Source organism: Pistacia vera, unplaced genomic scaffold, assembly GCF_008641045.1.
Source record: "Pistacia vera cultivar Batoury unplaced genomic scaffold, PisVer_v2 Contig467, whole genome shotgun sequence".
In the NCBI taxonomy this organism is placed as follows: Eukaryota; Viridiplantae; Streptophyta; class Magnoliopsida; order Sapindales; family Anacardiaceae; genus Pistacia; species Pistacia vera.
The window spans coordinates 393,531-465,619 of record NW_022196298.1 but is presented as its reverse complement, the minus strand read 5'-3'; the positions used below and the strand labels follow the sequence as shown (position 1 = coordinate 465,619).

Below are 72,089 nucleotides of genomic sequence, written 5' to 3'. Positions count from 1 at the left end.
CCATATGAACTATAGAGTGGGCAAAAGCCCAACTTGTCTTATCTAAGGATTTGGGGTTGTGAAGCTTATGTCAAGAAATTAACTTCGAACAAGCTGGGCCCGAAATCTAACAAATGCATTTTTGTGGGGTATCCTAAGGAAACCAAAGGTTACTATTTCTACCATCCAGAAGAGCATAAAATTTTTGTTGCTCGTACTGGTGTCTTCTTAGAAAATGAATTTTTCCTAAGAAGTACTAGTGGAAGAAAAGTAGAACTCGATGAAGTTCTAGAACCATAAGATACATTAGACGAACGACGGGAAAATGTGCCATAGGAAGTGGTTGAACACCGTGAGGAGGTCACTTCACAATCTGTGGATCAAAGTGAACCACCTCAAGTAGCACAGGAGCTATATAGGTCTATGAGAGTATGTCATCAGCTCGAGAGGTATGGTTTTCTCGTGACTCAACACGATGACGTACTAGTCTACCAAGACAATGAACCCATAACCTACGAAGATGCTATATCAGATCCAGATTCCATTAAATGGCTTGAAGCTATGAAATCTAAGATGGACTCCATATACTAAAACCAAGTATGGTCTCTAGTGGATCCACCTAAAGGGGTAAAACCCATAGGGTTTAAATGGGTCTTCAAGAAGAAGACTGATATGGATGGCAAGGTGCATACTGGTTGCCAAATGTTTCAAACAAATTCATGGTATTGTGTAAAACCCCTCTCCAGTCAGGTATCCTGTGAATATCCCTCAATGAGAATCTGGAGGATACATGTCTGGAGAACGAGTTGTATTTATAAAAACCTGTATAAGGATAATAATAATAATAATAATATCCAAAACATTCATATAAGATGTCACGCAGGATCCAAACTTATAATTTCAAAAACTTCAAGAATTTATTTGGAAATTACACAATCAAAATATATTTATAGGGTGGAAGCTTCCAAAGGTGTTTCACAAACATTTATCATTTACATTATTTACATCAAGATGACAATAAATCATCTCCCCTCATGTATAGCCCCGCTGTCTCTAGCATCCTTTGCTTCTTGTCTACCTGCAAGGCAATCAACAATGAAAGGGTGAACGCTAATCACTCAGTAAGGAATGATCCATTCATTCTAAATGTGCTATTTGACCTTCATTTAAACATATTTATTAACACACCACTTATCTTGTACATCTAGGTATGCTTCCTTTTTCTTACTAATTCATATGCTTATCATCATTTTATCTGATGGCTATATAAACATCAATGTGTACACATACAAATAAGTACGTAAACATAGTACACACACATCACATGTCATGATATAACATATAAATAATCTAACATGAGTATAAATCATCTCATCATGTAAATGACATCATAACTCATGTAATGCAACTAAATGCCTATGAACCATTTAACATCTAGCCGATCGCACTTTTCTTAGTTTCTTAAGCACTTCATATCATCTAGCCTCAAATTCATCTAGAGCTCATATCATCGGGAGACGTGCTTACTCGTTATTTAGCATCTAAAGCATATATTCATCTTTCCTTAACCGGTGCACGAGGATATGCTTACGCGTTTTCCATCATGTCTATATGCATATCTAACATCTTATGGCATGTAAATACATATTTCAGTGAACTTAATACTTTTGATTCATCTATGGATTATCAATCCATTTACCTTACCTCTTGCTCACATTCATCATCTTAAAGCATGTAGTACATTGCATCTTCATGACATTTCATAATATGAATCATGCATTGATATCAAGACCATGTATATCTTTCAAAGATCGTCTAACTAATGGGTAAACATTAGTACATGGCTTAATCACATTAATATATAATCAATTCATAATCATAAGAATTAATTATGTCAAATCTTTAACTTTAACAACAAGAAGCTTATTCTTCAGGCCATTTGCCATCCATTTCCTAAACGAATTTTCTCTTGGCCTAAACATAAAAGTTTTAGGGCTTGTCTTAAATTTCTAATGCTTCAAAAATCATCTCATTTAGATTTCTATAACTCAAGTTATGGTCGAAATACTAAAGCATATTTGACATAACCTCTAAACTTACTAAATCCGAATTTTTCATATTAAACTATGCCACATCAATTCCTATTGACAATTAACCAATAGGTCAACCTATGGATCAAATAAACCTCCCCTTAATAGTCTTTAACATCTTAAAGGAAGTATAAAACCTTATTCCCATAATCATCAATTATTGCTATAACATTGTAAGCTAATGCAAACAACACATCAACACTTCTAATAGCAACCATTCAGCACCATGTGGCCTCCAATACTACAAGTTTTGCCACAATCAACATCAATACTTCATTTTCTTCAATTAAACATAACAACTCATAAAACATAAATGGCAATAACTTCATGTATAATGAATTCAAGGCAATAAATAAAATTAATGAGTTCAACTACACTTGCCATCAACTAATTCTATGTCTTAAAGCCTTAATTTAAGGTTTCGTTAAAATCTACAAACCCTAGCATAATCCCTAAAGTCATGGGAGGTTCTTCCTTACCTTTTTAAAGAATTCCCCCACCAAATCCTTTACCTTTATCTTCTTTTACACCTTAATCCTACATATATAACATTATACCTCAACATCTATCTCAAATCTTCAAATCACATCAAAACTAAGGTTTTTAATCCTTACCTTAAACCCTTTGATTTGAAGATCCAAGGCTCTTATCTTGTTCTCCTTGAAAAATTATGCAAAAGTCCTTTAAAACTTAGAGAGAGAAAGCTTGTTTCATGGAAGATTTGAGAGAAAATGGAAGAAAGGTTGAAGAAATGATATCTCTCTTGGGGTGAACGAATTTCCTCTCATTTATAGGAAAATATTTCATTAATTTTCTAAGATTATGCTATTGGCCCAATTATTTTAATTGTATAACTCATAAGTCATCAATTCTTCATATAAGGGCATTTTGGTCATTTGGCACTAAACATAATTATTACTTAATTAATGCCATTAAATGCAATTAAGCATACTCATCCTTGACTTTTGCAATGCTTTACCATAGGAAAAATGACTATTTTGCCCCTAATACCCTTTTATGGATAATTGATTCATACCGTTCCAAATTAATTGACTATTTTGCCCTTAGTTAGATTTTATACTTTTTAACATAAAATTAACATCTAAAGACTATTTTGAGTTGGGAACATACTTTGACATCTTGGGTATTACATATTGACTATGAAGAAACTTTTTTGCCAGTTGTCATGATTAAGTCCATCCAGATTATGCTTGCGATTGTTGCATATCATGACTATGAAATTTGGCAAATGAATGTCAAAACAGCTTTCTTAAATAGAAACCTTGAAGAGGATGTGTATATTACACAACCTGATGGTTTTATTATTGATGGACAAGCTGATAAGGTATGCAAGTTGCAGAGGTCCATTTATGGACTCAAGCAAGCTTCAAGGAGCTAAAACATTCGTTTTGATGAAGTCGTAAAAGAATTTGATTTTATCAAGAACGAAGATGAGCCATGTGTTTACCAAAAGGTAAGTCAGAGTGCAGTGGCATTCCTGGTGTTGTATGTCAACGACATACTTCTGATCGGGAATGATATATCGAACTTGCAATCGGTAAAGACTTGGTTATCCAAGTGCTTCTTCATGAAGGACTTAAGAGAAGCAGCCTACATCCTCGGAATAAAGATCTATCGAGATAGATCACGTAGGTTGCTTGGCCTAAGTCAGAGTACATACATTGACAAGGTACTGAAGAGATTCAATATAAAAGAATCCAAGAAGGGATTTCTTCCGATGTCACATGGTGTCTATCTCTCTAAGGATATGTGTCCTAAAACACATGATGAAAGAGATAAAGTGAAGAGGATCCCATATGCATCAGCAATTGGATCCATCATGTATGTCATGTTGTGTACTCAAATTGATGTCTCATGTGCGCTAAGCACTTGTAGTAGAAATCAATCGGATTTAGGTGACCATCATTGGATAGCTGTCAAGAACATCCTTAAGTACCTAAAAAGGACTAAAGACATGTTCTTGGTTTATGGAGGGAAAGATGAGCTCACTGTAAAATGATATAGTGATGCCAGTTTCCAAACGGAAAAAGATGATTACCATTCACAATCTCAGTTTGTATTTTATCTCAATAGGGGTGCGGTGAGCTGGAAGAGCTCCAAGCAAAGCACTGTAGCTAACTCTACAATAGAGGTTGAGTATATCGCATTATCTGATGCAGCTAAAAAGGCGGTCTAGATTAAGAAGTTCATCACCAAACTTGGTGTGGTCTCCACGATTGTTGATTCGATAGATGTCTATTGCGACAACAATGGAGCAATAGCTCAAGCAAAGGAACCACAGTCTCACCAGAAGTCCAGACACATACTGAAACGGTTTCATCTCTCAGAGAAATGCTTGAGAAGAAAGATGTACAGATTAGTAAAGTGCATACTAATGACAATCTCGCCGATCCACTGACAAAGCCTCTGTCACAGCGAAGGCATGAAAAACACTTAAGGTCATTCGGTATTAAAAACATGAATGATTGGAAATAGTGCAAGTCGGAGATTGTTAGAGTAGGTGCCCTAGAGCCAATCAATTATTGTAAAATTGACTCTTTGTAATAATGTTTATTTATCAATAAAAGGCATATTCTTTTATATCGCATAAATCATAGTTATATGTAATGATATATGTCTTTAGGATGGTAGAACCGTGACAAAGTTATGAAGTGTTTCAAATCTTGATAGTGAGAACCTTATGATCACATATGGTGGCCATTCTAGAAACGTCTGTAGCCCCAATATTATTCTGAAGTAAGGGCACAGATAATACAGTAAGGCTATCATAGTGTTGAACGACCTTGTCGAAAGGCAGTGACTGATCTCACTTGTCAAGGTTGTTTGGTGACAACCTAGTGAAACACATGGGTGCTTGCTGTAGGCGAATACACCGCAGCAAGTTCACTAGACTGACCCACCAAAGGATTCCATATGAATGGTAACCCCAGTGTCAATGGAACAAATCCTCTAACGAATGGTGGTGCATGTGATCCTTAGACTTGAGATCACCAAAGTGCCTTGTGCACCGATTGGTGCAATTTGACACTAGCCTAACGCAGTTCTATTCAGAGCTGTCAATAGGTAGTGATTGGCTGCATCAAAGAGTGTATCAAGACAATGGTGGATAGACAGAGGATTCATCACTCCCGAATACAGGAGAAGTTATCTCATGGCACAATTCAGTAAATGGCAATGACACTAAAACTGTGGCCACGGTGGGATTGAGTTGTTACTCTATCCAGTTTATAATACAGGTCATTGGTCCAATAACTAAATACATAATATCGAGAGTAACCAGAGGTTGACACTATTTCTATGCCCCGGTCTCATGGAGATAACGGATGATGAAATGATTGAATTGTATGGTAAACTATATCGTTGATAGGTAGCTACTTTGCTAAATCCGAATCTATCGGGTGGCCTTGATGCCTTGCTAGGGGCCAATCTTGGTCTGTGTGTAGTGAGACGATTAATTGGTGTTAATCACAATACTACACACTGCCGATATGATGAGGAGCCTATGGTCACACACATAGAAGATAATTTAATAGCCAAGAAGAAAGAAGGGTGTTTTCATCTTTTTAGGCGAAAGGGTATTTTGGAAATTGTACAGTGCAATTAAATTTGCTGAGGTCGTAGCCTTTATTTAATTTGTTAGAAAAATTAAATAAGTGAGATTACGTTTAAATATGTGTTCACATATATTTAAATAAATTATGATTATTGATTAAATGTATATATTAATTGATTTTAATTGAGATAATGATAAACAAAATTAAATTATCTAAATGGGAGTGTTTGGATATAAAGGGTGTTTGGGTTGGAGCCCAAGCCTATTCCATAAGGGAATAAGGCAATTAAAATTACACTATAAAAGAAAAGTTTTAATTGAAAAAGGTGTGATTCTCTTTCATTCATTCTTTTCATTAAAAAGAGAAAACCTACAACCCCAAAACTCTCTCTCACGCCAGAATTTATGTTTGATTGAAAATCAAAAACATTTCATTTCTTCTTTGCTCTTAAGACTAAAGAGGATCTAGCAAATCCCTCTTTAGTTCCTTGCGATTATCTTCGTGTGGAATACGTCAGTTCGATCCTACACTTGGGTCGGTAGCAAAATATGTTCAGAGACAAAGTTAGAGGAGCCTCCAAACGTGCGTATGATTTCTTAAAACTCTAAACTAATTTCTGCAGATTCTTATTTTTGATATAAACTATAAATTTGTACCCTGATCTTGGTTCTATGGAACGATCCTTGTTATTATTATTTTTGTTTTCCGCTACGTAAATGGATCGCTTCCTAACAACGCATAAGTGCTTGCTGGACGCAAGTTCACTGGACAGACCCACAGAGGATTCCATATGGATGGTAACCCTAGTGTCTATGGAATAAATCCTTTAACGAATGGTGGTGCATGTGATCCTTAGACTTGAGATCACTGGAGCGTCTTGTGCACCGATTGGTGTCGTTTGACACTAGCCCAATGTAGTTCTATTCGGAGCTATCAATATGATAGTGATTGGCTGCATCGAGGAGTGTATCAAGACTATGGTGGATCAACAAAGGATTCATCACTCCCGGGTACAACAAAAGTTATCTCACTATGCAATTCAGTAAATAGCAATGACACTAAATCTATGGCCACAGTAGGATTGAGTTGTTGCTCAATCCAATTTATTTATTTGGTCATTGTCCAGTAACTGAATACAAAGATATCGAGGATAACTAAGGTTGACACTATTTCTGTACCTTAGTCTCGATAAAATAATAGATGATGAAATGATTTGATTTCACAGTAACCATATCATTGATAGGTATCTATTTCATTGAATTTGAATCTATCGGGTGGCCATGATGCCTTGCTAGGGGTCAATCTTGGTCTGTGAGTAGTGAGACGATTAATTGGTGTTAATCGCGATACTACTCACTGCCAATATGATAAGGAGCCTATGAGTCACACATTTTGAAGATAATTTAAGAATCAGTTTGTGAAAGAGGTATTTTCATCTTTTAGAAAGAAAGGGTATTTTGGTAATCTCATAGTGCAATTAAATTGTCTGAGGTTGTTGTCTGTATTTAATTTTAATAGTAAAATTAAAATCAATGAGATTATATTTAAATATATGTGTGCATATATTTAAATGGATTATTATTATTAATTAAATGTTAATATATTTTTTATATATTAATTGATTTTAATTATAATAATGATTAATTAAAATTAAATACCATAAAGGGTGTGTTTGGTTGCAAGGATGGATTAACTTAAGAATCCATGGCTATTCCTCTTGGGATTAGGGTTTTAATTAAGTCACACTATATAAGTGAAACTTAATTATAACATAATATACAATTTTTATTCATTCATTGAATAAAAGAAAACCCTTGCCACCTTCACTCTCTCTCTCTCTCTCTCTCTCTCTCTCTCTCTCTCTCTCTCACGTTTTTCCATAGAGAAAATCAAAGAATTTTATTCTTTGATTTTTTTTATTTTATTCTCGAAGCCTTCACTTGTTCTAGCAAAACTGATAAGAGTATAATTTATATATTTTTATTCCTTCCATATTATGTTTTTTATTATGTTTTATGCCTAGTTGAGTTGATTAGAGTTTATTTTGTTAGTTTGGCATATTTATATAAACTTTATGAAATAATTGAGAAAAGATTAGGAAATTCCATATTTTTTGTTATTCTGACCAGTGCTACGTTTTTCAAGTTTTTCAAGGAGTTAGATTTCTCGATTGCACAAGTGATCTTCAGAAAAAGTAAATTAGATGAATCAAGCTTTCCAGAAAGGCATTATGGACAAGAATCCGAGTTCGTTTGGGCCATCATTAGTTGTTGCAAAACCAGACCTGGAATCCTACTCGTAGAAGGATTCCTGGTTGAGTATTGAGTCTTCGAATGGGCCTAATTGGAGCTTCAGAAATTGAAATCAGGTGATTCAAAAGCCCAGATTCATCTACACATCCAGGACTAAAATTTTATGAAGTGACCGAGCCAGAAAAGTTCTTTTTCATTGCGATAATCCTGGTGCAATCTGGAGACGAATTCTGTTTTCCATATCTGATAAGATTTTGACAATTTTGGAAGTCTATCTTTTAGCAAAGATATAGGAAAGTAATTTCCGTGATTCCTGGGGTAGAATTAAGGAAAACACATGTTATTTATTGATGAGTTGTTAGGTTAAAAAAGGGGAGAGAAGAGAACAGCAGTAGTTTTTAGTTTTTTTTTTATTTTCTTTTACTTGCTACGTCAAGATGTGCGGCTGATCTTTCTTCTTCAGTTCAAGGAGATTTTTAAGCCTGAATTCATGTCATTGGTGTAACTTAACTTCAGTAACAATTGTTCTCAATTTTGTTTTTATTGGAATTGTTTATGTTATTCTATTTTAATTGTTTATAATTTTCTGTTTGAGTGATTTAGTAATGGCCTGCTAAATTGTTTAATCAGAATTTTATCTGTTAGAATTAGGAATTGTGATACGTAATTGTCCTATTTCTATTCAATGAGTAACACATGATGATAGATGATTATGGACAAGTCCTCAATCTGTCACCTTGAATAACATAACCTAAGTTAAATAATCCGATCTTGCGTGATTGTTGCTTGGATTGATCTATTTTCCTAATTCTTAACGCTGCCATTGAATTAAACTTAGAGAGCTTATTCTAGGTTGTTCAAGGGTTAGGATCTAACTGAAGAGCTTATTTCCTAAGTGTGTGACCCGTAGGCTCCTCATCATATCGGCAGTGTGTAGTATCGCGATTAACACCAATTAATCGTCTCACTACACATAGACCAAGATTGGCCCCTAGCAAGACATCATGGCCACCTAATAGATTCGGATTCAGCGAAACCGTAGCCTGTCAACGGTTTGGTTACCGTGCAATCAAATCATTTCATCAACTGTTATCTCATCGAGATTGAGGTACAAAAATAGTGTCAACCTCAGATATCCTCGACATGTTTGTATTCAGTTACTGGAACAATGACAGGAATATTAAATTGGATTGAGCATCAACTTAATCTCATTGTGGCCACAGATTTAGTGTCACTGCCATTTACTGAATTATCCAGTGAGATAACTTCTCCCGTACCCAGGAGTGATGAATCCTTTGTCGATCCAGTCTCGATACACTTCTCAATGTAGCCAATCACTACCATATTGATAGCTCTGAATAGAACTACGTTAGGCTAGTGTCAAACTACACCAATCAGTGCACAAGACGCTCCAGTGATCTCAAGTCTAAGGATCACATGCACCACCATCCGTTAGAGGATATATTCCATAGACACTAGGGTTACCATCCATATGGAATCCTCTGGTTGGTCTATCCAGTGAACTTGCCTCTAGCAAGCACCCATGTGTTGCACCAGGTTGTCGACAAACAACCTTGACAAGTGAGATCAGTCACTGCCTTTCAACAGGGTCATTCAACACTATGATAGCCTTACCGTATTATCTATGTCCTTGGTCAGAATAATACTGAGGCTACAGATGTTTCTAGAATGGCCACCATATGTGATCATAGGGTTCTCACTATCAAGATTTGAAACACTTGATACCCTCGTCATGGTTCTATCATCCTAAGGACATATATCATTACATACACGATATAGAAGAATATGTCTTTTGTTGATAAATAAACATTTATTGCAAAGTCAATTTTACAATAATTGATTGGCTCTAGGGCACCTAGTCTAACAGATTCGCTACTACAACCACATCCTATATTGGTATTCGTCTTTTCACCCTCTAACACTTAAAGAGAGCCCTTGCATAAAGGCTGATAAGGAGCATCAATATGGACATCCCGAGTGCGAGTGAAGCAGTTGCATAGTGTCAAGCTAAAAGAAAGAAGGAGTCGGCATTGAGAGAGAATATTCAAGTGGAGCGAAACAAGTCAACTCCACCAGCTAGGCAATCATTGGTTAAAGTCGGGCCGTCGAAGAGTATCCAAATTGATGAGAAGAACAAGAAGTTGACAATCACCCTTCAGATGACGGCCTCTGTCTATTCTGATACAGCCAGGATAGGAAAGTTGGTTGACTCTTTTCTGCTTCCAATGCACGAGAGTCAACTAATTCAGATGGGTATGACCGCTACAGCCGAGTGGGCGGTGTCTCGTCAATTCTATGCATACCTGTGCTCTGAATTCTTTTGTTCAAGTTATTACTCCTAACTGTATGTTCTTTTATAGGCTTTGTGTGGGAGCCTCTACCTAAAGAAGGTCGTAGTCACCTAGAATGTAAAACTCTAGGAACTCACCAAGTCTAACACCGATCTCTGCACCTAGGAGGCTTCAACGTTGAAACTGGAGAAGGAGAGCACTGCTAAGTTGTGACAAGTCGTAGTTGGCTGAGGCGAAGAAACGTTGGCCGAGAAAGAAGAGGAGTTGGGTCGCCCTTAGGGAGTGATGCAAGTCTATCACCATGAACGCCATGATTAAAGCCCGCACCGAACTGATGAGGGAGCACAAGGCCAGGAACACTTCCTATTGGAATCCTGATGAAGACATCAAATTCCGGGAGGAGATCAAGGTTGAGTCAGCCGACCAGGACGGTGAAGTAGAGGAAGATTGAGCCGAGCCAAAGCCCAAAGACTTGATGGAGTAATTCGCTGAGGACTTGGAAGGCACTCTAAAGGTTGACTAAGTTTGCTTCTCAGGACAAGTTGATTGTGATGGCATCTACTGGCAAGGGGAAATAAGTCAAGCCATCTGTGGGGCATTCTACTCAGGATGAAGATCTGGAGCATGGTGCTCCTTGATGTATTTCATTTTTTGTCTTTCAAACTCATGTTTTGGGGTGTTGAACACCCATTGCCTTGTAATTAACTCAGCTTTATGAGGCTTTATATAAATCAAATATTTTGTTAATGTTCATTCATACTTGTCAATTTTACTTGTAGATGTATTGACTTGTCTGAGTCCAAGTCTATGTTGTCTGATTAACTCAGTTGGTGTAAACGTTGAGTAGTGTTCTGAGCTTGAGTCGGCATGACCAACTAGCTTTGAGTCATTGTTGATGTAGGATCATTGCACAAACTGATGCCTTAAGGTCGTGTCGATATGACCGACTATCGTTGAATTATTGTTAACTTAGAACTTTAGCACATATTGATGCCCTGAGGCCATGTTGGTATGACCGACTGATGTCGTAATTACTTGTAAATAATGACAGTCCCACATAGGCTGAGTCGATATAACTGACTGAAGGTGAAGTTTTAAGGCATTTGGCCTTTATGCGGAGTCGACGTGAGCGACTTGAAGGTGTTTCAAGGCATTAGGCCTTCCAACCAAGTCGGCGTGATCGACTTGTAGGTGAAAATCAAGGCATTAGGCCTTGTGGCCGAGTCAACGTGACTAATTTGTAGGTGAGCGTCTAGGCATTAGGCCTTGTGGCCGAGTCAGCGTGACTGACTTGTAGGTGAAAAGTTCAAGGCATTAGGCCTTGTCTGTCGAGTCGGCGTGACCGACTTCTAGATGAAAGTCAAGGCATTAGGCCTTGTGGCCGAGTCAGCGTGAATTGATTGAAGGTGAACATAATTTTTCGCTAAATAGTATTTTTATTGATTCGAGGTCGATTGGCGGTGAAGGAGGTGGACAGGCCCACTCTTTCTTTTTATCTGAAAAAATAAAAGAAAGTTGAGATACAGTCTATCATAAGTGATCAGCGCTTGAGATGGATGGCGTTCTAGCTATTGCTAATGTCTTTGCCTTCGGGAGACTAGAGTTTATAGGTGCCCTTGCAGACTGACTTGGTGATCTTATATGGTCCCTCTTAAATAGGACCGAGTTTGCCAGCATTAATCTCCCTTGTGTTTTGGAATACTTTGCGAAGGACCTAGTTGCCACCTTCGAAAGTTCTCACTCGAACTTTGCGGTTGTAATGCCAAGCGACCCGCTGCTAGTAGATGACATTTCTGATCTAGGCTTATTCCTTTAGCTCATCGACTGTGTCTAAGTTGTGGCACAGGTTCTAGCTGTTTGACTCTTCACTCATCCATTAGAGTCTAGGTGATGAGACCGACACCTCAATTGGATGATTGCTTCTGAGTTGTATGCAAGGGAGAAAGTGTCTTAATAGTGGACAAGCTTGCATTGTTTTTGTAAGACCATAGGACCTCTGGTAGTTCATCTGACCATGGGCCCTTCGCTTTCTGAAGGCACTTCTTCAATGTTTGCATTATGGTCTTGTTAGATGACTCAGCCTGGCCATTCGACTGAGGGTTATGAGGTATCGAGAAGCTGAGTTTGACTCCCCATATTTCAGAAAAGTCCCTAAAGCCAAAGCTGATGAAATTGGACTCATGGTCGGTAACTATCTCATTTGGAATCCCAAACCGACAGATGACATTTTTCCAGATGAAGCCTTTTACCTCCTGGTCTTGGACTTGGGCGAATGCCTCTGTCTCGATCCATTTTGTGAAATAGTCGATGACTGTAAGCATGTACACTCGTTATCCGAGTGCGATTGGAAGCTTGCTAACAATATCCATCCCCCACTTCATAAATGGCCAAGGGGTGAGGACAGAGTTGAGTCATTCAAGAGGGAGGTGCGACACATGCACAGATCATTGGCAACTGTCACACTTCTTGACATATGAGGCTGAGTCCGAGCATATAGTAAGCCAATAAAATCAGAAGGTGATCACTTGGTGTGTCAAGCTATGCCCTCCAGCGTGGTTCCTGTACTCGCCCTCATTGAGTTTTGCGAGTATGTATTGGGCTTCTTCTACGGTGATGCACTTGAGGTAGGGACTAGAAAATGATTTTTTGAAGAGCTAACCCTCGTAGATGGTGAATCTGGCTGCCTTGGCTCTTAGTCGACATGCTTCATTCTTATCGGTTGGGAACTCATCCTTTTCTAAGTATCTAAGGATGAAGGTCATCCGTGAGTCAATTGGCTCAATATTTATAACCTTAAAGGGTTCTTTGGGGATCAGCCTGTCTCAGATTGGGGTTCTTTCTAGTCGGTCAGCCATTAGAGAAAAAGTAGTGGGATGGATGATTCGAAAGTACCTTAAAGGACTAAGTTGAGGTTGGCAAGTGCGTCAGCATAGGTGTTCTCAGTTCTTGGGACTTGGCAAATGGTGAACTCTTTGAAAGATAGCTAGTGCTCTTTAACCATGTTCAGGTATGTTGTCATCTTCAAGTCTTGAGCCTGGTAGATGCCTTGCAGTTGATTGACTACGAGCTGGGAATCAGAATTGACTTCCAACCTTGTCGCCCCTATCTCCTTCGAGAGTTAGAGACTAGCTATCAAAGCCTTATACTCAGCCTCGTTATTTGTACACTTGAAGCCACACTGGATGGCTCATTGGATGACTCATCCATCTGGTGTAACCAATACTATGCCCAACCCTCTTGCATTTACATTGCTTGTTTCATTAACCGAGAGAGTCCACTTCAAAGGTGTCTTACTTGTCAAGCATAGTAGCTCTCTCTCCACCTGAATGGAAGTGTTAGGAGTAAAGTCTGCTATCAAATCTACTAACACTTAAGACTTGATGGCAGTGCACAGCTAGAAGGAGATATCAAACTCAGCTCGATTGTCCACTAGGTGAGTCATCTCGAGAGCTCAGGTTTGTGCAGGATTTTCTTAAGCGAGTAGGTGGTGTGGACAACAATGGAGTGACACTGGAAGTAGGGTCGGAGCTTCTTGGATGTGTGGATAAGAGCAAGTGCCAGCTTTTCTAACTGACTGTATTGGGTCTTGATGTCAATTAGTGACTTGCTTACATAGTAGATCGACAGTTGTTATCAATTGTCCTCTATAGTCAGGACAACTGAGATAGCTGATTCCAAGACTACCAAGTATGTGTACAATTTTTCCCCGGTTAGTGGCTTGGAAAGTAAAGGAGGAAAAGTCAAGTACCTTTGTGGCTATTGTAGGGCTTCTTCATAGGCTAGGGTTCATTCAAACTGCTTTGACTTTCAAAAGGCTATGAAGAAGTGATAGCAATTGTCGGCTAACCAAGAGATGAACCGGCTAAGGGCTGCCACTCTTCCAAAGAGGCACTGGATGTCTTCAATGCATATGGGTGAAGGACTGTTCATGACGACTTGGATCTAATCAGGGTTAGCCTCTTTCTCGCTCTAAGTCACCATGTATCCCAAAAACTTACCAAATGAGACCTCGAATGAGCACTTAGTTAGATTGAGCTTCATATTATACTTCCTCAAGACTGCGAAGGCCTAACTGAGGTAGTCCAGGTGCTGCTCGGTTATGAGAGACTTGACGAGCATGTCGTCAATGTATACTTCCATAGTGTCCCCTAAGTGTTCTCCAAACATCTTGTTGACAAGCCATTGATAGGTGGCCTTAACATTCTTGAGACTACATGGAATCACTTTGTAACAATAAGTGCCACTTTCTATAATGAAAGTAGTCTTCTCTTGGTCACCCAAATGCATGAGTATCTTATTGTAACCAGAGAAGGCATTCATGAAGCTGAGCAACTCATGACAAACTATGGCATTGACTAACATGTCGATGTGCGGGAGTGGGAAGGAGTCCTTAGGGCATGCCTTCTTCAGGTCCGTGAAATCTATGTAAACTTGCCATTTCCCATTCTTCTTTCGAACCACCACTACATCAGCGGACCAGTTAGGGTAGTGAACCTCCCGAATAAGCCCATTACTTATCAGTTTTTCTACCCCTTCATTGATGACACGGTTTCGCTTTGGAGCAAACTTTCTTCTCTTTTGTCTTACCAGCTAGTAGTCAAGGTCAACCTGAAGGTGGTGCACAATTGTGTCAGGGTTAATCCAAGTCATATCTGCATGGAACCACATGAAGCAGCCATGATTCTGCTTCCAGAAGTTGATTAGTTACTCTCTTATTTCAAGACTCAATCAAGATCCAATCCGAGTCTTCCATAAATTTGGACCTCATCCAACTCTTCCATTGATGGTTGATTTGGCTCAGTTAGACGAGTTGGATTGGATTGTAGGTCCTATAAGGCGTGAGACTTGCCTTTGAAGGCATTCTTGTAACAGTCCTTTGAGGCCTTAGGGTCGCCCTTAATCTCTCTTACTCCTCATGTGGTGGGGAACCTGATTGTCTGGTGGAAGGTTGATGGGATGGCCCTTATGTCATGGATCTAAGGTCGGTCCAGGAAGACATTGTACGATGAAGGGTAGTCTAGCACAAGGAAAATGGTTTATCGGTTTACTTCGCTGGTAAAGACAGGAAAGGCTATCTCCCCAATGGTGTACTTCTACTCTATTTTGAAACTGACTAAAATGGTGGGGCACATGCTGATGTCCAACTCATCCAAGCCCATTATTTTTACAGCTTCTAGGAAGAGGATGTTGGCTGATGAGCCTCCATCCATAATATTATCTTGACTACGATGTTTGCTATCTGTAGGGTGATTACTAGAGTATCATGATGTGGGTCAATCAGGGCGACTAACTCATCATCTTCGAACTGGATGATATGTTTAGTTGGTTTCTATGTGGGTGGATAGGAAGAGTGGGCTTTGGGTGATGGCTAGCTCGGGCATGCCTCTTGGCCGAGGAGTAACTCACTCCATAGATCTCTGAACTGCCAGATATCATGTGGCAGAAGCCTTCTAGGTTTAGATTTGGGGGAGGGGAGGATCGGTTTTTCTTACCTCTATTGTTCATAGTGCTCTTGCTCTTGTCTATTAGCAGGTCTCGAAGGTGTCCTTTCATAAGGAAAGTTGCAACCTCTAACCTTAGAGTGATGCAATTAGAGGTAGTGTGCCCATGGTCATGGTGGAATTCACACCACTTGGTCATGTCCCTTTTAACGTCAGGTCTTAACTTGGTTGGCCATTTGACTTGCGGACCCGTCCCCTTCATTATTACTACCACTTGGGCCAGCTCAACATTTAGGTTGTACTCAAGGACAACGAACGGAGTAGAATTGGAAGGTTTCTATGAAGATTGGGCTAGTGGGTGGTCATACGATCTCCAATTGCTTTTGTTGAAGCTAGGCAATGGAGGTGGGTTGTTTGTTTCATACTGTCGAGCTTCAAGGCTTCTGTTGCTTCAGTGTTATTGATGATCATTGTAAGGTGTATACATCCTACGGTTTACCTCATCTTCCTCCCACCTTACTTAGATGATTGCTCGGGCTAGAATGTCCTCCATGGTATTGCAGATCAATTTGGTGAGATCTTTGTAAAGTTCCTCATCAGGGAGGAGCCCCTTCCTAAAAGTGTCCACTACTATTTTAGGATTGCAAGATGGGATAGATATCTTCTCCTTATTGAATCGATTGACGTATTCTTGCAACGGCTTTCCTCTCTTCTATAGATCTTGTATAGGTCTGCTAATAGCTTCTTAATTTTCTTGCTGCTAGCAAACTACTCAACGAATGTGTCAGTGAGATGGGTGAATGAGCTTATGTAGTTGTTAGGGAGGTTTGTATACCATTGAAGAGTCGGTCCTGAGAGGCTAGAACCAACGCTTTTACACATGACGCTTCTCTGAGATCCTGTGGTATAGAGACGGCAAACATCCTCTGTTTGTAGGAGGCAGTGTGATCATCCGAGTCAGTTGTACCATCATAGGTTTGGGATAGAGAACTTGTGAGGCATCTCGGCTAGGGCTATTGATGTGTTGTTACTACAAAATGCAATGATAGCAAGTGCACTAGTCGCACAAAGTAATAAAGTGATGAGTGAGTATCGTTCCCACGAGGATTGGTTGTTAAGCACTAAATTTCCTAACTATTTTCAAGTTGGAGGAACCGAATTTTTTTGGATTAATGGGAGAGATTAAAACTAAAACTAAAACAAAAACAAAACTTACTAAGTATTAAAAACTAATTAATGAAGGCAAGAGTAATATCAATTTAAACAAATGGTTAGGGTTTTGACTTCATTCGGACTCTATGGATGAATTCTACAGATTATGCTATTTCCACACTCATATGCACGTATTGTAAATCGAATTCTCTAACTTGTCAAACATACCTTCTCAGGCTATGAATTCCTACTTTTCCCTATTAAACTTCCGCACCCAACAAAAATGAAGAGTAATATATCTAAGTTCATTAAGCTAATAGAATCCTAGATTGATTTCATTGATTCTCAAATCTATCTCTAGTATTCAATACTACAACGGTGATTACCCAAGAAGCTCAACATGATTCATTTCTTAATCTTATCATATTCATCAAATAAAATCAATAAAAATGGAATAACCACACTATTTGTGCAATAGAATATAAAAATTACAATAATCAATTGATTAACCCATAGAAATCCGAGTTACATCAAAACCCTAACCCAAAATGGGTTAGTTCATAACTAAATCAACACAAACAGCAAGAAAAACATTAAACATAGCAGTCAACATATTGAAATAAGAGAAAAGAAAAGATATCTCCCCTAGTTGAAGAATCCACAAGGTTGAATCTCAAATCTTCTCACTTTCTCAACAAAAATGTCAAATCTATTCTAAGGAAAATGAAAACTAGGCGAACTTAGACGAACCCCTCTCAAAATGGTAAGGTTTTTCTTAAATAGCTCACCCAAAAGACCTAAAACTTTCCTAAATTAAAACTGTGCGTTTTGGACAAAACTAAAATTCACAGACTTCGCCGCGGCGAAGAAAGAATTTCGTCGCGGCAACGAACTAAAGCTGAATCTCGTTCTTAGCTGCTTTCACCGCAGCGAACCTTCCTGGAAAATTCTGGAATTACAGGATTGCCCTCTGCTTGCTTTCTCCTTGAATCTTCGATGCTTTCTCATGGAAACAAGCATCATAGTGCTTCACTCTGCTTCGGAACTTTCTCCAATTCGCTCATTATTTGCTAAAAATGCATGTTTAGGCCTAAAACACAAAATATATAGAATTAAGTAGCAATTCAGGCATAAACGAGCTAAGAAGTATCTAAAATCCAACCAAAAAGCTTAAATAAAATAGTATAATTCTCGGACTATCAGCTATGGAGTCAACGAAGGGTGAGTCGGCATAACTATAGGGAAGGCTTTTCTTGGCTGGGGTGGGGACTCTGGGTATACGCCTCATCATAGCTTCCATATCGGCCAACTTCTTTGCTAATATTTGTTCAAGGGGACTACCGATAGGCAGTAAGTCTGGATTGACGGTTTGGTGATGGGTGTTTTCTCACTCGGTCTAGTAAGGCAAGCAGAGTCATTGGGTGTAGCTTGGTGGTTGGTTGCTTAGGTGTTAGGGGCTCCATTCATTCCTTCAGGATGAGTTACCCCGAGCGTAACGATTTGGGTGGTTCTGTTGACATGGATAATTAAGGGTGTGACTTAGGAGCCACTCGACCCATGAGGGTGAGTCGAGTCGAGTCGAGTCGAGCTAAGCAGTATTTGGTATGGATGACTGCTCGACCCATGAGGAAGAGCCGAGCTATGAGGATCTTGGATGTAGTATGCATCATTCATACTGACGGGATGTTCAATGTTAGTGATATTTGGTTGCTACTAGCTGGGGATAGCTTGAGTGAGTTGGTCACGAGTGATTGAGGGGTCAACTGATAGGGGTCGTGTTTGCATGGCTAGGTTAGTTGTGTCTATAATGATGGGTGCAAGGCCATCCGTTATGGATGACTAGAGTTAGGAGGACTGAGGGTCTGAGGCTAACGATCTAGGGTCTGGGGTCATGAGTGGTTGGATGGCATTCACCAGGATGCGGAAACGGTTCTCTAGTATCTGGTTGAATAGGAAATCAAGAGAATAAAATTGAGCTACATTTTCCTATAAGTTCTGATTCTGAACCCAGATGGTGGAGTTCTCAGCTTCCCATGTCATGACCTTGTCGTTGTCTTACTACATTAGTACCGAGAGAGCCTCGACCTTAGCCGCGAGGTCTACTAAGGCAGTGTTTGTGATTTCAGCCACGACGTGGTTCCCTATTGAGCAGGATATGAGCGAGAGTTGATTGCCAAAGGCCCCACGGTGGGTGGCAAACTATAGATGCTAAAATCTATGGTTACTGAAAAAAGCTCTGATCCTATGAGGTTGAGAGCATTGACAATCTGCTGAACTTGCACATAAAGAAAACAAGCGTGAAGCTTACGTAAACACCGGTGTGGTGTCTACCGTAGGCACTCTGACACCTTAGTCAATAAGGCTGAATGCGGCAATTTAGTGAGGGCTAAGGGAAGGAAAGGTTACTAGAAGTTTAGTCAAAGAATAGAACTACAGCATAGGTGTATAACTCTTAGGAGTAAGAGCTTGGGAGCAAGTAGGTGGTATTGAGATTGAATGCCTAATGAGAGGCGTGACCTCTGTTTATATAGTAGTCGTAGGATCTTCGTATCTTAGTAGGACTTTGAGTCCATAATGGTGGAGGTTTAGTGAATAGGAAAGATCCTGATTTACTTGCCTCAGTAGGATTAAGAGTCTCAATTCACATAAGATACAATATCTTGGGCAAATTAGGATAAAACCCAAATAGGAAACAGGTGTATCTGGGCTTTTAGGGAGATTCTAACCCCTTAGAGGCCATCATGGACCAATGGGTCTAGCCCTAGGTGGGCTAATGGCAATGCCCAATTTGGAGAGAAGTTGGTTTTGGCCATGTGTTTGGCCCATGACATGTGTTAGAGTAGGTTAACTCACTTTGTTGTTTGGTTACCCATTTTATAAGTGCAGCGGAATAGTTTTACTAAGTCGATTAAGAGATTTCCGATTAAAACAAATCAAACACAAGTGTGGAAAATAAAGAACATAGCCATATACATGGTTCAGCTAAAATCCACTTTTAGCCTACATCCATGGGACCTTGTCTAGATCGAAGCAATCCACTAAGTCAAAAACACATTACAAGACAATGTTCAAAGTTGATCTAAGTTACAATAAAAGAACTCCATGTTCAACTTTACACTTAGCACCACACTCGTAATCTTTAATGTGTTGTTACTCCTTGAATCTTCTTCACACCAGGAACACACCCGCACACAGCTTGAGAACTACCCAAGCTTCAATCACCAAAGCCATGCTCCAGCATCAACAATGGAGCCAAGTTCCAACAGCCATTCAATCAAGTATATGAGATATGGTGAATGTTTGGCACATAAACAAAGTTGAACCTTTCAAGAAAAACTCTCTGAAATTTTCAGAGCACAAGCAAAACAAAATATCAAAAGGTTGTTGACAAATGAACAAAAATGAAGATGATATAGACAAATTTCATGCTCAACAAGTTATGCCAAGTAAGCAAACAAGGGCTGACATATGTTGGTCAAAAAATGGAAAAGATTCCATCTATCTTTTGGGACCACAATGAAAAAGGGAAAGGGCTTATTTTCCTAGATCACAAGAGGATATTGGGACAGCTATAGGTGGTCCTTATGACAACACGATAGATGGGGAAAAATATCTCAGCTGATAAAAATAAAAATGCAACTTGTGAAAAATGAATCAGACATGCGATGTAAGCACAACAGAAAAGTGTGTACACACATGAAGTAAAATGCAAAATGAAATGCAACATGCATATGTCTGACGTAAGTGCGCAAGCACACATCCACTGTGAACACACATGAAATGAAAATCCAAAAGGCATAAGCCTGACATAGCTGAACACGTGGAGGACAAAAGGAATTTCAACTTTTTATTGGACCATAAACATATCTTTTCTCTTTCTTGCAAGAGCACAGACAAAGTCTTACAACCTTTTAGGACCACATTAGGAAATTGTGACACCTATAAAGTTACGTCACACAAATATATCATGAATTAAAATTAGCTTGATGGCCAAAATTAGTTTGATGGGCAAGACAACCAAGAGAAAATGCCACTTGGCAAAATGTGTCAGACAACAAATGCTTGCACGGAAGAATGGTGTTTGCACATATTTGCTCAACAATTCATTTTCCACCATAACATAAGTTTGAAAAAAATATCAACAATAACATGAATTCTGATGTAGGCCTAACCGGAATTGGGCCACGACCTTGGGCTTACATAGTAGAAATTACCTGTTTGGGCCTAATAAGGCCCACGACAATTTTTGGCCCATACAGGGGCTGTCATAACGAAAGAGAGAATGAGTAGTTTAGTACGTTAATGGAGATAAGATTAATTATTTTTTATTTTTTTATCTTGAGAGAATTATTCACCACATGGCCTACGGCTACAATTTGCTATATAGACTGTTAGAGTTGGTGAACTCTATTAAACATTTAGGTGCCCTTTTTAAGTGCAGCGGAAAAGATTTACCAAGTTGATTAAGAGATTTCAAGTTTAACCACATCAACTACAAATGCGGTAATTAAAGAACACAACCATATACATGGTTTGGCTAAAATCCACTTTTAGCCTACATCCATGGGACCTTATCCAAATCGAAGCTAATCCATTAAGTCAAAACACATTACAAGATATAGTTCAAAGTTGATCAAAGTTACAGCAAAAGAACTCCATCTTCTAGTTACACTTAGCACCACACTCTGAATCCTTAATGTGTTGTTGCTCCTTGGATCTTCTTCACACCGGGAACACACCTGAACAGAGCTTCAGAACCACCCAAGCTTCAATCACTGACACCACGCATTAGCATCAGCAAAGGAACCACTTTTCAACATCCATTCAAACAAGTAAGAGATAAGGTAAGGGTTTGGCACAAGAACAATGAACCTTTGTACCTTTTAAGAAAATACTTAAAAGAATTTCATAGTACAAAGAAGAATAAAATGTCAAAAGATTAGATTCAAATAACACAAAAGAAGATACTATAAAGAGAAGGTTTCTTGCTCAACAATTTGTGCCAAGTCAGCCAACAAGGGCTGACTCATGTTTGTCCAAATAAGGAAAAAATTCCTTCTTTTGGTTTGGACCACAAACAAATCGGGAAAAAGCAATTTTATTCCTTGGACCACAAATGGATGTTTTGACACTTGTAAAAGATCCTAAAAAGCTAGCAAAAGGATAAACAAATATCTTTGCTACTTTATTCAAAAATGCAAGTCGTGCAAGGTTGCAAATATCTGAAGCGAGTGTGCAAGCACAAACTCTTGTGCACACACTCGATACAAAATAAATCAAAAGCATAAGATTGGCAACCTATGTGCACACACAACTATTGTGCACACGTAAAGCATAAGTTTGACAAAAATATTCTACACAGACAATTTTCTTTTGTAGTGTCCACTCCATTTTATCTATTGTAGAACAATCAAGTAGAGTTAGCAAATAGGTAGAGGTTGTATTTGTATATACGCGTTAATCCTTGGACCAAAAATGCAAATAATTAACTATATATATGAATGCTTCAAGGCTATATGGTAATTTACATTACTCATATTATAAAGTTCAAGAATTACTATTTTAATCTTCTACAAAACCACTCTTCAACAACCCTATAAATAATATGAAGAACATGAAGATAATGTTAGTAAACGGTCCCATACACGTAGCGGAAACAAAAATATAATTCAGGGATCGTTTATATGAGCCAAGATCAAGGGTATAATTTTACAATTCATATTAAATAAAATCTGCAAAAAAATAAATCTGAGTTTAAAGAAAACAAACGCATGTTGGAGGCTCCTCCAAATTTGTCGACGAATGTTTTGCTACCGATCCAAGTGTAAGATCGAACCTGCGTAGTCCACACGAAGACAATCTCAAAAAGAACCAAAGAGGGATTTCCTAGATCCTCTTTGGCTTTAAGATTAAGAAGAAAAGAAATCAAAGGAATTTGATTTAGGCTAAAACCCAAATCTGGCGTGGAAGGAGATGGGGCTGCTGTGTGTGTTTTAATTTCAAAAGAAATCAATTAATTAATTAATACACACACTTTTCTTTTTATAGTTAATCAATTTGCCCTAATCCCATACGGAATAGGCTTAGGCTCCAACCCAAACACCCCATGTAGCCAAACACTCCCAACTTAATATTTTATTTTTCCATCATTATCTCAATTAAAATCAATTTATATATATATTTAAATATATATATATTAACATTTAACAATAATGATAATATATATTTAAATATGTGCAAACACACATTTAAACGTAATTTCATTTATTTAATTTTCTAAGAAATTAAATAAAGGCTACAACCTCAGCAAATTTAATTGCACTGTAAAATTACCAAAATACCCTTTCGCCTTAAAAGACGAAAACGCTCTTCTTTCTTCTTGGATCTTAAATTGTCTTCTATGTGTGTGACCCATAGGCTCCTCATCATATCGGCAATGTATAGTATCGCGATTAACACCAATTAATCGTCTCACTAATACACAGACCAAGATTGGCCCCTAGCAAGGCATCATGGCCACCCGATAGATTCGGATTCAGCAAAGTAGCTACCTGGAACAACGATATGTTACCGTGCAATTCATCCTTTCATCATACGTTATCTCGACGACAAAGGCATAGAAATATGTCAACCTTCGGTTACTCTCGATATTATGTATTCAGTTTCTGACCCAATGACCCGTATTATAAACGGATAGAGCAACAACTCAATCCCACTGTGGCCACAGTTTTAACGTCATTGCCATATATTGAATTGCGCCATGAATAACTTCTCCCGTACCCAGGAGTGATGAATCCTCTGTCAATCCACCATAGTCTGATACACTCCTTGATGCAGCCAATCACCACCGTATTAACAGCTTTGAAAAGAACTGCTGTTAGGCTAGTGTCAAACTTCACCAATCGGTGCATAAGGCACTCTGGTGATCTCAAGTCTAAGGATCGCATGCCCCACCATTCGTTAAAGGATTTGTTCCATAACATTGGGGTTAACATCCATGTGGAATCCTCTGGTAGGTCAGTCCATGAACTTGCTGCGGTGTAATCGCCTACAACAAGCACCCATGTGTTGCACCAGGTTGTCACCAAACAACCTTGACAAGTGAGATCAGTCACTGCTTTTCGACAGGGTCATTGTAATATCGGCTTTCTAATCAAGTTACTCATAAAATATACATAATGAAATTACATATAAGGTAGTAAAAATTGGGGCCCCAAATTTTTCTTTTATTAATATATACATTCTTTATACAAAGTTTGGATTATGTACAAAATTATCAAAAACATGATGGACAGTGTAACCATGTCTCTTCCCGTCGCCGCGCCCATCCACCGCATTCTCACCTAGATCCTGCAACCACAAAGAAAACAACGGGGTGAGCACAAAATAATGCTCAGTAAGTAAATCCTCTACTCGACTGTCCCCGTAATTCTTTCTCTTAATTCTTTCCTTGCACTTTTTCTCATCTCAATTATTTTCTCTGTCACACAGCTCTCTTCTTAACTTCTTCTATAGTCACGGCCTCATCTTACTGGAGGCACGGTCGGGTGGAGTTCACACAGCACCAACCCACTCTTCGTGACTTTCGGGTGGAGATCACAACACCGACCCGTGTTTAGTATTTTTCTCATTCTCTCTCATCTTAGAGTGGTTCATACACATAGTTCTCTACTCTTTTTCAAGCCATTTCTCAATGCACAATTAATCTTCTCCACTAATGCACTCATGAAATGCCAACATGCAATGTTGCAAGAATTAGTTTACTACTCATGATTCTCTTAGGCATTTCATCAAACAACTAGTATGCATACATAACCTCTACTTTATCTATGGTTCTATCCCTCTCTTGAACCATCCAAATGGGAGGAACTCCCTCACATAACTATAATTTTTGTCATATAAGAACACTCCCAAAAAGTTTCAATCTCCTCCAACTTCATTTCCAACTACATCCTCTCATCACTACATAGTCTCACATATTAACACTTCTCATCAATAAGTGTAATCAACAACCATATGAAGTGTAATCAACAACCATAAACCAATACTCATTTCAACCCAATTTCTCAATAGCATAACATACACATGCATATATATAATCTCTACTTAATCTCTATTCAAAAATTTCTCAAATTTCAACTTGGGATGGATTTACTTACTTTGTAATGGAGGATCTCACTACACACTTTCCTTTCCCTTAAATGCTTGTCTCTTCTCTACAACTTAGGATGCCTTAGATTAATTTCCTACCAAGATCCTAAAAAAACCCTCAAAGATCCTTGAAAGATGGAGAAGAATTGAGAGGAAATGGTGAAAGAGTATGGCGGTGGAAGAGAATTAATGAAGGGTTTATGAAGCTTATCTCCTTTTTAGCTCAAACTTTCTTCATTCATTCCCATATTGCCCTTGCTCTTCCTTAGAAATTCCATCCTTGTCCTTTAAATCTTTACAATACCACCACTCTAACATATTCTTCATAAAATTCTCTTACATTTCTCCCCACTTTTCCTGTTAATTAAGGGTAGAAATGTCATTTTGCCCCTATGGAAGAATTCTCTAAAACTTCAATACACATTTTATTCAGCTCTTCGCCGCAGCGAAGATTCTTTCTTCGCCCCAGCGAAAAATTACAGACCTACCTCTTTGGTTGCAAATCTCGTCGCCGTGGCGAAGATTATTCTTCACCCCGGCGAAGTCTGTAACACCAAGATTTCGCCAAGTCTTTACAATTTCAGGGCAACCACTCAACCAAACCCATACATCCATTCAACCAAGGGCCAACCAAAACAATATGAACAATATACCAACTCAAATAAGAGCAAAACATAAACATTAGCTACGTACCTCAAGTGGGGCGTTACAGTCGTTCAACCCTATGATAGCCTTACCGTATTATCTGTGCCCTTACTTCAGAATAATACTGGGGCTACGGACGTTTCTAGAATGGCCATCATATGTGCTCATATGATTCTCACTATCAAGATTTGAAACACTTGATACCCTCATCACGAGACATATATCAATACATATTGCATATAATGATTTACGCGATATAGTAAAATGCCTTTTTATTATTAATGAACATTGTTACAAAGAGTCAATTCTACATAATTGATTGGCTCTAGGGCATCACTCTAACAGATAATGATATGAATTATGACACTTAATCATCTTCTATATCAAGTAAATTGATGCTGATAGATATATTTATATTTTTTTTGTTATGACCGGAGATGTCTGATCAAGCTTATGCGCACCTTAAACTATCCCTCGGAACCCTGGAACTACCAGTTAGGTAAGAGCTCCAGTGGTCACCTCTATTAGTAATTGAGAAATGACTTGAACTTGTGATCTTTTAAGTAATACATCCAAGAGTCTCTATCAAATCACTTGACCACCCAGGGCTGGTTGTGATAGACTATTTTAGTTTCCACCTAAATATGGAGTATAAATAAACCCCTTATACAATTTGAACACATGTTTTAATTTGCATAGGATCACTAGTCATTAAAGCATTAATGAATGAATAAAAATCAATCAAAGCAAAAGCATATTAGATAATTATTGATTCCTTCAAAGGGAAAGCGCATATTCTAAGAACGAGTAGACAACTCTACTTAACCTCTTAAAATAAATGATCTCCATTAATAATGGATTTTTTTGGTCTCGCATATAAGCGGCAGGCCGCTCGAACTAATTAAAATTCAGTGTAGAAATTTAAATAAATAGAAAATCTAATGAATAATAGTTTTTTCTTTATCAAATCAAAAAAAAGAAAAAGTTGTTATTTTCTTTATTAAAATCAGGTTTTTGCCAGCTAGGCTTTGAACATGTTTTTTCAATACATGTTTCTATTTCAAATCTAGAAAGAAAACTAGAATTTGTTTAAGAAATACAATCTGGATACTTTTTTTCTCTTTTTCTTTCTTTTTTTTAAAAAAAAAAATTAAGCTTTCAGATATAATGAAAAATCAATTTAGGGTGGCCACTAGCCACTGGAGCTCTTATTTGGCTAGTATAATTTCAGGTCCCGAAGATTAGTTAAGGTGCGCATAAACTAACCGCGACACCCTGATCATAAAAAAAAAAAAAAAAAAATTTAAATGACACAAGACTGTGCTAGCAAGAAGAAAAAATAGGAATGGCCGGATGTATTTGCATTATCCAAGACAGATGCCTAACCGTAGCCAAATGGCCATCATAAAACATGACTAAAAGACCCTTCAAGAAACGTATATATTTTTTAAAATTCAGCTCAAATTAACTAAGTATTTCACATGCTATACAAAGAATTATATTTTTATCAAACAAACCAATTGATAGGTTTTGAGCTTGCTATGAGTCATTTTCATCATAAGTGTCGTATTGAACAATTTTAGCTTTAATGCCACGTTCTCACTTCTATTTGCGTGGCAGATTTATTTTTATGAACATTTCTTGAATGCTTATACACAAAAGGATTACTAATTAAACTGGCTTTAAGGGGCCATTTGACCACATGAATGGAGTGGGGCTAACTAAATTCAATATATGTTCAGAAAATTTAAGTCCTTCGTTTTATAAGCTAAAGATGTGTTTTGAAGTCTCAATTTTGATTATTCTGAAAAGGAAAACTGTGGCCAAACTAGTCATTAATTATCTTATTAATGAACTCATGTTTAATTAGTGCATCATTCATTCTAACACAAGTTAATAAAAAAAATTAAAAAAAAAAAAAAGGTTGATCACATTCTTTATAGCATAAATGAACTACTTATTTAATAAAGGTTATTGATGAAAGCACTTTTGTTTTTTATCACCGGATGTGTCTGAACTAGATTACGCTCACCTCAAATAATCTCTCAAGACCTTAGAACTGGCTGGCCGGTAAGAGCCCCAGTGGCCACAAGGTTGTTGATAATAGCACTTTTTTTTTTTTTATCATCAGGGGTGTCCAGGCCAACTTGCATGCACCTCAACTAATCTCTGCAGTCTTCGAACTATCGACCGGATAAAGCCCTAGTGGCCACCCCTTATCAATATCTCGAGGACTCGAACTCAGGAGCTCATGGAACCTCATTTTGCTCTTTAACCATCAACCCATCTAGGGTAGTTTTGATGATAGCACTTTAAGTTCCAAACATTTAAGATTACATCCATAAAGAACACGCTTCAATGTGTCCATCACGACTACAAGATGCCTATCAGATCTTAGGCAGCCGGGTGACCCTCTTGTCACCAAAATTTCAATCAATGTAGCATTTGTTTTGCTGATTTTCTGGGGGGCAACCTGCGTTACATCACTATCAACATCTTCTACTTTGATGCAAACCACCATCGAAATATTTTAGTGTATACTGTGGAGAGAAGAGAGAGATGTTTGCACTATAGAAAAAGGAATAGTGAGAAAGGGAATTGCTTGTTGGGAATAGTTGTACTTATAGGTAGGAGCCCCAAAGTTGATATGAACAAATCACAGAAACAATTAAGACAAAACTACATTGTTTTTGGAATAATAAAAGAATTGATGAAGAGATCTTGTTTTATATATCCATTATAAAAGCAAGAGTTATGGAATATTAGCATAGAAATGAACACCAATGAAAAAATCTACCGGCGACAAGTAAGACATGTAAGGCCAATTGGTATTACATGATGATACAGAACTCAACAAAAGTAGCATTCTAGCACCGCAATCAGACAAACTACAATCTCAACACACAAATTAATAAGCACCAATCAATTAAGAACTGTATTGATTTCATAATAAAATTGAAGAACAAGTAATGAAAATTGAAGAACATAATTAAGAAACAGAGTTGCAACAATTCGAGGAGTTAGCAACCTCCCACAAGATTCCTTATCAAATACAATTTGCCCTTCCCGAGCATAACCCCTTTTCATATGCACACTATCAAACCAAGACACGTGTACGCTATACCCTAACAAATTTGATGGCTTTTAGTCATGCCCTTGGACCTTCTCCCTTGCTTGCAATATCTCTTAGTAATGGTTGTGTTCTATCAATAAATCCCCCCCCCCCCCCTCCTCTCCCCTCACCTTTCCTTTTGAAGTGCCACCTTGTCCTCAAGGTAGAATTGAGGAAATTGGTTGGCAATATCATCCTAAGACTCGCAGGTGGCCTCAAAAAGAGGAAGATCCTTCCATTGGTGAGAAAATGAGGTAAAGGTTAAGTGGGGACTGAACTGTGGAGACTTCTTTTGAGTTAGGACACATGGAAAACTGGGTGGATTCGAGTTGTAGCAGGTAAGGCCAATATGTAGGCCACTTGGCCAACCTTTTCCACCACCTCAAAGGGACCATAAAACCTATGACTCAGTTTCTCATTTAGCTTCTTAGCCAATGACCCGAACTTGTATGGCTGTAACTTTAAATACACAAGGTCTCTTACCTGGAATGTAAGGTCCCTCTATGAACATCAATAGCCTCCATGTGTCCTTGGGCTACCAACAGATTAACCCTAGAGTTCATTAAGGATGGCATTTCTCTCCAACAGTTGCCTATAAACACCTTCCACCAAAGAAGGGTTGATAGTATATTTCAGTAGGATGGGATGGTCCCTGCCATAGAGAGTTTTGAAGGGAGTCATCTTAGTTAAGCTATGGTACATAGTGTTGTACCAAAATTCAACAGAAGGTAACCATTTAAGCCATTGTCGAGGTTGTGAATTGTAAAAACACCTTAGATAAGTTTCGACATAGTGGTTGACCACCTCGGTTTTCCCATCTGTTTGAGGATGGTATGCTGAACTGAACTTCAGACTGCCCTGAATAATTCTTGCCAAAACTGACTCATAAACAACATGTCACGCTCTAAAATTGTTGATTGCGGGAAACCATGTAGCTTTACTAACTCCTTCACAAAAATTTTAGCCACTTCTTTAACATTGTAGGGATGAGACAGCAAAATCAAGTGGCCATATTTCGTTAGCCTGTCGACTACCACTAAACTGGTGTCAAAACCCTTAGATCTCGGCAATCCCCCAATGAAATCCATGGTGATGTCTTCAAAGACCTGATTGGGAATAGGTAAAGGTTGTAGCAAACCTCTAGGTTTCAAGGATGAGTGTTTGTTTGTTTGGCAAATAGGGCAGGATTTGACAAAATTCTAGACATCTTTTTTTATTCCTTCCCAATAAGCAATACCAGCCACATTTTTATAGGTCCTAAAGAACCCAAATGGCCACCACCAGGGTTGGAATGAAACTCTTCTAGCAATTTGGGAATAAATTTTGAAGTTTTAGGCAAGACTAACCTGTTTTGTACAACAGGCAGCCTTTACGGAGTTGATAAAGTGGCCTACTACCTGGATCAAATAACAAGTCTTGGATGATGGTTTGTAAATTTGGATCATGTTGTGCCTCGATGGTAAGATCATCATAATCTATGAACTATATCATTATGATGGCTTTACATTCCACCTCTTGTTCCCTGCGAGACAAGGCATCAGCCACCCTATTAGTGTTTCCCGGGTAGTATTGGATCTCAAAGGTAAATCCCATGAGTTTGGAGATCCATTTTTGCTTCTCTAAAGTTTTCATACACTGGTCAAGTAAGAACTAGAGGCTCTTTTAGTCAGTTTTAATTATGAACTTGCTGCCTAAAAGGTAATGGCTCCACTTGTGAACTGCAAAGACTATGGCCATGAGCTCCCTCTCATAAACTGACTTTTTCTTGGATTGGGGAGAAAAAGCTTTGCTCAAGTATGCAATTGGCCGAGATTGTCGAACCAAAACTGCCCCAAGTCCTTGCCCTGATGCATCTGTTTGAACTTCAAATGGATTACCGAAATTAGGTGTTGCCAAAACTATGATAGTAGTCATGGCTGTTTTTAGCTGCTCGAAGGCTTGCTAGGCCTCTTCATTCCAACTAAAAGAGTCTTTTTTGAGAAGTAGCTTGAGAAAGAGTTGAGGATTTTGAGTATAAGCTACTTTAAGAGTAAAGAGAAATAGAGAATGAGCCCTAGAGCACAAAAAGAGAGTAGTGCTAAAGAAGAGAATAGAGTGGGTTGTGCGATGGGGAACCCGTGAGTGAGGAGTAGAAGTCACAAAGAGTGGAACACGAGGTTCCGGTAGTGCCTCTAGTAAAACGGGGCCGTGACATTCAAGAGAGAGAGAGAATATGTACTCACATGGCCAAGGGTTCCGAATCTATGCATAACCGAGTCCGATCAACAGAGAATAAATAAAAGTCACGAAGAGTGGGATAAGTTCCCAGCCGTGCCTCCCGTAAGATGGGGCTGTGACATTCACCAAGAGAGTTAGTAGAAAAGAAATGTGAGAAGAGAAACAAACAGAAAAATGAAAGAGTAATGTAAGGAAAGAATTAAGAGAAAGAGTTACAGGGATAGACGAGTAGAGGATTTACTTACTGAGCCTTTTTGTGCTCACCCCATTGTTTTCTATGTGTTTTGCAAGATCTAGGTGAGGACGCGGTCGGATGGACGTCGGTAAGCGAGGAGCAATAGCTACACTATCCACCACATTTTTGATAACTTTTGTATATGATACTTTATTTTGTAAAGAATATGTATATTTAATAAAAGAAAATTTTGGGCCCAACTACTTTTGCTAATGTACATGTCATTTATTATATGTATTTCTATAAGTATTTTAGTATAAAGCAGTTATTACACGACAGTAGCCTTCACCTTCTCCACTTCATCATATCGATTAATAGCAAAATACCGATCAACCTTGAAGGTCCAACCTTATGGATCTTCTCCATTAAACACTGGTAAGTCCAACTTCTTAATTCTCCTTTCTTCTCTGTTATTTTCTCCTCCCTCTAAACGTTCTTGTCCTCCATTACTTTCACTATTTAAGTTTTCTATTCTGGTCACCTTACTCTTCTCACTACTATGGCTAGCATCCATTTCATCTTTTAGCCTCATCCATTCTCTAAGTTCCAGAAGATAGTCCTTAAGATTACCCATGTCCTCCTTCAAGCTTCCCAGATCTTCTCTCACTGTCCCAATTTCCTTCTCCATTGTTTCCATTCTATTTTCCATTATTGACTTAACCATACCCCAAACACTGACTCTAATACCAATTGATAGGAACCTACCCCAACAACTCAAACAATTGGGTTGGGCCATGGGTCTTTCATGGACTTAGGTAGAACTCTCCTTGGAAAGCCAGCTTGCTAATGGAGGGTGCCCAAGCCTTTGTAATCGACATGCCCACCCTTTTCCCTTCCAATGTAAGATCCTAACATTCCACCACGCTTCCATAACCAACATCCACGTTGGCCTCTTTACCCGTATCGGCCTCTTTACCCATATCGGCCTCTTTACCCCTTGGGTGACTATGCAGATCCCCTTTCCCTTGGGCCTCCATGCCCTTTCTTGGGGTAGCAGCCCGGGCCCAAAGTCAACTTGCCATGGGTCAGCCTATCACGCATGCGTTGCCACGTAGGTGCAAGATCATGCTCTGATACTAATTCGATACATATTGATAATCCTAGGATTATACTGTTTTATCTAGGCTTTTTGGGCGGATTTTGGATACTTCTTCTTTTCTTTGTGCCTAAATTGCAACTTAATTTCATATATTTTATGTTTCAGGCAAAAACGTGCAGTTAGAGCAAATACTGAGCGAAATTGAGTTTCTGGACCCAAAAGCAAGCAAATCTCAGGATTCGGGGAAGTTCTGAAGCGGATTTGAAGCACTATGAAGCTTGTTCCTATTAGAGATCAATAAAGATTGAAGATTCAAGCAAGGAAGCAAGCGGAGGGCAATTTCATAAATTTAGAATAGTTCAGAAAAGTTCGCCACGGCGATACACTCTCGAGTCAGATAAAGAATTATAAGCCAACACGATGTTGCAGCGAAGTCTGCAAATTTCAGTTATTAAAACTGTGTGTTTTAATTTTATGCAAGAGTCTTAGGCTTTTTTTGGACTGACTATATAAAGGGGGACTTAGTCATTTTAGAAAGGGTTGGACTTTGTTTTTGGGGAGAAGAAGAGAAGATTGGAGATTGAAACTCTTTGGGGTCATCAAATAGGGAAGATTTACTCTCTTTTCATTATTCCAACATGTTGAATCCCTTGCTTACAACTTTTATTTTGATTTGTTTTAATTTTAGTATGAATTAACTCACTTTTGGGTTAGGGTTTTGATGTAATTGGGGTTTTAATGTTTAATCAATAGATTGATGTTGCTTTTACATTNAATATCGGCTTTCTAATCAAGTACTCATAAAATATACATAATGAAATTACATATAAGGTAGTAAAAGAGTTGGGCCCCAAATTTTTCTTTTATTAAATATATACATTCTTTATACAAAGTTTGGATTATGTACAAAAATTATCAAAAACATGATGGACAGTGTAACCATGTCTCTTCACGTGCCGACGCCCATCCGACCGCATTCTCACCTAGATCCTGCAACCACAAAGAAAACAACGGGGTGAGCACAAAATAATGCTCAGTAAGTAAATCCTCTACTCGACTGTCCCCGTAATTCTTTCTCTTAATTCTTTCCTTGCACTTTTTCTCATCTCAATTATTTTCTCTGTCACACAGCTCTCTTCTTAACTTCTTCTATATGTCACGGCCTCATCTTACTGGAGGCACGGTCGGGTGGAGTTCACACAGCACCAACCCACTCTTCGTGACTTTCGGGTGGAGATCACAAAGCACCGACCCGTGTTTAGTATTTTTCTCATTCTCTCTCATCTTAGAGTGGTTCATACACATAGTTCTCTACTCTTTTTCAAGCCATTTCTCAATGCACAATTAATCTTCTCCACTAATGCACTCATGAAATGCCAACATGCAATGTTGCAAGAATTAAGGTTTACTACTCATGATTCTCTTAGGCATTTCATCAAACAACTAGTATGCATACATAAACTCTACTTTATCTATGGTTCTATCCCTCTCTTGAACCATCCAAAATGGGAGGAAACTCCCTCACATAACTATAATTTTTGTCATATAAGAACACTCCCAAAGAAAGTATTCAATCTCCTCCAACTTCATTTCCAACTACATCCTCTCATCACTACATAGTCATCACATATTAACACTTCTCATCAATGAAGTGTAATCAACAACCATATGAAGTGTAATCAACAACCATAAACCAAATACTCATTTCAACCCAATTTCTCAATAGCATAACATACACATGCATATATATAAATCTCTACTTAATCTCTATTCAAAAGATTTCTCAAATTTCAACTTGGGATGGATTTACTTACTTTGTAATGGAGAGATCTCACTAGCACTTTCCTTTCCCTTAAATGCTTGTCTCTTCTCTACAACTTAGGATGCCTTAGATTAATTTCCTACCAAGATCCAACTAAAAACCCTCAAAGATCCTTGAAAGATGGAAAGAAGAATTGAGAGGAAATGGTGAAAGAGTATGGCGGTGGAAGAAATAATTTAATGAAGGTTTATGAAGCTTATCCCTCCTTTTAGCTCAAACTTTCTTCATTTCATTCCCATATTGCCCTTGCTCTTCCTTAGAAATTCCATCCTTGTCCTTAAATCATTACACACACCACTCTAACATATTCTTCATAAAATTCTCTTACATTTTACTCCCCACTTTTCCTGTTAATTAAGGGTAGAAATGTCATTTTGCCCCTATGGAAGATTCTCTAGAAACTTCAATACACATTTTATTCAGCTCTTCGCCGCAGCGAAGATTCTTTCTTCGCCCCAGCGAAAAATTACAGAACCTACCTCTTTGGTTGCAGAATCTCGTCCGCCGTGGCGAAGATTATCTTTTCACCCCGCGAAGTCTGTAACACCAAGATTTCGCCAGTCTTTACAATTTCAAGGGCAACCACTCAACCAACCCATACATCCATTCAACCAAGGGCCAACCAAAACAATATGACCAATATACCAACTCAAATAGAGCAAACCATAACCTAGCTACGTACCTCAAGTGGGCGTTACAGTCGTTCACACTATGATAGCCTTACCGTATTATCTGTGCCCTTACTCAGATAATACTGGGGCTACGGACGTTTTAGAATGGCCATCATATGTGCTCATATGATTCTCACTATCAAGATTTGAAACACTTGATACCCTCATCACGAGACATATATCAATACATATTGCAATAATATGATTTACCGCATATAGAATAAAATGCCTTTTATTGATTAAGAACATTGTTACAAAGAGTCAATTCTACAATAATTGATTGGCTCTAGGCATCTACTCTAACAGATAATGATATGAATTATGACACTTAATCATCTTCTATATCAAGTAAATTGATGCTGATAGATATTTATATTATTTTTTTTGTTAGGACCGGAGATTTCTGATCAAGCTTATGCGCACCTTAACTATCCCTCGACCCCTGGAACTACCAGTTAGGTAAGAGCTCCAGTGGTCACCTCTATTAGTAATTGAGAAATGACTTGAACTTGTGATCTTTTAATTAATACATCCAGAGTCTCTATCAAATCACTTGACCACCCAAGGGCTGGTTGTGATGACTATTTTAGTTTCCACCTAAATATGGAGTATAATAAACCCCTTATACAATTTGAACACATTTTTTAATTTGCATAGGATCACTAGTCATTAAAGCATTAATGAATGAATTAAAAATCAATCAAAAGCAAAAGCATATTAGTAATTAATATTGATTCCTTCAAAGGGAAAAGCGCATATCTAAGAACGAGTAGACAACTCTACTTAACCTCTTAAAATAAATGATCTCCATTAATAATGGATTTTTTTTGGTCTCGCATATAAGCGGCAGGCCGCTCGAACTAATAAAATTCAGTGTAGAATATATAAATAGAAAATCTATGAATAATAGTTTTTTTCTTTATCAAACAAAAAGAAAAAAGTTGTTATTTTCTTTATTAAATCAGGTTTTTGCCAGCTAGGCTTTGAACATGTGTTTTCAATACATGTTTCTATTTCAAATCTAGAAAGAAAACTAAGAATTGTTTAAAAATACAATCTGGATACTTTTTTTCTCTTTCTTTCTTTTTTTTAAAAAAAAAAATTAAGCTTCAGATATATGAAAAATCAATTTAGGGGTGGCCATAGCCACTGGAGCTCTTATTTGGCTAGTATAATTTCAGGTCCCGAAAGATTAGTTGAGTGCCATAACTACCACCTGACACCCTGATCATAAAAAAAAAAAAAAAAAAAATTTAAATGACACAAGACGTGCTAGCAAGAAGAAAAATAAGGATTGGCCGGATTTATTTGCATTATCCAAGACAGATGCCTAACCGTAGCCAAATGGCCATCAAAACATGACTAAAAAAGACCTTCAAGAAAACGTATATATTTTTTAAAATTCAAGCTCAATTAACTAATATTTCACATGCTATACAAAGAATTATATTTTTATCAAACAAACCAATTGATAGGTTGAGCTTGCTATGATCATTTTCATCATAAGTTTCGTATTGAACAATTTTAGCTTTAATGCCAGTCTCACTTCTATTTGCGTGGCAGATTTATTTTTTAGAACATTTCTTGAATGCTTATACACAAAAGGATTAATTAAAACTGGCTTTAAGGCCATGTGACCAACATGAATGGAGTGGGGCTAACTAAATTCAATATAATGTTCAGAAAATTTAAGGTCCTTCAGGTTTTATAACTAAAGATGTGTTTTGAAGTCCTCAATTTTGTTATTCTGAAAAGAAAAACTGTGGCCAAACTAAGTCATTAATTAGCTTATAGTAATGAACTCATGTTTAATTAGTGCATCATTCATTCTAACACAAGTTAATAAAAAAAATTAAAAAAAAAAAAAGGGTGATCACATTCATTATAGCATAATGAACTACTTATTATAAAGGTTATGATGAAGCACTTTTGTTTTTTTATCACCGATGTGTCTGAACTAGATTACGCTCACCTCAAATATCTCTCAAGACCTTAGAACTGCTGGCCGAGTAAGAGCCCCAGTGGCCACAGGTTGTTGATAATAGCACTTTTTTTTTTTTTATCATCAGGGGTGTCCAGGCCAACTTGCATGCACCTCAACTAATCTCTGCAGTCTTCGAACTATCGACCGATAAGAGCCCTAGTGGCCACCCTTATCAATATCTCGAGGGACTCGAACTCAGGAGCTCATGGAACCTCTTTTGCTCTTTTACCATCAACCCATCTATGGAGTTTTGATGATACACTTTAAGTTCCAAACATTAGATACATCCATAAAAAACGCTTCAATGTGTCCATCACCGACTACAAGATGCCTCAGATCTTAGGCAGCCGGTGACCCTCTGTCACCAAAATTTCAATCAATGTAGCATTTGTATTGCTGTTTTCTGTGGGGCAACCTGCGGTTACTCCTATCAACACTTTCTACTTGAGTGCAAAACCACCATCGAAATATATTTTAGTGATAACTGTGGAGAGAAAGAGAGAGATGTTTGCACTATGAGAAAAGGGAATAGTGAGAAAGGGAATTGCTTGTTGGGAATAGTTGTACTTATAGTGAGAGCCCCAAGTTGTATGGACAAGATCACAGAAAACATTAAAGACAAAACTACATTGTTGTTGGAATAATAAAGAATTGATGAAAGATCTTGTTTTAATATATACCATTATATAAGCAAGGTTATAAGAATATAGCATAGAAATGAACCACCATGAAAAAATCTACCGGCGACAAGTGAGACATGTAAGCCAATTGGTATTACATGATGATACAGAACTCAACAAAGTAGCATTCTAGCACGCAAATTCAGACAAACTAGCAATCTCAACACACAAATTAATAAGCAACAATCAATTAAGAACTGTATTGTTATCATAATAAATTGAGAACAAGTAATGAAAATTGAAGAACATAATTAAGAAAACAGAGTTGCTAACATTCGAGGAGTTACGCACTCCCACAAGATTCCTATCAAAAATACAATTTGCCCTTTCACGAGCATAACCCCTTTTCATATGCCCACTATCAAACCAAACACGTGTACGCTATACCCTAACAAATTATGATGGCCTTTAGTCATGCCCTTGGACCTTCTCCCTTGCTTGCAATATCTCTAGTAATGGGTGTTCTATCAATAAACTCCCCCCCCCCCCCCCCCTCCTCTCCCCTCACCTTTCCTTTGAAGTGCCCTTGTCCTCAAGTAGAATTGAGGATTGGTTGGCAATATCATCCTAGACTCGCAGGTGGCCTCAAAAAGAGAAGATCCTTCCATTGGAGAAAAGAGGTAAAGGTTAAGTGGACGAACTGTGGAGACTTCTTTTGAGTTAGGACACATGGAAAACTGGGTGGATTCGAGTTGTAGCAGGTAGGCCAATATGAGGCCACTTGGCCAACCTTTTCCACCACCTCAAAGGGACCAAAACCTATGACTCAGTTTCTCATTTAGCTCTTAGCCAATGACCCGAACTTGTATGGCTGTAACTTTAAATACACAAGGTCTCTTACCTGGAATGTAAGGTCCCTCTATGAAATCAATAGCCTCCATGTGTCCTTGGGCTACCAACAGATTCCCCTAGAGTTTCATGAGGCATTTCCTCCAACGTTGCCTATAACACCTTCCACCAAGAAGGGTTGTAGTATATTTCAGTAGGATGGGATGGTCCCTGCCATAGAGAGTTTGAAGGGAGTCATCTTAGTTAAGCTATGTACATAGTGTTGTACCAAAATTCAGAAGGTAACCATTTAGCCATGTCGAGGTTGTGAATTGTAAAACACTTAGATAATTTCGACATAGTGGTTGACCACCTCGGTTTTCCTCATCTGTTTGAGGATGGTATGCTGAACTAACTTCAGACGGCCCTGAATAATTCTTGCCAAAACTGACTCATAACAACAGTCACGCTCTAAAATTGTTGATTGCGGGAAACCATGTAGCTTTACTACTCCTTCACAAAAATTTTAGCCACTTCTTTAACATTGTAGGGATGAGACAGCAAAATCAATGGCCATTTTTCGTTAGCCGTCGACTACCACTAAACTGGTGTCAAAACCCTAGATCTCGCAATCCCCCAATGAAATCCATGGTGATGTCTTCAAAGACCTGATTGGGAATAGGTAAAGGTTGTAGCAAACCTCTGGTTTCAAGGATGAGTGTTTGTTTGTTTGGCAAATAGGGCGGATTTGACAATTCTAGACATCTTTTTTTATTCCTTCCCAATAAGCAATACCCCACTTTTTATAGGTCCTAAAGAACCCCGAATGGCCACCACCAGGGTTGGAATGAAACCTTCTAGCAATTTGGGATAAATTTTGAAGTTTTAGGCAGACTAACCTGTTTTGTACAACGCAGCCTTTACGGAGTTGATAAAGTGGCCTCTACCTGGATCAAATAACAATTCTTGGATATGGTTTGTAAATTTGGATCATGTTGTGCCTCGATGGTAAGATCATCATAATCTATAACTATATCATTATTAGGCTTTACATTCCACCTCTTGTTCCCTGCGAGACAAGGCATCAGCCACCCTATTAGTGTTTCCCGGTAGTATTGGATCTCAAAGGTAAATCCCATGTTTGGAGATCCATTTTTGCTTCTCTAAAGTTTTCATACACTGGTCAAGTAAGAACTAGAGGCTCTTTTAGTCAGTTTTAATTATGAACTTGCTGCCTAAAAGGTAATGGCTCCACTTGTGAACTGCAAAGACTATGGCCATGAGCTCCCTCTCATAAACTGACTTTTTCTTGGATTGGGAAAAAGCTTTGCTCAAGTATGCAATTGCCGAATTGTCGAACCAAAACTGCCCCAATCCTTGCCTGATGCATCTGTTTGAACTTCAAATGGATTACCGAAATTAGGTGTTGCCAAAACTTGATGAAGTAGTCATGGCTGTTTTTAGCTGCTCGAAGGCTTGCTAGGCCTCTTCATTCCAACTAAAAGGTCTTTTTTGAGAATACTTGAGAAAGAGTTGAGGATTTTGAGTATAAGCTACTTTAAAGTAAAGAGAAATAAAGAATGAGCCCTAGAGCACAAAAAGAGAGTAGTGCTAAAAAGAGAATAGAGTGGGTTGTGGCGATGGGGAACCGTGAGTGAGGAGTAGAAGTCACAAAAGTGACACGAGGTTCCGGTAGTGCCTCTAGTAAACGGGGCCGTACATTCAAGAGAGGAGAGAATATGTACTCACATGGCCAAGGGTTCCGAATCTATGCATAACCGAGTCCGATCAACAGAGAATAAATAAAAGTCACGAAGAGTGGATAAGTTCCCACGCCTCCTCCGTAAGATGGGGCTGTGACATTCACCAGAGAGTTAGTAGAAAAAAAATGTGAGAAGAGAAACAAACAGAAAAATGAAAGAGTAATGTAAGGAAAGAATTAAGAGAAAGAGTTACAGGGATAGACGAGTAGAGAATTTACTTACTACCTTTTTGTGCTCACCCCATTGTTTTCTATGTGTTTTGCAATCTATGTAGGACGGTCGATGGACGTCGGTAAGCGAGGAGCAAGCTACACTATCCACCACATTTTTGATAACTTTTGTATATGATACTTTATTTTGTAAAAAATGTATATTTAATAAAAGAAAATTTTGGGCCCAACTACTTTTGCTAATGTACATGTCATTTATTATATTGTATTTCTATAAGTTTTTTAGTATAAAGCTTTATTACCACAAGTAGCCTTCACCTTCTCCACTTCATCATATCGATTAATAGCAAAATACCGATCAACCTTGAAGGTCCAACCTTATGGATTTCTCCATTAACACTGGTAAGTCAACTTCTTAATTCTCCTTTCTTCTCTGTTATTTTCTCCTCCCTCTAAACGTTCTTGTCCTCCTTACTTTCACTATTTAAGTTTTCTATTCTGGTCACCTTACTCTTCTCACTACTATGGCTACATCCATTTCATCTTTTAGCCCATCCATTCTCTAAGTTCCAGAAGATAGTCCTTAAGATTACCCATGTCCTCCTTCAAGCTTCCCAGATCTTCTCTCACGTCCCATTTCCTTCTCCATTGTTTCCATTCTATTTTCCATTATTGACTTAACCATACCCCAAACACTGACTCTAATACCAATTGATAGGAACCTACCCCAACAACTCAAACAATTGGGTTGGGCCATGGGTCTTTCATGGACTTGGTAGAACTCTCCTTGGAAAGCCAGCTTGCTAATGGAGGGTGCCCAGCCTTTGTAATCGACATGCCACCCTTTTCCCTTCCAATGTAAGATCCTAACATTCCACCACGCTTCCATAACCAACATCCACGTTGGCCTCTTTACCCGTATCGGCCTCTTTCCCTATCGGCCTCTTTACCCTTGGGTGACTATGCAGATCCCCTTTCCCTTGGGCCTCCATGCCCTTTTGGGGTAGCAGCCCGGGCCCAAAGTCAACTTGCCATGGGTCAGCCTATCACGCATGCGTTGCCACGTAGGTGCAAGATCATGCTCTGATACTAATTCGTACATATTGATAATCCTAGGATTATACTGTTTTATCTAGGCTTTTTGGGCGGATTTTGGATACTTTCTTTTCTTTGTGCCTAATTGCAACTAATTTCATATATTTATGTTTCAGGCAAAAACGTGCAGTTGAGCAAATACTGAGCGAAATGAGTTTCTGGACCCAAAAGCAAGCAAATCTCAGGATTCGGGGAAGTTCTGAAGCGATTTGAAGCACATGAAGCTTGTTCCTATTAGAGATCAATAAAGATTAAGATTCAAGCAAGGAAGCAGCGGAGGGCAATTTCATAAATTTAGAATAGTTCAGAAAGTTCGCCACGGCGATACCCTCTCGGTCAGATAAAGAATTATAAGCCAACACGATGTTGCAGCGAAGTCTGCAAATTTCAGTTATTAAAACTGTGTGTTTTAATTTATGCAAGAGTCTTAGGCTTTTTTTGGACTGACTATATAAGGGGGACTTAGTCATTTTAGAAAGGGTTGGACTTTGTTTTGGGAGAAGAAGAGAATTGGAGATTGAAACTCTTTGGGGTCATCAAATAGGGAAGATTTACTCTCTTTTCATTATTCCAACATGTTGAATCCCTGCTTACAACTTTTATTTGATTTGTTTTAATTTTATTATGAATTAACTCACTTTGGGTTAGGGTTTTGATGTAATTGGGGTTTTAATGTTTAATCAATAGATTGATGTTCTTTATACATTCTATTGCATGGATTGTGTATTACTCTTTGTTTTTATTGAAATTATTTGTTGAGCATGATCACTGAGAAGTAAATCATGTATTAGCTTCTTAGGGTAATTGCCATTGTTTTATTGAACGCTAGAGATAGGTTTGAGAATTAATGAAATCAAATTAGGATTCCATTTAGATTAACGAACTTGGAACTATTAACCTTCAATTTGTTGGGTGCAAAAGCTTAATAAAGATAAGTAGGGAAACATAGCCTGAGAAGGTATGTTTTACACATTAGGATGTCCGATTTATAATCCGTGCATGTGAGTGTAGAAGTAACAGAATTCGTAGATTAATTCATAAAATCCTAGTGAAGTCAAAACCCTAACCGCTTGATTGATATTTTTGTCTTAATTGATATTTTTCTTGAATTAATATTGTTTGCATTATATAGATTTTAAAGTGCATAGTAAATTTTGTTTTAACTTTAGCTTGATTTTCTCCCGAAATCCAAACATCTTTCGGTTTCTCCAAATTGATAAACAACTAGGAAAATCAGTGTTTAATAAGCAATCCTCGTGGGAACGATACTCTACTTATCACTTTATTACTTTTTGCGACTAGTGTACTTGCTACACATTGCATGTTGTAATATCAACACATCAAGTTTTTGGCGCCATTGCCGGGGATTGATTTTGTGTTAATATTGAATTTTTCTGGTTTTAGCTAGATTGGAGTTTAATTTTAGTTTTAATTGTTTTCTAGTTTAATTTTGTTGTTCTTTCCTTTTAGTTTGTGATCTCACGCTTTCTTTCTTTCTGTGTAGTTTATGCAAAGAGCTAGACATCATCCAGTGGTTCCTATTGATCTAGAGATTGAAAGAACCGCAAGAAGACTTAACAGAGAAAGAAGAGAACGAGAGGCAATAGTCATTGAGATGGCGAAAAACAGAACGTTGAGGGAATTTTTAGTACCCTCGGTTGATGGTAGTGGTCCAAGTATAACTAGGCCACTAGTGCAAGCCAAAAACTTTGAAATAAAACCGGCAATCATCCAGATGATCCAACAGTCAGTACAATTTAAGGGAGATCTGAGGGAAGATCCAAATCCACACATTGCAAACTTCTTAGAGATTTGCGATACCTTCAAGTCAAATGGAGTGTTAGATGACGCCATCAGATTAAGATTATTTCCTTTTTCATTAAGGGATAAAGCAAAGGGATGGTTAATGGCACTAACAATAGGAACAATCATAACTTAGAATGAATTGGCACAGAAGTTCTTGACAAAATACTTCCTTTCAGCGAAATCTACAAAGATGAGAAATGATATCACATCATTTCTACAGGAAGAGACTGAATCACTTCATGAAGCTTAGGAAAGATATAAGAAACTGTTGAGAAAGTGTCCACACCATGGTTTGTCAATTTGGATGCAAGTCCAAACGTTCTATAACGGGTTGATGATAAATTTGCAAACGACAGTGGATGCAGAATCTGGAGGAGCATTGTAAAACAAGACATTTGAAGAAGCTTATGAGTTACTTGAAATCCTGGCAAGTAACAACTATCAATGACCCAATGAGAGAATGCAGTCGAAGAAATTTATGGGTATTCATGAAATTGACGCTTACACAGCCATTTAAGCCCAACTTACAGCACTTCAGAAGCAATTAGGAGGTATGCAAGTGAATTTTATTCAAACACCTCAAATGACATGTGATTTTTGTGCAAGTAACAATGCTAGTAATGAATGTCAAGTGGGGAATACTTTTGCTTCAGCTTCATCATCATTAGAACAAGTCAACTATTTGGTAGGGAATCAGAGACAACAGAACTATCCTTTCTCCAACACGTATAATCCTGGTTGGAGAAATCATCCAAACTTGTCTTAAGGAAATAAGAATCAGCAGAATAACCAATGGAGTCAAAGAACAGTGCCAAATAATCAAGTGGGGGTGAATAATCAACCAGTGGATCAAAGATTGTCAAAATTGGAGGATATGTTCGGGAAATTCATGCAAGAGACCACAGGTTTCATGAGTGAGACGAGGGAAAATTTTAGAAACCAAGGGGCGTCTATTCAAAACTTGGAGGTACAAGTGGGGCAAATAGCCAAAAAGCTGAATGAGCGACCATAGGGTTCCCTACTGAGCAACACAATGACAAATCCACGTGAACAAGTGAATGCAATAACTTTAAGAAGTGGAATAGTCTTGGAAGAGGTTGAGCAAAAAGGGAAGGATGAGAACCCACCAAGTAAAGTGAAGGAAGAATCTGACGAAGAAATCGATGAAGAAATCATGGTTGAAGAGAAGCCAACAAGTTCCAGAGAAGAAGAATCGAAGAGGGAAGAGAGGCCAAGGAAAAAGAAAGAAAAATTGTCATTTCCTGAGATAACACCAGAGTTGGCACATCACACCCCTCCTGTGCCTTTTCCTCAGAGGCTCAGAAAGGAAAATCAGGATAAGCAGTTCACGAAATTTCTTGATGTATTTAAAAAACTGCATATTAACATTCCTTTTGCAGATGCCGAGCTACCCAAAATTCCTTAAGGAAATTCTGTCAAATAAAAGAAAGTTGGAAGAGGAGGAAACAGTGATGCTTACGGAGGAATGCAATGTCATTCTACAGAAGAAGCTGCCATCGAAACTCAAGGATCCAGGGAGTTTCACTATCCCTTGTGTTATAGGAGATATTACATTTGATAGAGTTTTGTGTGATCTGGGTGCAAGTATAAATCTAATGCCTTTTTTCGTTTTCAGGAAATTAGGGATTGGTGAAGTGAAGCCTACAACCATATCCTTGCAGCTTGCAGATAGATACATTAAGCATCCAATGGGCATTATTGAAGATGTACTAATTAAGGTGGATAAATTCATTGTTCCGGCAAATTGTTTTGTGTTGGATATGGAAGAAGACAAGGAGATTCCTCTCATCTTGGGACGACCATTTCTTACTACCAGAAAATCCTTAATTGATGTACAAGAGGGGAAGTTGATCATGAGGGTGCAAGAGGAAGAAGTGACATTCAATGTCCTTGAGACTCTGAAAGTTCCATCAAAGCGAGATTCATGTTTCAAAATTGACTCGGTGGATCAGTCAGCAATTAAAACTTCCAAGAGTGATGATCCTAAATCACCAATTAAGGGATGCATGGTCAAGTCAAGGCAAATCGATAATGAAGAACATAAACCAGAAGTTTACACAACATTCCAAGATGGGCCACAATTGAGCACCTGTCTTCACAAGGGACGAACTTCTCAGTTCAAGAATGCTGATGGAAAGTTAAAAAATCTGAAAGTTGTCGATGAGAACGCTCGAACCCTAAAAGGAATGACCAAGGGATGGAAATGGGTTGTTAAGCTCTAAACAAAGACCAGATGTGACAAGAATCATCAACAATTGAGGCCTCAGTGTAAGGAAAATGTTCGGGAAGAGATGTATCTGGATAATCCAGATTGAGGAAGAACTTGAGAAAATCGAGCTTCCGACTATAAACAAGCGCTTCTTGGGAGGCAACCCAAGTGTTCTCATTTTTTTTAGTTGTTTTAAATTCGATTATATGTTTTATGACTTAGGAAATAGTTTGATTTCGTTTGTTTTTGGTGTTTCAGGTGAATGATCAAAAATGTGGAAAAATTTGAAATTCTCCAGATTTCACCGCGGTGAAGTTTATTCTTCGTCGCGGCGCTGTACACACTGCCCAAAATTGGACTTAATGGAATTCCAGTTTTCGCCGCGGTGAAGAAAATTCTTCGCCGTGGCGTTGTACTTACTGCTAAAGTTAGCCGCGGCAAGAAATTTTCTTCGCCGCGGCATCAAGTGTATTGTGCAAATGAATCAAGAACTTCACCGCGGCAAAGTCCGCTTTCTATATATATTTGCGATGACTCTTCATTTTTTCGCAAAAACTTCCAAGAACCTCCAAGAACCAAACACTTCCACCTTCAATCCAAAGAGTTTCCAATGAATTTTCTTCCCACTACTCCATTCCTTAACCTTCATAAACACTAAATCACCATATTTTTTCAAGGATTTTGCAAAGTTTTGAAGAAAATTTTGGAAACCCTAGGTTTTCCAAAATTTGGGGATCTTGCAATTTGGGCAGAAATTGGTGAAATTGGTGGTGAATTCATCGTGGGTGTGATAAGATTTCAAGTCTTCTAGCCTTAAATTTGATCAATTGCGATTGTTAATGCTTTAAGTTTGAGAAATTGATTGAATCTATTGAGTTGTGGATTTTGAGTTGAACTGTGGAGTGATTTTGATTTAAGAAGTGTTGAGTTTGTTTTGTTTTGTGTTGAGGAAGTTGGGTTTTTGATTTTGAAGTGGTTTGATTGAGTTTAGAAGAGTGGTGATTTTGGGGTGTAAGTGTAATCTTTGAAACCTTGTGTGAATTGAGGAGTGATTGTGGTTTGTAGAAAGTGTGCTTTAGTGTTGAATTGTTGAGTTGAATCACTAAGTTCGGGGGTAGATTTGGGTGATCACTATTGAAAACAGAAATGCCGCTCAAAACGGTTCCCAGGGGTAAAGGAAAACAGGTCGACAATAGATTTGTTAATGAGAAGGCTAGGCAGCGTTACGAAAGTGCAATTAAAAGAAAAGACAAAGGGTTTATTGCCAATAGAGGATTGTCCACCGTCCAAAGAGAAGATTGGATTCGAGGGAGAGGTTGGGATATCTTTATGCTTGAACCGGAACACTTAGCCATAGAGCCAATTGTAAGAGAATTTTATGCCAACTTCTCTGAGTGTGAGCCCATGTAGGTTTATGTGAGGGGTATTAAAGTGCAAATTAGTGCGAAGATTATCAATGATTTCTACAGGATTGATCCAATTGACCGTGATGAGTATTTGGAATTCAAAAAGAAGGAGATTAACGAGGAGGAGATTCTTAAGGTCATAGCAAAGTTGGGTACATCTTGGGAAATTTCGAAGAAAGGGAGAAGAAGCATAAAAGGAACTAATTTGACTCCCATAGCTAGATTGTGGCAGTAATTTGTCTGTGCACGGATGGTCCTAGAAACGTATTATAGTACAGTGGTTTTTGAGCGAGCAGTGTTACTTTATGTCATTGCCACTAGAAAGAAAATGGATGTGGGGAATATAATAATGGAGAGTATACGGCATGCAGCCAAACCAGGGCGAGGGAGCTTTGCCTTCCCACATCTCATCACTGAGCTTTGCACTCGAGCGGGAGTCAAAAAGGCAGAAGATGAACCACTTCTTCATCCTGCCCCACCCCTCGATCACAACTATTATTGCAAGCTCCTAGAGCATCCTCCCAGTGAAGGACCCAACTCCAAATCGAAAAGACAAAGAACCACAACATCTAGTTCAACGTCCACGACAAGGGAGCTGTTGCAACAAATTTTGGACAAGATGAACAGGATAGAATGACATCAAGATTGGATGGCAGGGCGAACCCGAATGCTGTACGAGATGCAATACAACTATTGCACCAATCTAGGCATTGATGTTTCAAACTTTCAATGGCAAGATTGGCAAGAAAAGGAAGAAAATGATGACGTCGAAGAAGAAGAGGAAGACGACGAATGAAGCCTGAAACACTTGTTTTTGTATTTTCTGTTTTCATTTGTTTTTGTTTTTTTTGTTTTATAAAGTGGAACCAATTTTCCTTTGTTAGATTGTTAATTGTTGTTTGAATTTTCTAGTTTAGTTTTTAAGGGAGAGATTAGGTTGTAATCTTTTTATATTATTCCGTGGAAATTTCTAACACAGTAGGCACCATAGAATTTCATTTGTTTTACATATGATGGTGATGAGGAAGCCAAAGAATGGGTATGCATGATGTTGAACGAAAATAAGCCTTCACGGATTAATCAAAGAACTATCTCGTACCCTTTTGATTATGTTTTTCTATTCCTAAAATGTGCATGATGTGACATTGGGGACAATGTCATTTTAAGTTTGGGGGTAGGAAAATTTGAAATTTTGTTTTTTGTTTAGTTTGTTTTTATGTTTTGTATTGTTGTTGCCAATGATGAATTGCATAAGTCTATGATGAGAATAGGATTGTTGAGATTTTATTTATGGAAAATGTTAAGCATTGCTTCAAGTTTAGGTTGGTTGATTATTTTTTCTTTTCTAGAGGTTTGTTGAGTGGTTCAACCACCATTTTCATTTTTTGGGGCATGCTTAGAAACATTTTATGTGGTTAGGTGAAGTCTTGATAATGTGGGTGGACTCTAGAACCTAGTTGAGAAGTGCTTGAGGTGAAATTCTAGGAATAGACATTATTGAGGAAATGATTTAGGCAATTTTTCGAAACGTTGAGCCTTTCCAACCGACCATGAATAAATTTTTCCCTAGTCACCCGTTTGAGCCTTATGAGATTATCATTGTCCTATTCTTCCTGTGCAACCAAAAATGCCCAAACATTTCACCCTAAACACGTTTCACAACCTTTAAGAGAATTCTGAACCTAATGCAAACACAAAAGAGCTTGGAGAGTTGTGTGAGATTTTGGCGAACCAAAATAATAAGTTTGGGGGTCACAAAAAAAAAAAGGCAAGAAGAAGGGGTAATTGACCTCAATAAATTGATGTTGTTTAAAAAAAAAAAAAAACGAAATATAGATAAAAAGAAATAGAAATTTGAGAGTTTCATTTCAGAATAAAAAATAAGAATTACACTTGTTGAGGGTTGTAAAAGGGTTGACACCTTGATTGGTGGTTGAGAAAGAAAGCGGAGATTGATGTAGCTCTTAGTGTTTGCACGAAGAAAACCAAGTTCTCTTACTTTGTTTATCTTATCCTTTTCTTTGAAGCCCACTAACTGAGCCTAGCGCTACAAGCCTGTAAAGACCTTTTGATCCTTAGTGATGTCTAGTCCGCATTAGTGGAGAGTAGTTCGATACTTAGGCTTATGGAGTCTACCATCATTGGATAAACTTTACATTTCTGCATAAACTAGTCTGGGAAGTCAGATGGTGGACTGAAGTAGGGATCACCTACTTAGGAGACCGATAGAGAAAAATAGTCAATCAACTTATAACTTCTTGGAGTGTTAAGCATTTTCCAGTAATAATGTTTCAACAATTTTTGAGACTTGTATAAATTCTAGGTAGTTCTTGGTATTTGATTTTGATTTTAATTTCTCTCATTTCATTTTCAATTTTGTTGTCTTTTTCTGTTTGTTGGTTGTTCTCTTTTAGTCGAATTTTGTATCTGATGCTCGGGGACGAGCATGTCTTAAGTTTGGGGGTATTTGATAATCTTAGGATTAAACTGTTTTATCTAGGCTTTTTGGCCGGATTTTGGATACTTCTTCTTTCGTTTGTGCCTGAATTGCAACTTAATTTCATATATTTTATGTTTCAGGCAAAAACGTGCAGTTAGAGCAAATACTAAGCGGAATTGAGTTTCTGGAGCCAGAAGCAAGCGAATCTCAAGATTTGGGGAAGTTCTGAAGCGGATTTGAAGCATTATGAAGCTTGTTCCTATTGGAGATCAATAAAGATTGAAGATTCAAGCAAGGAAGCAAGCGGAGGGCAATTTCGTAAATTTAGAATAGTTCAGAAAAGTTCGCCGCGGCAAAGTTCTTTCTTCGCCGCGGTGATAAACTCTCGGGTTAGATAAAGAATTATAAGCCAACACGATGTCGTGGTGAAGTCTACAAATTTCAGTTATTAAAACTATGTGTTTTAATTTTATGCGAGAGTCTTAGGTTTTTTTTGGACCAACTATATAAAGGGGACTTAGTCATTTTAGAAAGGGTTTGACTTTGTTTTTGAGGAGAAGAAGAGAAGATTGGAGATTGAAACTCTTTGGGGTCATCAAACAGGGAAGATTCACTCTCTTTTCATTATTCCAACATGTTGAATCCCTTGCTTACAACTTTTATTTTGATTTGTTTTAATTTTATTATGAATTAACTCACTTTTGGGTTAGGGTTTTGATGTAATTGGGGTTTTAATGTTTAATCAATAGATTGATGTTGCTTTTACATTTTATTGCATGGATTGTGTAATTATTCTTGTTTTTATTGAAATTATTTGTTGAGCATGATCAGACTGAGAAGTAAATCATGTATTAGCTTCTTAGGGTAATTGTCATTGTTTTATTGAACGCTAAAGATAGGTTTGAGAATCAATGAAATCAAATTAGGATTCCATTTAGATTAACAGACTTGGAACCATTAACCTTCAATTTGTTGGGTGCAGAAGCTTAATAGAGATAAGTAGGGAAATATATCCTAAGAAGGTATGTTTTACACATTAGGGTGTCCGATTTATAATCCGTGCATGTGAGTGTAAAAGTAACAGAATTCGTAGATTAATTCATAAAATCCTAGTGAAGTCAAAACCCTAACCGCTTTGTCTTAATTGATATTTTTCTTGAATTAATATTGTTTGCATTATTTAGATTTTAAAGTGTGTAGTAAATTTTGTTTTAACTTTAGCTTGATTTTCTCTCGAAATCCAAACATCTTTCGGTTTCTCCAACTTGATAAACGATAAGGAAAATCAATGTTTAACAAGCAATCCTCGTGGGAACAATACTCTATTTATTACTTTATTACTTTTTGCGACTAATACACTTGCTACACATTGCTACACATTGCATGTTGTAATATCAACGCATCACAGACCTCAACATAAGTAGCAATTCCAGCAACGCAAATTCAAACAAACCAGCAATCTCAACATAAGAAACAATCAATTAAGAACTATATTGTTTTATGGTAATAAAAATGAAAAACACGTAATGAGCAACGCAAATTCAAACAAACCAGCAATCTCAACACACAGAACTAATAAGAAACAATCAATTAAGAACTGTATTGATAAAAATGAAAAACACGTAATGAAGAATTGAAGAACAGAATTAAGAAATAGAGTTGCTAACAAATTCGAGGAGCTAGCCATCTCCCACAAGATTCCTTTTCAAAAATACAATCTGCCCTTTCACGAGCATAACCCCCCTTTTTATATGCACACTTGATTCCCCTAAAACTATCCTATCAAACCAAGACATGTGTACCTTATACCCTAACTAATTCTCATGGCCTTTAGTCACACCCTTGGACCTTCTCCCTTGCTTGCAATATCTCTTAGTAATGGGTGGTCTATCATACAACACTGTTGAGAAGCTATTGAAACTAGACAAAAATAACAAGTCTCTCCATTGGATGCATTTGAGATTCCTACAAATTGGAGGTTTACTGTGTTTTGGGACCCTTAATTGTCACGCTCACTCATATTACAATATGAAAATTATTTTTTGGCCAACATCTAATGTCTTCATACTTCTTATATTGAGCTCAATAAAAAATTGGGTAACAATATATAGCCCATCGATGAAGTTATCAAATCTAGCTACCGATATGGACCTCTGCTTTTCACGTGCTTAAGTTTGGCCCATCTAAGTTTGTGTTTTTGTAAGAAAATTTACAGCAAATATATGTAGAATTCATATCTTCATCCATCTCTTTTTTTATTTTTTAGGTAACTAAGGTATCCGGCCTACATTAAAGCCTACTTAATTTTCATAGTCATGAAACACTCTACTAACTTAATGGACTAAAGTAATTACAAAAATATGGTAGATACCTCTCTTATAACTCAAACACAAAACCCTCTGGATATAGCTAACTCTAGTGACTAAAGGATTTTTCATCCTGCCATAAGGGGAGAAGTATCTTCATCTTTCTTAAGTCATTAATTTTGAAGAATTTTCATGGCTATCTTTTAATAAGGTGATAATAAATTTTATCATATTAGGATAAAAGCTCTGTTTCAATTGTATAAACATCTTAAAAAACATGTCAAACTTTTGAAATCTTGAATCTGAATCTTGATAAATTCTTCACATAATATTAGAGGATAACAAATATAAAAGAATAGAAGTGGAACCCAGGAATGGCCAAAGGGAAAATGAAATTAAACTCATAACGCTTAGATTACAAACGTAAAGATGAAAAACAATCTGCCCACTTGATGACCATTACAAATGTCAAGCTATATTATTTGATTGAAGAATCCCACAAATGCTTGCTAATACAGCAGAGAAATTCAAGCCACATAAAAACTAATTAGACATTTCACCACAGACAAACCAAACTAAGACACAGCAACGAAGAATAAGCAGCAACACTACCATATTTATATAAGAAAATATCGTAACTATATAATATAATCTCTTAAACCCTGGAATCCAAAGCCATAATGGTGCTGAGATTCATCGGATGCATGTACTGGGTGGATCCAGTCATGATCTTCTGTACGATAATTCTGTTGGCCTTCTCTGATGGATGAAATGGATCCCAAAATGCATACAAATCTCTGTTGGGGCACAAGTTTGAGGCGATTGTGCAGAGGCCAATGCCATTGTAGGGTCCTTGTCCGCAACACGCTATCTTTGATGTCACAAACCCTGTGAAAAATTTACCATATTCAAAATTAACATGCATCTCACTTCTGCTAATCAATCTTCCTAAACCTAATAAGACAATTCTGGGTCCAAATCTAGCATCAATAAATGCCAGGGGACCAATGACGAGACATCAATAAAGGGCATTTACTCAACGTGGTCCAGTTCTATTCAAAATCTGTTTCACCATTCTGTCATCTTATTGTCAATCGGGTAGTTGCATCTATTAAATCACGTGAAGATTTGATTGATTGACTTACCATATGCTTGAGGGTTACTGATGAAGTCCATGTGCATATCAAAAGCATTTGCAGCAACGAAAATATCTGATCCGATTTCGCTGTTGAGATTGTTTATCAATTGGACAAGTTGTGGGTTAAACAAGCCAGCTGCTCGTTCCAATTCCACTGAACATTCACCATTTCTGCTATGCATAGCCAGCTCCGCAGGGACACAACCCAATGGCCCAGTTCCCGTGACCAAAACCCGACGTGCTCCTAATTCATACAGCCTCTGCATTGTCAGAAGTAGCAGTTTAATATAAAGTAATTAAGATTGTAATTGTTGTTTTCTTAATTAGTATATATATCTATATATATGATGTTGAATGTTTTTGAGGCTATTTTTAAGTAATTAGAATTGATGTGGATCTCAATGATCGAAACAGCAAAGTCCCTGTTGGCCTCACCAACCAAGCAAATCCTGTAATAACTCACTCTATCTTCACAAACTAGAAAGCAAATCTTATCAATCCATCATAAATACGTCCCCACATCATTATTATAATGTTTATTTTCTTCTGTTTCGTGACCATTAAATGAAAAAATTCCGATGAATTACTTAATTATATAAAAAGAACCCAAAAATAAAATACGCAACGTAACAAACATGGCAGTAGCTTGAGTGTTGTTTGTACCAAGGATAGTAAATTAAATAACCTGTAAGATTTTGCGGTACTCAGAAATAAGATACACAACGTAATCAGGAAGAGAAAACTGGCGAGATCGTGCAGAAAAGGGCACCAAATAGTAGTTGTTGACGAAGTCATTGCCGCCAAGTGTGATGAGGACAAGGGCTTCGTTTACCAGTCGTTGAGTCTGCTCGGCTCCAATAAGTGCACTGACTCTCTGCTGGTATTGCTGAAAATACTCCAACTGCTTGGTGATTCGGATAATGTTCAGCTGGAAAATAACAAATGAATTAGTTATAACTGAATATTCTTATGAGGGGAAAACCAAAGTGAATAAATAAGTTTTATTTACAAATTGGATTCCAGTGTCATTGAGAATTCCGATCCCTGCAGAAGCAAAGTTTGCACCGACGAGAAGCCTGTCTCCAGTGAGCGCTGGGCTCAAGTATGGCAATGTGGGTTCCATGCCAATTTGCTCACCTGATCATAATAAAACATGTCAACATAAATTTAACTATCACATACTAACTAGAATAAAACCACATATATAATTTGTCTCCTGCGAAGTCTAGATATCTCTTCTGATAAACTTACTGATAAGGTCGGGAATGTTAAGTCCATTGGAGAAACGACCAGTTGGTCGACGAGTAGGATAGTCAATGCCATACGGGTATGAATCAGCTCGTGCAGTAGTGGCAAGGTAGTCATTGTTGCCATTATCGACAAGCGAATCGCCAAACACGAAGAACGCCCTAGCCTCAGCCCAAGAAGCAAGACTCCCCAGTGTGATTAACAGACTTAAAATGAACCAGGAAGCGAAACCTGATGAGCCAGCTGCGGCCATAATGAAACCTTGAAACAGCTAGAACTTGAGTTTGGGAAACTTAACTAACTCCACCCTTGCAGATGAATAAGTGAACAAGACTAGCTATATAAATAAGGATTGTGTTGTCTACATTTTGATGCGTTATTAATGGTGAGTTCCACCACCAGTAGAGTTAGATAGGGGCTGCCATAACGAAAGCTAGAATGAGTAGTTCAGTATGTTAATGGAGATAAGATTAAATTATAAATTTTTATCTTGAGATGAATTATTCACCACATGGCCTACGGCTACAATTTGCCATGCAGATAATTTTCTTTTGCAGCGTCCGCTCCATTTTATCTATTTTAGAACAATCAACTAATCAAGTAGAGCTGGCAAATGGGTAGAGCTTGTATTTGTATATACGCGTTAATTCCCCGACCAAAAATGCAAATAATTAAATTATATATATGAATGCTTCAAGGCTATATGGTAATTTACATTACTCATATTATAAAGTTAAAGAATTATTATTTTAATTTTCTACAACAAAACCACTCGTCAAAAACCCTATAAATAATATGAAGAACATGTAGATAATGATATGAATTGTGACACTTAATCGTCTTCTATATCAAGTAAATTGATGGTGATACAATTTTTTTTTTTTTTTTTTTTTTGGATAATTAGTGGTGATGAAGTCAGCTTATGCATATCTCAACTAATCTCTCAGGACCTTAAAACTATTGGTTGGATAAGAACTCCAATAATCACTCCTATTAGCAATCGAGAAGGGACTCGAACTTCCTATCAAACCACTTGACCGTCCAGAGGTTGGTTGTGATAGAATATTTTAGTTTCCTGCTGAATATGGAGTATAAATAAACCCCTTCACAATTTGAACATATGTTTTAATTTGCATAGGATCACTAGTCATTAAAGCATGAATGAATGAATTAAACATCAACCAAAAGCAAAAGCATATTAGATAATTAATAATTGATTTCTTTAAAGAGAAAACCGCAGATTCTAAGGACGACTAGACAACTCTACTTAACTTCTTTTAATAAATGATCTATCGGCTGCAGGTTGCTCGAAGTAATTAAAATGTAGTGTAGAATATTTAAATAAACAGAAAATCTAATAAATAATAATTTTTTTCTTTATCAAATTAATCAGTTGTTATTTTCTTTTTTAAAATCAGGTTTTTGCCAGCTAGGCTTGAACATGTGTTTTCAATATATGTCTCTATTTAAAATCTAGAAAGAAAACTACGAATTTGTTTAAGAAATACAATCTGAATACTTTTTTCTCTTTTTTTTTTTTAAATATAAGAGAAATTAAGCTTTCATATACTATAACAAAAAATCAATTTAGGGGTGGTCACTAGAACTCTTACTCGATTGATAATTTTTGGATCCTGAAAAATTAGTTGAAATGTAAGTAAGCTGATCCGAATACCTTTGATCATAAAAAAAATTAAAAAAAAAAATCAATTTAAAATTACACAAGATTTGCAATATCCAAGACAGATGCCTAACCATTGTCAAATGGTCATCATAAGACATGACTAAAAAAGACCCTTCAGGAAAACATATATATTTTTGAAATTCAAGCACAGATTAACTAAGAAATTATATTTTTATCAAACAAACAAAGTGATAGCGTTTGAGGTTGCTATTAGTCACTTTCGTCATAAGTGTCATATTGAACAATTTTAGCTTTAATTCCAGTTCTCACTTTAATTGGCGTAGCAGATTTAATTTTGTGACCATTTCTTGAATGCTTATACGCAAAAGGATTACTGATTAAAACTGGCTTTAAGAGGCCATGTGACCAATATCAATGGAGTGGGGTTAACTAAATTCAATATAATCTTCTCCTTCTCCTCAATGTGATGATCAGATTTACCATTAGTGTTCAGGAAATCTAAAGTCCTTCAGGGTTTTATAAGCTAAAGATGTATTTTGAAGTCTCAAATTTGATTATTCTGAAAAAGGAAAAACTGTAGCCAAACTAAGTCATTAATTAGCTTATATAATCAATGAACTCGTGCTTAATTAGCATATCATTCATTCTAACACGAGTTCATAAAAATTAAAAATTAAAAAAGAAAGAAGGTTGATCACATTCATTTATAGCATAAATTAACTACTCATTTAATAAAGGTTGCTGATGATAGCACTTTTTCTTTATCATCGGGGTGTTCGGGTTAACTTACGCGTGGCTCAACTAGTCTCCCAAGACCTTAAAACTATCGACCGGATAAGAGCTTTAATGATCATCCTTATTAATGCTTGGAGAGTCTTAGGAGCTCATATAATCTTCTTATATTTTTTTACCATTAGTCCATCTACTGGTAGTTTTGATGATAGCACTTTAAGTTCCAAACATTTAAGTTTACGTCCATAAAGAAACACTCTTTACATTATTTAGCAATTCGTTTATCTAACATGTTTGATCTTTTTCTATTCAATGAAAACTAAATGCATGTGTATTCTACAACAGAAAATACGTAAAATAGAAGACAGTAATTGTGTTTGTGTGTATATATATATACATGTATTTGTATAATATAAGGTAAAATTAAATATCATGTGGGGTGTAGTAATGAGAATTAATTGCCAACTACTTTCACAACAAACGTATCATCAATATGACCACAAATTTAACATAGGGTAAGAGTGATAATAATGGTGCAAGTGGAACAAAGAAGCATTTCCAGAAATTCCAGTGAGCTGGTGCAAACTAATTTTTCAGGCTCATCAATTCTCCCCATTAAACCAAAGTTGATGTTCTTCATTTTAACTTTCGATTTTACTTTCTGATCCTTCTGCAATGGCGGCAAATAAAGCACACGACCGACTTGCTCAAGTCAATGCTATGCATGAAGTATCTCTCCACAATTACTTGTAGTATCATCAATGTGACCACAAATTTGGACATGTTTGATATAGAAGTTAAATACGATTTTTTGTTATTGAAAATAAAAGATGTAATAAACCTTATGAAAACATGTTTGGAAAAAATGAGTTTAGATGTTTCATTTTTTTTTTTTTTTTTTTTACCAGAGTGTTTGGGTCAGCTTGCATGCACCTCGATTAATATATAGGGTACATTAAACACGTTACAAATCAAATGGACTAGATAAGTCACAAATATGATATGTAGGCATCCAACCACAAGCCAAGTGGTTAATGAGTCTAGGTAACCTAAGGTCTAACTATCTAGCCACAAGTCAAGTGGTTGACGAGTGTAGATGATTTCGACAACAATTTTCAATTACAATTCTAAAAGTTAATGTAGAACCATATAACAATTGGAAGCCGTTTTTACAGTTTTTTTATAATTATTTAAAAACAGTTTTTGAATAATATATCAAACACATTTTCAGATAATCAAAATATTAATATATATTTCAAAATTTTGAATCTTAGGTTAGTTTGGATTGATTATAACTAAACAAAATTTTGGTAGCTCTCGTGTGCAAGGAAAAGTCGATGCATTTCGACATTCCATTTTTCCTACGTTAAAGACTTGAATAGTTTACGTCTGTTTTTTCGGCTACCAAATGATGTAGGCCACAGAGTCATAGATGCCATCAATTAATAATAACCACCATCATTATAAAAAATAATGTAATATTATAAATAACTTTATTATATAGAATGTTCAAGAACTATCAATATCAACCAACATGTGTATTCGATCTTAAGGTTTGATAAACTTTATAAGAATGGAAAACCAAAAAAATATTTTGTGATTGAGTATATATTAAGATTTCAAAGTACCTTCCTCATATGTAACATAGATCGATCTAATAGATATTATAACGAGAATAATCAAGAATATATATATGTACTTGTGACACATGACAAATTTGATATAATTTTTAATTTTAATTATATCATATTATAAGTTTATAATTATAAATTGACGTCAAAAACATATTGAGGATTTAAAAAAAAATGAAAAACTAATATATAATCCATAAAACTCAGAAGTATTCTAATATTTTATAATATCTAAAACTCGTTTTATTTTAAGATTCAAAAACATATTAATTAGGGAGAACTACTTTTTCTTCAAATCTATGTACGAAACTACTAGTGCTAAAACATTTTAATGAAATGTATTTTCTTTACAATCTATATATATATTTCTCTTATTTTAAAGATAAATAACTATTTTCAAATTCTAATTCTAAATGGGTTTAATTAATATTTAAAATACGGTTAGCAAATATAACTTAAAATTTTAACTAATATTGCTAACAAAAATTCATACTTTAGCCATCTAAGTGGGTTATGTAGAAGTCTTGTGTTCGAGTTTTATAAAGTGCCTACTTACCACACATTTGTGACTTAATTGACTCATTGGGTTTGTAGAGTATTCAATGGATTTCGAGGATTTATTAAGGTGCACACAACATGGCTTGGACACCCTGGTTATTAAAAAAAAAAAATTATAATCATGAATTTATTATTTTTAATGGAGGTTAAAATGTACTTACTTGCAACTTATCCAGAGATCTTGTGTTCAAGTCCCACCAAGTGGTCAACATTTGTGACTTATCAAACCTATTGGGCTTGTACGGTATTCAAATGGATCTCGGGGATTAATCAAGATACGCGTGAATTAGCGTGTATATATATATATATATATATACTTAACACATTTTTAACAATCAAATTGACCATAAATTGATGTTAACAACACAAAATATCAAATTCTATATATAATCCCAATAATTTGAAGTCTCTATATAAAGCGGTGGTGAAGCAGACCTACAAGAAATCATTGTCCTATAAATCAATCATGTTCTCTTCCATAATTATTCTTTCATTTTCGTTGTGATTGCAATTTAATTACAAAGAAAGGGCTAGGCAAGAAAACGATCGTGACCCTGATGGTGTAATCTATATATCTAATTAATTGCTTTTAAATTTAGATGTATTTTGGATTGCCTTTAAATAGACAGATTTGGCTGTTTAAGTTCACATCATTCAAATAATTGGTACAACAATTCGGGAAACTTCACATCATACAAGCAAACACTCTGGTCCGGTGCTTCATTCTATAACATTAAATATAATTAATGGGTAAATTGTACCTATCACCCTGATCTTATTGTAAATCCTTTAAACGCAATAAGTTCATTAAATATCATATTTATGATAAAAATAATGTTAGAGGTCCCAGAACCCAGAAATAGTATATTTACCTTTTTTAGTTATTATTTTCTAGTTAAGTTCTATTATAAATACAATATAAAAAATATTTGATTGAAAAAATACTTTATCTTCTTAAACAAACACAACCTTATTTGTTTAATAAACAAAAAAAAAAAAAATTGGTTTTTACTTTTAGATTGGTGTGGTCAATTTACAAAGTAGATTATATCAAATTAAAAATAAATAAATAACACAAACATAAAAAAAAAAAATTAATAAGAAAGAAAAAATATTTAAGTCATCAGCCCCCACTAGCCTCTATATGGGTTTGTCCATCTCCATAGCCCTTTATTCATCAAGAATATAGCTAAGCAATTAATTTAATTTGGTAATACATGACCTCTCAACCATACTGGTCCTGTATTTGATAATTTTATCAAGAGTACTTAATGACTTTTTCTTACCCATAGACTTTTAAAATACAATTTTATTATCCAAATTTATATTCTGACGATGAACAGAGAGCAAACTTGGTCCAAACTGTTGAGACTTTTGAAGAGGGGAGACCGATAAGTCTTTTGGTGGTAAAAGGTTGGATTTTGGTGGTTGAGATTAATTGGAATTTGACTTGGGTAGGGCAGTTACGTAAACCCTAATCATTCAATTGTCAGCGATTGATGGGGTGGACGGGAGTAGGATTTGAGGGGTTTTAGTGAGTAATGATTGGTGAAGAGAATTGTGGTGATGTGGGTTTATAATGATGTCGGAATCAGAAATAGAATATAAATTTGAACAATAAAGTGGTATTTTAAAAGTTTGTGGATGAAAAAGTGTCATTAAGCTATTATTTGGGTGGAGAAAAGTCGTTTACTCATTTATCAAAGAGAATGTCCAAATTAAAACCTAGTTGTGTTTAATTTTGTCTAGTAGATCATTGCTTAGAGGGGAGGTGTGCTTATATTTCTCAAACTTGTAGGATTTAGAAGTTTTTTCTTCAAACTGCAGAGGAGTAAAGTGTAGTTTACCCTTAATTATTGTTGGAGACCACAAGCATGTTTGTTGTTAACTTTCATTATCACAGCCTCTATCAATAAGAGGAGAAGCCACTAGATTTTAGACAAATCCTAAATAAATCAACCTATGAATTTCCTTGCTAGATTTATTTCAGAGCGTTTGTAATTTCCCAGAAAAATTATAATTTATATTACTGGGAATTGTACTTGACAGCAAAGCAAATATTGGGCCATGGGATCAGAGAAGCCTGAATTTTGTTCATAACCGAGAAAGATCCTACTGCCTGCAGAATTGAGGTTTTGATTAGGCCTGGGCATGTGGGACCAAAAACCTGGTCCTTGAGAGCACCGGTCCTAGCAAGTTTGGTTCCAAAATCAGACCAAGCCCAAGGAGGAGGGCTTAATTCCTCCATTGGGCCCTCCTCCAAGCCCGAGCCCAAACTCTTTTAGTTTATTTATTTTAGCCCTTTAGATAATTATTAAAACCTCATATAAATTTTAAAATCAATAGAAATTATAAGGATTAACATAAAATTTTACAAAATTTAAGAAAAAAAATTTGGTTGCCTTCCAATGCTACTCTATAAATATCCTTTAAATTCCTTTTTTTTTTTTCCACACCACTCAATCTCTCATTCTCTCTACTCTCTACTCTAAATCTCTAATCAAATTCTCATTCAATTTATATTTATAATTTATTCATATTATTATTTATTTATTTATATTATTTAATTTTTTCTATTTTTCAATATCATCTCTTATTCATATTATTATTTAATTTTTTTTCATTTTAATTATTTATTATTTTATCATAAATTCATAATGGATTCCCGAAATGATGCATTCGAAAGATCATCCCCAAATGAGTTTTACATTCTATTTACCAAAGAAATGGAAGGGTTCAATTCATTTTCACCCTTTCCTCCAGAGATAGCAACTGCAATTCAACAACCACATTTGGCCGAAACGAGGTGCAGCCAAACACAAGTGAGCTGCGACTCAACGAGCACGGGCTTGGCCCAACCCCTCTGACCGTCAAAGACGGTCGTGTCCAATGTATGGAGACACTTCACCAAATCAAAACGGCCAAAGACAAATGGTGAGGGGAAAGAATCGTGTGGGGTATGTAATTTTTGTGAAATCATTATTGGAGCTGAAAAGGTGACTTCGACGATGCAACGACACTTGGAGAAGAAGCACCCCCAAATAATGCAATTGTCCAGTACATCTTCAACATGGCAATACAATGCATATGTTGCACAAGAGGAAATAGCAAGATTCATAGTTACTACGGACTCTTCCATTTGTTTATCTAAAAATCCTTATTTTATTCACATGATTAAAACAACATTTTATCCAGCATATACCCATGTTAGTAGAAGTACCAGTAGAAGAGATATATTAAAACTTTATAACAAAATAAATAATAAATTTAAAAACGAATTTCAAAATTTTAGGAATATATCTATTGCACTTACATGAGACATATGGGCTTGTAGATCAAAAACAGATTTTTTAACTATCACAATACATTTCTTAGATCATGGTTAGGGTTTACAACAAAAATTAATGGGTTTTAAACCATTATATGAAAAACATAGTGCTGACACTATTTATTTTACAATTCTTGAAATTTTGTAAGAATATGTATTAACTGATAGAGTTGTAGCACTAACGCTTGATAATGCAGCTGCTAACACTGCGACAATCTCTTTATTTGAAAAGAGATTGGATCTGCATGGCGAAGACAAATTTTTTCACCAGAAATGTGCTTGCCACATCATCAATTTGATTGTTAAAGTAAGTTTAGATGCTATACATTCAAAGATGGAGAGGTGCGTGCGGCTATTGGATTTACCGTCGGCGATAGCAATAAAAGATGACAGGAGTACGTCAAATATTGTAGGCTAGAAGATCCACCGGTTCGACCTTTGAAGTTATGTACGGACATGCTTATCCATTGGAACTCCACCTACTCGATGTTAGAAAAAGTCTTGCCAACCGTAAGACAAATTATAGATTTTGTCAACCGAAAGAACCATCCAGAGGAAGTTGTCAGCTATAATGATTGGGCGATTTGTGAACTTTTTTATTTGTTTCTTAAATTTTTTTATGATTTCACTAATACATTAAGTGGTATTTATTATCCGACTACTAATTTAGCATTTGATATTTTACTTCAAATTTCTAAAACTTTTACTAAATATAGATATAATGACGTTTTAATGGAAATTGTTTTAAAGATAGAAGAAAAATACGAGAAATATTGGTTAAATATTCCATTCTTATATGGATTAGGCCTTGTTGTAGATCCTAGGTTTAAATTACATGTAGTTAACTGTATAATTACTGAGATATGCCAGCATTTAGGACATGATTATACATCTTATTTGACTAACTTTAAGCAAAAATTGGAAAGTCTTTTTTTCTTTTTATTAGAACAAGTACAATGGAAGTGGAAATTGAATGTCCAGGAGAAACGATCAGGACCCTAATGAAGACCTCCATCAAGGATCGAGCATGTGGATATATATGGAACATGGCGGAAGTAACAGCTCTAGCTCGTACATACATGGACCAAATGAGTTGAATCGCTACCTACAAATATATCTGTCCTACATGACAATGAAGGAGAAATATGAGATGGATTTGCTTCAATGGTGGAACCAACATCAAAGTCGATTCCCTATTGTAGCCCAAATGGCACGTGACATTTTATCTGTGTCGGTTTCTACAATTGCATCCGAGTCAGCATTTTCAACGAGTGGTCGGATTATTGAAGACAGAAGATGCTCTTTAACCAATAAGATGATTGAAGTGATAACGTGTTTACGGGATTAGAGTCTTACAGAAAGAAGACTACAACAACACCTTGAAAATCCCGAACTACTCGAACTCTTTAAGAATACAGATTTTAATGATTTAAATATTGTTGATGATGAAGATGAATAATTTAATAAAAAAATTATTTAATTGTTTATTTGTGAAGCATGAATGTGTGATTGTGTGAATATTACATTTATGTTAAAATTAACCATTAGTTTATTTATTATTTTATTATTTTTTAAAATTAATTAAACTTTTAAAAACTTATTAATTTATTCCTGAAAATTACTAAACCTCCCTATAAAATTTCATTTCGCCCATAAAATATAAAAAAAGATAGAGGGAAATTAAATTTTACAGGCCCATAGGATAAGTCTTGGGCCTATAAGACCGATCTCTGGATCCTAAAATTGCTTATAGGCCTGAAACCGATCCCAAAACCATGAGCGACTGATCCCAAATGAGATCAGACCCAAACGGGCTCAGGCCGGTCCTTGACCAGCTCTTGTTTTGATGATGCCCTTCTGATTAGAAGCTGGCGTTGGGAAATCTTCCACACCTTTCAAGAAAATAATAAATGCCCTTCATCTTTTAGCAATTAAAAGGACGTATGTATGCTCGGGGAAATTTTCTTAAACTATGGTAAAAATGAAACCCATATTTATAGTCTCATTTATGTGAACTTTGCAAAGTTCGTGTGAAAACAAGTTTGCGCCTTTGTATGGTTCTTGGGTCGAAAATAACAAGCCTTGCAGCTGCTTGCTGCCATCAACAAAACATTATGCTCTCCCTGCAATTCAATAACTTTATATACAATAATGCTAGCATATAAAGTTGTTTTCAAGTTTAGTTCAGACCGAGGTGGTTTCTTCATATCAAGAACACATTAATTACAAGAGTTCTTTTTTTTTTTTTTTTTTTTTTTAAGGGGTCTTGACCAATATGTGTACTTTAATTAATCTCTCCGAAATCTGAAGTAAACGATCGGATAAATCTCAAGTGTAACCACCATTATTAGTGCCTGAGAGGACTCAAACTCAGAAACCCATATTTAGAACCTGTACTCTTTTACTATCAGATCACCCCGAGTGTGGTTTAATTATAAGAGAGTTATTCACTGGTATCATTAATGTGGTATTTACACATAAACAAACATATAAATTGAAATCCGAGATCGAAATCTCAATTTATATGTGTAACATTATAGATTAATTATAATATTAATTTGTTTTTAACTTTGAGATAATGTTAATATTGCTTCTATCAAAAGCACACCACGCTCTGTTTTTCTAACTAAACAGACTCTTTCTTTTTCATAAGGAACAAAACAAGCATATACTAATACTTTTTTTGTTACAAAGTATATATATATGTTCTGCCTATTAACAAGAAGCCAACCGCGAAACTGCAGAAAAAGCCACCCCAAACACCGAAAAGCTCACTAAAATATGTACTTATTAAGCTACCACCATAAATATCCAAAATCACCTCCCCAAAAGCCCTATAAATGTCATACAACTTACAACTACTCTTCTACACTAATTAACTTTGAAATAGTAACTCCCTACCAAAAACAAAGAACCTGGGTCGGTCCAACATGAAAAGGCCCTTTAAAGTGTTGAAACTCAACACAGGAGGTGACAGATAAATCAAAACATGCAAGCCATCATGTCTATGTCTAAACCTGCTAATTTCACAAGTTCCATGGAGATTGTAACCCATCCCAGTCCTTAAAATCCTCTCCACCCAACAAATCACTCATCGGAAACCATATGGTTCACCTCAATGCATCGTTTGCCTCCAGCAACTGCGGCCAATACAGATTTTCTCACCGTCAATCAACCAGAAAACGAACTCCCCTCCACAAAACCATCCTCCGAACTCCCACTCGAACTCAGACTCCCCAACAAACAAACTTCTGCCCACAGACTCACAACCCTTTACAACATGATCCGAACCAGAAACTGAAGTAGTAGGACAATTATATGGCAAGTTAACCTTCGCTTCGGGGCCATAGAGCTTCCATGCAGCTATCATAAGCTACAGCGCTCAAGAGAAGTGTTGAACGTGCCCAGCCAGAGCCGGGCGCCGCGGTTCGGCTCCCGGATCCGGCCAACCATTTGCCCCAAGTGCGTTGCCTGACGCCTGTATGTGCACATAGCATTTTCTGGACCTCCTTTGCCTTTCGCAGCCTTTCTTGATCTTCCTATGTTGGTTTTCTTGGCTGCTTCTGCTGCTGCCGATTTCTGTGAACTTGCTGCTTCAGATCTCTCCATGTTTTGAGGAGTAAAGTGGTTAATCTTATGGAGAATGTTATTTTGTATTGAAAGGAACGCATGCAGAGTTTCTTTATATGCATGCCAAATAAGCATGATGGAGAACCTGGCGATGGACACGTGCTTTTTATGTAACAAACAGCTAAGGCTACATAAACTTGATATAAAGGGTAAATGACAAGTGTCATCAGAAAAATAACACTTGTCATACATAAAAATAACAATGTTATTTATCCTTTCTTTTAACAAATATACTTTCAGGATGTTTAAAATACAATTTGATAGCTCTAATCGATTCATATAATACAATTTACGTTTCTTTTTTTTTTTAATCTTTTATGCATGGAATTGATTTACAAACTAAAAAAAAAAATAGGATCGACTAATAGATTCTGTACAGTATAAAAATCCATTAAACCGATCTAATCCAAATGAAAAGAATAATAGTTAAAAGATACTTTTTGTTGATTTAAAATGTTTTAACCTTAAATCATTACAGTATCTTCTAATATTTTTTTCTCTAACTTTACCTTAATTAATTGGATAGATCGATAGAAAATTTTTAAGAGTGTGTTTGTTAAGAAAATGGGTTATTTGTTTTATTGTTTAGTAAGGGTAAATCTGTATCTTTGTATTTAGGTTAAATCATACTTTTTGTTCAATTGATGTGCAGTATCAATGAAACCCTCTCCTTTTATTTTTTCTTGGATGTTTAACATGGTATCAGAGCAAAGTTTCATGGGACGAGGCTTAATCTTAAACATAGCTTAATTTGGATGGAGGGTATTCGTTCAGTTTCTGCAATCTGGTATTCGTGGTATTCGTTCAATTTCGGCAATCTGGTATTTCGTTTTCCTTTCTTTTGCATTCTGGTTTTCTTGTTTTGAATATGGCTACTGAAAGAGACGATTCGCTTCAGTCGTAAGTGTGAGGTTAGATGACACAGAATTATTCGTATTGGATTATGTGATGAGAATTTCTAAGGGTAAAAAGATGTGGGGATATGTTAGTGGAACTTCTGTGAAACCTAAGGATACTGATGAGGGTTATGATGCTTTGATAGATTGGGAAGCAAACAATGCAAAAATTATACTTGGATTAACAATTATGTTGGGCATTCCATAGGTACACAGTTAGCGAGTATGAGACAGCAAAGGGTTTGGGACACTTACAAAGGGATTACTCAGTCAAATTTTGCAAAGCAGTATCAATTGGAGAATGACATACGAGCTCTTCAGCAGAAGAATATGAGTTGTCATGAGTTTTATTCTGCTATGACAGATCTTTGGGATTAATTGGCTCTTACAGAATCTGCAGAATTTAAGGCATGTGGTGCCTATATGCTATAGGGAGCAGCAACGGTTGGTATAGTTTTTAACGGCACTTCGTAGTGATTTTGAAGGACTTAGAAGTTCAATTTTGCATCGTTCTCCAATGCTTCTGTGACTCAGTTGTCAAGAGTATTGGCTGAAGAAATACATCTTAAGTCTCATTCTGAAAAGGGAATTCTTTCTGCTTCTACTTCTAATCTTTCTGTGTTAGCGTACCTTCGAAGCCAGTCTTTAATAATAAGAATAAACCTTACACAAGGGTTGCCTTCGACGAGTGCAATTTCTGAAAGAAAAAAAAGTCATTGGAAGGTTAATGTCCTAAGTTGAGGTAGCAGAATCCATCGCAGCAGCAATCTCAAGCTTGGAAGCCTGGCAACCAGTCACAATCTAATGCTCATAGACCACCTCAGGGTTACAAACCACCACAGGTGAATAACAGGCAGTAGTTTCACAGGTCCTTTCACGATCCTAATACTCTGGCTGAGCAATTTCAGAAGTTTCTCTCCTTACAGCCACAAGTATCTACTTCTTCTTCCGTAGGTCAGTTACTCCTGTCTTCAGGTAGTTCACATCTATATGGGTTTTGGTTCTAGTGCTCACATCATATGTCTCCAGTTATTCATTTTGCTTGTGTCTCCTCGTCTTCTATTCCTGTCATGACTGTGATGGCACTCCTATGCTTAGCAGGTGTTGGTTCTGTTGTCACACCTCACTTGTCTCTCTCTAATGTTTATCATATTCAAAACTTACATAAATTTGCTCTGTTGGTCCATTATGATTCTGGTAATTTAGTCATTTTTCCTCTTCTTCTTGGTATGTGCAGGATCTACAGTCTTAGAAGCTGATTGGGACAGGCCGTAGGAAGGGGGGACTATATATTTTGGATGAGTTAAAAGTGCTAGTTGCTGCTGCTACTAGTGCTGATGCTGCCGTACTAGTGTTGATTTATCTTCTTTGTTTGAGTCCTTCTTCTTCTAGTTTTTATTATGGCATTCTCGTTTAGGTCATGTTTGCTCTTTCGTGAGATTTTGGCATCCACATGGGCTTAGGAAATTGCAAACTTGTGAAATTTCTGATTGTAGTGGATGTAACCTAGCAAAATTTTCAGTTTTACCTTTTAATCGAAGTATTTCTGTTTCTTCTTCTCCATTTGATTTGATTCATTCTGATGTATGGGGACCTTCTCTATTGCCACAAAAGGTAGGTCTCGATATTAGTTTCTTTATTGATGATCATACCGTTGTGTGAGTTATTTAATGAAAAATCGTTCTGAATTCTTTGAAAATATATCAGCTTTCGAGCTCTTGTCAAAACTCAACAAATTCTGCTATTATCAAATGTTTTAGGTGTGATTTGGGTGGGGAATATACTTCTAATAAATTTGTGAGTTGCTTGCATTGATGGAACTGTTCACCAAACCTCGTGTACAGATACCCTGAGCAAAATGGTAGCTTGAAAGAAAACATGGCACATTGTTGTGAAACTACTGGTCTCTCTTATTGTTGCCTCTGTTCGTAGTGTGTTTTGGGGTGAAGCTGTTCTACTACTGTAGGTTTGATTAATACAATTCCATCTTCTCATATTCAGGTTTTTTTCTTTCGAAAAGTTGTATGGGTATGCCCCTAATATTCCTCCTTAAAGTTTTTGGTTGTACTTGTTTCGTTCTTCGTCCTCATGTAGAACGCAGCAAGTTGTCCTTCGATCTGCCATTTGTGTCTTTCTTGGTTGTGGAAAGTAAAAGGGGTATCATTGTTTTGATCCAATAACTCAGAAACTTATGTATCTCGTCATGTGTGTTTTCTTGAGCATATACCTTTCTTTTCTATTCCATCCATTACTCATACCTTGACTAGATCTGATCTAATTCGTATAGCTCTTTTCTGAGGATTCTGATAGTTTGCATCTCATATTCCTAGTACTGATCATTCTGCAGGTGTTGACATTACTCTATAGCACACTGAAGCTCCCTCTTCTCCTATGGTCACTCAAGCTTCGCTGAGATTATGGATCACTTCTACGTCAATCCATACGCATTCGTAAGTCCACAAAGTTACCAGATTCTTATTCTGTTATTCTTATCTTTTACTTCTTTTTAGCTTCTATTCATTGTCTCTCTGAGCCCTCTTCCTATAAAGAGGCAATTCTGATCCTCTTGGCAGCAAGCTATGATGAAGAACTTTTACTTTGCATAAGATAGGTACTTGGGATTTGGTTCCTCACCTCCTGGTAGACTGTTGTGGTTGTCGTGGGTGTATAAGATCAAGACTAATTCTGATGGATTATTGAGCGATACAAGACTAGGTTGGTTGCAAAAGGGTACTCTCAACAATATGGTATGGATTATGAGGAGACATTTGCTCCGTTGCAAAAATGAATACTATTCGTACCTTTATGCAGTAGCTTCGGTTTTCCGTGGCATATCTAAACTTGATGTTAAAAATGCCTTCTTGAATGGGATCTTCAAGAAGAAGTTTATAGGCGCCCGCTCCTGGGGTTTCACATGATTCTGGGTATGTTTGCAAGCTAAAGAAAGCGTTATATGGTCTTAAACAAGCACCTCGTGCTGGTTTGAGAAATTTTCTATATGATCTCTTCCTTGGATTTGCTTTAGTAGTCATGATTCTGCTCTTTTTGTTAAGTGCACTGATGCAGGTCGTATCATTATGTCTTTATATGTTGATGACATGATTATTACTGGGGATGATATTGATGGTATTTCAGTTTTGAAGACAGAGTTAGCTAACAGTTTGAAATGAAGGATTTGGGTTCTTACGAATTTCTTGGGTATTGAGGTAGCCTATCACCTAGAGGTATCTTCTCTCTCAGTCGAAATATGTGCAGATATCTTGAGCGGGCTAGACTTAGATAATAAGACTGTCGATACTCTAATTGAGGTTAACGCAAAGTATTCTTCTTCTGATGGTTTACTTGTCAGATCCTACTTATAACCGTACTGTTGTTGGGAGTTTGATATATCTCACTTTCGTCCAGATATTGCATATGCTGTTCATGTTGTAGTCAGTTGTTGCTTCTCTTATACAGTTCATTGGGCAGCTGTTCTTCGTATTTCGGTATCTTCGGGGTACAGTCTTTCAGAGTTTTTACTCCATCCACCTTTTCCTGGAGCTGCGTGCATACTCTGATGTGATCATGGCCGTGATCAAGATCGCAAGTTGGTACTGTGTCTGTATCTTTTTGGGTGATTCTCTTATTTCTTGGAAGAGCAAGAAACAATCCATTGTTTCTCAATCTTCAACCGAAGCAGAATATCGTGTTATGGCATCTACTACCAAAGGGATTGTTTGGTTACGTTGGTTACTTGCAGATATGGGCGTTTCTCTTTCTCATCCCACTCCTATGTATTGTGACAACTAGAGTTCTATTCAGATTGCTCACAACTCGGTTTTTCATGAACGAATTAATCACATTGAGATCGATTGTCACCTTACTCGTCATCATCTCAAGCATGGCACCATTACCTTGCCCTTTGTTTCTTCTTCTTTGCAGATTGCAGATTTCTTTACCAAGTCGCATTCTATTTCCCGTTTTCGTTTTCTAGTTGGCAAACTCTCGATGCTTGTAGCCGCCGCATCGTGAGTTTGAGGGGAGATGTTAAGAAATATGGGTTATTTTGTTTTATTATTTATTAAGGGTAGATCTGTCTTTTCATTATTTCCTTTGTTTAACCTATATATATCTTTGTATTTAGGTTAAATCATACTTTTTGTATTCAATTGAATTGTGCAGTATCAATGAAACCCTAGCCTCCTTTTTTTATTTTTTCTTTAGATTGTTTAACATGTTTTTTAAAACTAGTTAAGTTTGAAGCTGATTATAAATAATCAGATTTATAAATGGATTTTACAAACTTTAAACCAATTAATTTATAGGTTGATTTTGTGAAGTAAAAAGACAGGTATAACTTATATAATTTATTTAAATACAAAATAAACCTAAATAAATGTTTGATTTGATTAAACATAATATTTTTTAAATAAAAAAATAAGACGGTTGGTTGGTAGTTGATGCCCGATTGTCGGAATCCAACAATAGTCGACAAGGCACGTCGGCGGTGGCTGTTGGATTCGGGAAGTTGGGCACCAATCGATACTTTTTTCTTTTGAATTTTTTTTTAAATATTTGATCAAATAAATTTTAATAAATATAATTATTTTTAACCTTATTTATACATATTAAAATATATCTTATGACTATAAAATATTTTAAGGAGTAAAATATGTCTTTTTAAGTGATTATACACTTAATAATAAAAAAGCAAAATAAAATTTTAGAAATCAAAAGCAACTTTAAGATTCTGATTTACCAAACATACTTAAAATTATTTTTAAAACTGATTCTTATCAAAGTTTAGAAAAAGCCGATTAAACTTAAAGCGACAATAATCCCAAATTAACCCTATATCGATCAAATATGAATAGGATTGATTACTATTAATTAAACTCCCCTATTTATTATACACGTGACTAAGATGATGACGAGCATTGAGCTCGGCCCTTCATGCTAGAATAGGGGCCGATACAGACATACAGCTGTGTGAAAGGAGCTTGGATATCAGTGCAAACTGAAAATAGAGATGATGATGAATAGTTTGGGAGGGTTTGGTAATAAAGCCATATATATAAATAAGAAAAGAGGATGCTGAGCTCAGTTGGCTTGTCCTCTTAGATAGTTCCCAGGACTGCTCAAACTTCAAAAAATAGCTTCACTCCTTGCCGCTTACGTGCGTTTGTGATGCAATGGCTCCTTTTCCGTAGCTTCCTCATCCTGCAGCTACATGGCAGAACTTTTAGTTTGGCAACACATGAATCGTTGGGGATAATGCAAGAACACTGTCTTTTGACACGTTCAATTGTTGTGCTCTTTACTCGATGGGAGGACAAGACACGTTTCAATGTCTTGTTGTATTATATTTAAAAGCAAATATTTTATATCAAATAAGAATAACATTGTATAAGCTTTTATATAAGTTGTGTTAAATATTGAAGTCTACGACGTCGTTTAAGCCAAGTAAAAACGCTGTCCTTTTTACCTATTAGTCCAAGTTAAATCACAGCCATAAAATTAAAGAGGATCCAACGGCTCCAGCTCAATCAGTGGTCAACGGTATAAAAGGGAACCTTTTTCAAGCAATTGGCAATAGTTCGCGTATTAGGTTTTTTCTCCTTTTCTCTGTAAATGCGATTGTAACCTGGGTTAGGGTTTGATATTCATTCTAGTTCTTCTCTGTGTGAATCTGTCTAGAGTCTTATTTTGAGGGCTGGGTGTTCCTTAAAGCGTATAGGGTACTCTATTGGTTGTTGAGATTTGCGGGATAAAGAGAAGTGGATGAGTGTTTGATTGTGTAGTTGATAGAGAGGGAGAGTTGTTTGTAATCTGTATTTTGGAAGTGATTAATCATAGTGCAGCGAACTCCATATTCTGGAGCTCAACGTGGATGTAACTTGTTCTATATTGAACAAGCGAACCACGGTAAATTGTGTGTTGTGTGATTTCTTGTTCTTGCTAGT

At 36.8% G+C, this 72,089-nt stretch overlaps 1 protein-coding gene and 1 non-coding gene across 2 annotated transcripts; both read right to left on the bottom strand.

The window, feature by feature from the left end:
* Positions 1 to 43,146: 43,146 nt before the first annotated feature.
* Positions 43,147 to 43,253, bottom strand: LOC116145820. The gene has a single exon (XR_004130437.1). It is a non-coding gene; the product is annotated as a small nucleolar RNA R71 (small nucleolar RNA).
* Positions 43,254 to 51,799: 8,546 nt separating this feature from the next.
* LOC116145777 (GDSL esterase/lipase LTL1-like) lies at positions 51,800 to 54,028 on the bottom strand. Its single transcript, XM_031431221.1, has 5 exons — positions 53,731 to 54,028; positions 53,489 to 53,616; positions 53,165 to 53,407; positions 52,487 to 52,739; positions 51,800 to 52,229 (listed from the first exon to the last, which is right to left on the bottom strand). The coding sequence occupies exons 1-5, from the start codon at positions 53,978 to 53,980 to the stop codon at positions 51,997 to 51,999; spliced, it is 1,107 nt and encodes a 368-aa protein (XP_031287081.1). The 5' UTR covers positions 53,981 to 54,028; the 3' UTR covers positions 51,800 to 51,996.
* Between the last annotated feature and the right edge of the window lie 18,061 nt (positions 54,029 to 72,089).

Coding starts and splice junctions, on each gene's coding strand:
- LOC116145777 (XM_031431221.1), bottom strand. CDS start 53,980: ATGGCCGCAGCTGGCTCATCAGGTTTCGCTTCCTGGTTCATTTTAAGT. Junction 53,617..53,730: donor TAACATTCCCGACCTTATCA/GTAAGTTTATCA, acceptor TATTATGATCAG/GTGAGCAAATTGGCATGGAA. Junction 52,740..53,164: donor AGTACCGCAAAATCTTACAG/GTTATTTAATTT, acceptor CTGACAATGCAG/AGGCTGTATGAATTAGGAGC.